This window comes from Cnephaeus nilssonii (genome assembly GCF_951640355.1).
Source record: "Cnephaeus nilssonii genome assembly, chromosome: 10".
NCBI lineage: Eukaryota > Metazoa > Chordata > Mammalia > Chiroptera > Vespertilionidae > Cnephaeus > Cnephaeus nilssonii.
The window spans coordinates 44,085,181-44,157,269 of record NC_137081.1 but is presented as its reverse complement, the minus strand read 5'-3'; the positions used below and the strand labels follow the sequence as shown (position 1 = coordinate 44,157,269).

At 39.3% G+C, this 72,089-nt stretch overlaps 1 protein-coding gene and 1 pseudogene across 2 annotated transcripts; one reads left to right on the top strand and one right to left on the bottom strand.

Annotated features, from left to right (window-relative positions):
* The first annotated feature begins 6,929 nt into the window (after positions 1 to 6,929).
* On the top strand, positions 6,930 to 7,338 carry LOC307106587 (mitochondrial import inner membrane translocase subunit TIM14-like; annotated as a pseudogene). Its single transcript has one exon. The product of its transcript is annotated as a mitochondrial import inner membrane translocase subunit TIM14-like (transcript).
* An 18,381-nt stretch (positions 7,339 to 25,719) lies between these two features.
* Positions 25,720 to 71,202, bottom strand: SP3 (Sp3 transcription factor). The gene is made up of 7 exons (XM_079782620.1): positions 70,218 to 71,202; positions 69,484 to 69,632; positions 68,847 to 68,972; positions 58,680 to 60,039; positions 36,018 to 36,210; positions 30,560 to 30,756; positions 25,720 to 27,445 (listed from the first exon to the last, which is right to left on the bottom strand). Exons 1-7 carry the CDS (start codon positions 70,222 to 70,224, stop codon positions 27,129 to 27,131), a joined length of 2,349 nt encoding a protein of 782 aa, XP_079638746.1. The 5' UTR covers positions 70,225 to 71,202; the 3' UTR covers positions 25,720 to 27,128.
* Between the last annotated feature and the right edge of the window lie 887 nt (positions 71,203 to 72,089).

The following is a 72,089-nucleotide window of genomic DNA, read 5'->3' as shown; positions in this document are numbered from 1 at the left end:
AGTGTGCGTTACTTCAAGGAAGTTGTTAGTGTGTCCCCGATGGCTATTATGTGATATAGTTGCGCTCTAGAGCCTGCATCCTTTAATTACTAATATGGAAGAAAATCCCATATAAGAGGGAGGAATGTAAATGAGACCTCTGCTCTTTTGAACATTTTATGCATTCGCCAAATTAAAATTTGCTGTGGACTTTGGGTTTTCCTGATCTCTGTTGGTAGTGATCATTTGGCTCGTGGGATTAAATCTGACTTTCCAAAAACCATTTCCGATCAGTGTGCGGATTTCAGATCTTTATGTATGCTTTGCACTGAGACTGGGATCATCAGAACCAGATTGAGAACATTTTCTTTGAAGTTTTCAAAGGTAGGGAAGAAATCCTCTTTTATTCTCATCTTTCCTCATGCCGAGCATTGTTCAGGGCAAGCTGAGGGGGCTGCATGGGAGCGGGGCCCATGGAGACCAAGGCACTGCATCATACCACACGTATGCACTACCCCCGGCACATGCATGTAGCTTCCGTGCAGAGAGGACCGTGTTCCAGGGGCGCGGGTCTGGATCGGTGAGCATGACCACACTCACTGATGTGGGGCTAGTCCACACTGGATTTTAAAGCACCATTTCAAGATGAGGACAACCACAAATGTCAATTTAAACAGCACGATTTTCACGGTATTCCCTTCTCTGGGATCCTTCTGCCCTCAGCTCACGTGTACAAAAAGAGGATTGATAACAACTTCGCACTTAAATTGAGAGGTGAGTGTAGGACCAGGCCTTGCACAAAAGTAAGGATACTTACTAGACAGAATGATTACTAAGGTATTAACCATTCAGGGAGATCGGCCATGCCCGAGACTGCATCTTGTTCAATAAAGCAAACTCCTTCTTTGCCATCTGTCTCATACTACAAAGAGATAATAATAATAAAATCATTGCTTAATGAGTAAACTAAGTAGAGGATAATTCCCTGGTAGATCATATTGATGTTCTTCTCCAAAGGATGCCAAATTCTCAATGAGGCAGAGAACACAGGGGAGAGTGCGTGATCATGCACAAATGGGAATGCCTAAAATCAAAAACCAATGCAGCATATGTCAGTATTTAAATCCCCATCAAAGAAACATCCAACTTTTCAGCTGTAACCCAAATATAAATTTTCCTTACCCTGTCAATTAGTAGATTACAAAACTTCTGTAGCAGGAAGATCATTCTGCCAGCAAAGCCGGAGTGTTTGGAATGGGTCCAGGTCAGACAGATGGTGTGGAAAAGGGGTGCAATGAGACGTTCCCTACGGGCAGCGTCAACTGTTCTTCATGCAGCAAGCGTAACCTTTGGAGGGCGGGGCCCCTAGGTGAAGTGTGTCTCCCGCACGGCTGCAGACGCATGCCCACGTCTAGGATCACCGAAGCAGCCAGTGACAAGCACGAGGATGGGCTGGTGTGAGGGAGGCATTTAGAGAAGGAAAATATGCAAAACATTAAATAATTGGAAACCCTGTTCTTTGGCACCTAAAAAGTGCCCCCCATGACCTAAGCCAATGGGCATGAAGAGCAAAACCATATCTCCTCCAAGCAAGACATGATTGCTAATTAGTATCACAGGAATGCTGGCTATACTATAAACAGCAAATGATGTAACCACGAGGGGAGACAAAGGATGTGTGCTATACCGTTATTAAACGCCACCTGTACATGTCAGTTTATTTGCAAAGCTGGCTCACTTACAAACAGCACCTACCGAGCTGCGCAGAAAAGCCTGATTCAGAAGTTGATAATTAATGAAGTTATCATGTACAGAAATAATCACAGCCCACTGGGTTTTAAAAGCAGCTTTTACAGTATAAACACTGAGGTGGGCAAAGGGGGTGGGGAATGGGGACATCTGTGATAGTGTAAACAAGAGATATAAAGTTTAAAAATAACGAAGAAAAGGTAAACACTAATTGATGACTTTTAAAATTTTTTAAGGAAATTAAATTCCCTTTCATTAAGATCATAAGAGCAAATCTACTTCATTAACAAATATTTTTAGGTAAAAATGTCTTTGTTGTTGTTTCTTTAAATTAATAGTAACCAGCCACCTGGTGTAAGTACCAACAATGTATCTCATACTTTACCAACGTACTTAATCCTCTATAACCCTGAAAAATGGAATTGCTCTCATCACTTTAGAGGTAAGAAATTAAAGATCCAAGAAAGGCCCTAGCAGAGTGGCTCAGTTGGTTGGTGCATCATCCCGTACACCAGTGGTCGGCAAACGGCGGCTCGCAAGCCACATGCGGCTCTTTGGCCCCTTGAGTGTTCTAACGCCACTTCTTCAAAATAGACTCACCCAGGCCGAAAACCGACTTCTGCGCATGGGCCATGAAGTTTCAATCGCACTGTATGTGCGCGCCCGCACGTGGTATTTTGTGGAAGAGCCACACTCAAGGGGCCAAAGAGCCGCATGTGGCTCGCGAGCCACGGTTTGCCGACCACTGCCGTACACCAAAAGGTTGCGGGTTCCATCCCTGATCAGGGCATGTGCAAGAGGCAACTGATGGATGTTTCTCTACCACATTCTCTCTCTAAAAATCAATTTAAAAAAAACAACATATCCTCAAGTGAGGATAAAAAATTTAAAAAAGATCCAAGAAAGGAACCTGGCCAGTTCTGGCAGTAACTCACAGCACGGCTGTTCCCACCCCGGGTCTGGCTGGAAAGCCTGTTTTCTCTCCACTCCATTGCAGTGATCCCGCCAAGAGGGGGCTCCTTGAAGTTCCAAGTCAAACTTTTGTCTTCAAACGGAGACGTGCCACCTGATGACATGCAGATGAATTGTCCCAATGCGAAAGAGCCAGCGGATTGATGTCCTGGTTCCTATTCTAGCTCGTTCCAGGGCTCGTGGAGTGTGATTGTGCACCATAAAGTGACTTGTGCCCTAGTGTGAGTTGGAATTGTAGCTTTTATGCAGTTCTTTATAAAATATAAATATATATAATATAATCAATTATAGATAGATAGATAGATAGATAGATAGATAGACAGATTTCGGAGAGGAAGAGAGAGATAGAAACATCAATGATGAGAGAAAATCATTGATTGGCTGCCTCCTGCACACCCCCTGCTGGGGATTGAGCCCGCAACCCGGGCATGTGCCCTGCCTGGGAATCGAACTGTGTCCTCCTGGTTCACAGATCAACGTTCAACCACTGAGCCACGCTGGCCAGACTTCAGGCGGTTCATGTAGTTCCTGCATGACCAGGAAATGCTTCCACCTGACGCCTGTCTTCTGCCAGGTGAGAGCTATGCAACCCGGAGGTGGTCACGGCACTTTGGATCTTCACGATGCCCTCCCTCGGTTATGTTGGCGCGCGCTCACAAAGGTGGGAGGTGGGGTGGGCTATGCTGAAACAGTGGAGAGAGGCGGACGCTGAGGCTATGCTCCCGATGATGCTGGACTAAATTCTTTTCAGCTGCTTTAGCAAAAATGGACTTTGCCTTCATGTAGAAGCTGGTTTTTCTTTGACACGATCTTGATGGAACAAAACAGGAGAGAACTCACATGTCACACTCTGTCTACAATGGCCCGTTAGAGAGACTATAGACCTGGCAACACATTTGATGCTGTAGAGATTTCAGAGCCAAAGCACAGTTGACCCACCAAGCCTGCAGTGAAATTTTATGACTAGCACCACTGTTTCCACTTCTGTACAACCCATAGGAAAGATGATCTAATGATTAAACCAACAATGAACTTGGTCATCAGTTTAAACGTTTCAATCCTGGCCCCTGCCCTATATTTAAGCCCTGTGAAGAGAAGAAGGGAAAAAGTACAAAGCCTCATAGAAGTAACAATTGCCTATTTTAATGTTGGCAGCGTATAAGTGACAATTATGTTGTTAATTGATAGCTATTTCCATGAGTTGTCATCCATGTAGATTGTCCAGATTAGCAATGTTGCTTTTGCATCCTGATTAAACCACCGAGTAGCTGCATAAAAACTATTGTGTTCTATGGTCGGTGCATTCTAACAACTCAGAGGCGAGAAGGGACAAGCCTCTTTAAAGATAAATGACTTTTAAAAGAGGCTAGGAGATGCAAAAAAGTCTTGTTAAAATGTGATTTTAGCAGAATGCTGGATGAATGAAATGCCATGTTTAACTAAAGAAGTTTCTTTCTGTGTAAGTGAAGTATTGATTAGATAGAAGGCTGTAAAAGAGGGAGAGATAGTTAGCAGAATGGTTACTGAGCAAACCGAGGGAAATAGTAGCCCTGCTTAGAATGAGGCTAACAGAGCCCACGTTTGTCCCTGGAACTCTAGCGCTCTCTCTCTCTCTCTCTCTCTCTCTCTCTCTCTCTCTCTCTCGGATTCAGAGCTGGTTTCTTTTTAGGGTTAGAGATCAGACCAAGTACAACCCCAAAGAAGTCTGTCCTGAAAATTTTCGAATAAATTCACAGCCCAAGACTGAATAGTAATTGTTAACGCTACATCTAAAAATAACCTCTACCTCTTACTTAAGTTTTCTGTGGCTTTCCAATCTTGCAAGAACAGATTGAATTTCGAAGTTTTTCTCCTGTAGAGAAGCTTTCAGCTGTAGCCATTTGATTAGTGTCATAAAAAGTGATCTCAAAATCCGCGGGCAGCAGCTCAAGGCCCAACAGGCACCCCTCCAATCTCAAGGGGCAGTCTTGGCCACCAGGTAGCAGCTGCCCAAATCTCGGGTGGACTGACCTGCTGAATCTAAACAGAGTTTAGAAGCCATATCATCGTTTCTGCATGAATTTGGACACAAAGCATTCAAGTTATCAAGCTTCTCTTTATTTCCTCTTAAATTAGGTCAAGCCTGGGAATAACTCTTATTAAATGGGAGCAATATTCCTTTTCCTATCAACTCTACGTACACTTTTAAAAATTCACCTTTTTGTGGTCATCCCGATCGATGCCTCTCAATTATGGGCACTACTGCCCCACTGGCTGGCACAGGTGGGCTTGAGTAGGTTTAACATGCCCAGAATTATTTTCCTTTCTCCTGATAACTGCACTCTATGGAAAACCTTTGGAAAACCACCCCTTGTATACACTATTCCCCATGGGTTGAGTAGGACAGTCCCCAGGCTCAGGGGTGGGCACGTCTCTTGGGCATGACCAGCCAAGTAGTTCCATTCCTCTGGCCACAGTAAATGGATCAAGGGTGATCATTGAACCCAATCAGTCTAGTAAGAACCCATCGTGGAACTTTTTCTGGAACTCCCAGGAAAGAAAAAGAAACATTTTCTTTAAGAGTTATTAGGAGAATGTAAACTCAAAGACGTGGGGCCACCACATGGAGAGAACCTGAGAGGGGCTTGCAAAAAGCAACGTAGAGTCGAGGTAGAAGGGGTGGTCCTACAGGGGGCATAGATTAACAACTTGGTGACTGTATGTTTTTACTAGAATTGAGCAAATAGGCAAATATATTGTAGATTTTTTAAAAAGGCATAACTATTATTGCTCATCTCACATTCAGTTCATATAAGTATATCTCTAGTGACACATGATCTCGCTCATCTAGGGGAAATGATGAACAACATAGACTGATAAACAAGAACAGAACCAGAAACAAGGAGGCATCGATCGGACTATCGGGCCTCAGAGGGAGGATAGGGGAGGGTGGGGGGAGGGGGGAGAGATCAACCAAAGGACTCGTGTGCATGCATATGAGCCTAATCAATGGTTGAGTTCAACAGGGGGTTGGGGCATCCGTGGGGAGGGGTGTGGGATGGGAGTGGGGGGATGAGGACAAATATGTGACACTTTAATCAATAAAGAAATTTAAAAAAAATAAAAAATAAAAATAAAAAGGCAAGTTTCTTGCTGTCAGAAAAAGAACCTAAAAATAAGGGAAGAGGGGAAGTTAACTGAACAGTCCTGAGATTTTGGTTTGGAATTGGAGGTACTAGTATGAATTCATGTTTTGTTTTAATATATAGACAGACAGAGAAATAAATATAGATGTTTGTGCGTGCATGGGTTAGGATACTTCCTAGCCTTGTCTTCTGAGAAGGCCTGGATGCAACAACACCCCAGTAGTAATGAGCACACCTACCACCCAGATCTTAGATTCTAATTATCATTCTCCAATAAAAGGAACCAGGGCTCCTTGGAGAAGCAATTGATTTCATAGCTGAGGTAGAGAAAACGTGAGTCTGTAGTAGCTCATAGTGCTAAATAGTAGGGAAAAGGTCCATAAAGGATGGAGGCAAATGAAAGGGCATGAAAGAACTCTCCCTGGCTAACACTGGAACAATATGAGCAAGAAGGTAAATAATGAGAGTACTGGATTATAATCCTAGAATTAAAAAAATTCCTAAGTCCATAATTATACCAATAAATAATTGAATTAATAGGTGGAGAAGGGACAGTTCTTCTTACAGAAAAATTTCAATCAATAATGTAGATGGAATAAGGGAAATTGAAAATTACTATTAGAATAATTGATCTCACTCATATGTGGAATCTAAAGAACAAAATAAACTGATGAACAAAATAGATCCAGAGACATAGAAACATGGAACAGACTGTTGAATCTCAGCGGGAAGGTTTGGGGAGGTGAGTGGGTGAGAAGTGATTAACCCAAGAACTTATATGCATATATGCATAACCCATTGTCACAAATAGTACGGTGAAGGCCTGGGGGTGGTGGGGAGAGAATGAGCTAGAAGGGGTCAATGGGGGTAAAAGGGGTATATCTGTATAACTTTCAATAGTAAAGGTAAGTTTTTTTAAAAAAAGAATAACATAATTATTATTATTGCAGGCAATATTCACCAATGGTTTCTAAAATTAGTGGGCATTTTGGTGCCCGCTGGCGGCGCCCTTGCTTTCTGGTAGCAGCGGGGAGACGGTGGCAGCGGCCTTTTGGGCTGGGATGAACCGCGCTCTCGGTGAGGCAGGGGAGCCGAGCCGGAGCCATGGCCAGTACAGTGGCAGCAGTTGGATTGACCATCGCTGCTACAAGATTTGCAGGCCATTATGTTTCGCAAGCCATGAAGCATATGGAGCCGCAAGTAAAAAAGTTTTTCAAAGCCTACCAAAATCTGCCTTCAGTGGTGGCTATTACAGAGGTGGGTTTGAACCCAAAATGACAAAACGAGAAGCAGCATTAATACTAGGTAAGCCCTACCGCCAATAAAGGAAAAATAGGTGCTCACCGACGAATTATGCTGTTCAATCACCCAGACAAGGGAGGATCTCCTTATATAGCAGCCAAAATCAATGAAGCTAAAGATTTACTAGACAGTCAAGATAAGAAATGAAGTAAATGGATGGTGAATTTTAACTTGTTAGTCACGTATATGAAAACAGCTTTTTGTAATAAAATGTCCCAAAGCTAAAAATAAAAAATAAAATAAAATAAAAAATTAGTGGGCAAAAGTTTGAGGAGAAAGAAGTATCAAAGTATCTCCCCCCCCCATATATCTATTAATTATAAAGGGAGATGTAATACCTTTTCATTGAAGAAAGTCAGTAGATACCACTTCAGATCGACATTACCAGAACATGACATCTGACATCATATGGTGAACTGAGAAGAGTATGTCATTTTTGAGGTATTCTTATCACAGATGCATGACCTCAGTCTAATCATGAGAAAACATCAGACAAACCCAAATTGAAGGATGTTCTACAAAATAATTGACCAGTACTCTTTAAAAGGGTCAAGGTCATGAGAGACAAAAAAAAGATTAAGAAAATGTCACAGAATCGAGCAACAGTGACATCTAAATGAGATGTGATATCCTTGATTGGATGCTAGGACAAACTTTAGTAGAAAAATTGGTGAAATTCAAATAAAGTCCTTAGTTTATTTGTATTGTCCCAATGTAATTTCTTAGTTTTGATCCTTGTGCTATTGTCATGCAAGATATTAATGTTAGTGGAGGCTGGGTAAGGGACTTGCTCAACTATTACTATTTTCGCAACTTCTCTATAAGTTTAAAGTTATTTCAAAACAATTTGTTAAAAACTGTAGAGGGTAAAAATAGAGGGTCGCTGGCGATCAAAGGCAATAGAGGAGCAAAGGGGAGGAGACCAGGGCCTGATTACATCATCTGGATCCAGCTATGACTGAGAAGAAACTCCAGGACTTTGGGATTTTAGGGACAAGAGTGCAAATAATTTTACTATACCTAATCCTGAATTTAAATAAGTAGAGCAAATTCACAGGCCATTGAGTAAAATGGTGTAGCAAGAAAAGCAAATACAGTTTGCATTTTACAAAATGTTAGAATGGTATCATTAATATTTAAAAACAGACCAAAACCTTGAAATGTTTGTAAGAATACCTCTCCAATTTGCTCAACACTTCTGAAGACCACTTTGGGTTATCAACTGAATTCACGACTTGTATAAGAATATTACCTACCTAAATAGTGTTCCTGAGACATGCAAGAAACTCAGCCTAAAATATCTCTCTATTGGCCATGCCACAGGACATGAAGTTTATAGCGTCCATCTCTTTGGGTTAAAGTCTTGAAAGTCTCCACTAAAAAGTACATGCTGTTGCCCCATCTATACATATTCACCGAGGTTCTATTGGACGAGTGGTATATTATCAACCATTAGCAACTTAGCACCAATTTATTAACCAGATTAATTCCTGCTCCCTGGGAGGGTTTTGGAGAAATGGAACAAGTAATTTCGAATGAAGGATCGGAGGGAAGAAGTTGAAGTCTAAGCAGAGAGACCCGGATACTGTGCTGATTTTGGCGGGCCAGCTCCAAGGTGCTGGGTAGAGAGAAGTAAGAGGAGCAGGAAGAAAAGAAGGATGCCACTGTACCAAGAACAAATCCACCCAGCATTCCTGTCTGCAGCCACCGTTTGCAGGAACAGTGTCAGCACGGTTTACGGCGCACATCAGAGCAGGGCACCGCGCTCGGCTCTGCAGACTGTTCCCGCACAAGGGCACAAGCTCCCCTTGCCAAGCCCTGCATCCTGGAGGGGGCTGCCTCCGCCCAGAATGGTGCTTTTCTCTAATTATTGCAAATGTTTGGCAGTCCCAGCCCTGCGTCAAAATGATTTTCAAGCCCGTTTCACCCATGGAGGGACGAGAGCATACTTCCACTTTGGGGAATGTGACAAGGGACCTCGTTGCCTTCCACCCCAACCTTGCACCCAGGCCGCTGTCACCCCAGTCGCCGTCCTGACACTCAGGCGTGTTTTGGAGGGGGCAGGGGGCAGAGGACAGGAGGCTGTGGCTCGGGAAAGGATTTAGCAGCGGTTGTCAATTATTTTTAATGATGGAGCGACTGGAGCAAAGTCTCTACTGGAAACTGTGTGGACTGATCTGTTGTTCAGGTGGTTAGAGGCGAGGGCCATGGAGGCAGCTTCCATTCTACCAGAATCCTAGTGAACAAAAATCCAAAATAAAACATCTTTATCCTGTTTCCGGCTACATTATTTACTGCAAAAAAAAAAAAAAAACACGAGTCAACATTAGGGAAGTCACTGTGCTCTGTGAGTTATGTCTCCCTACTGCTTTCCGAAGGGTGTCACTTTGCAGGACGGCGTCTAACACATTTTGACAAGAGAAAGTGACAAATCAGTACATTCTCTCATTAGAGCAGTGCAGAGAGGCTCAGAGGAAATCCCGTCTGGCCTTAGCGTGTCTTACCTGACGGAGACAGGGAGCTAATGCTCACTTGGGTTTCGCCCAAACTCTTTTCTGCAGCTTTCTCCCTGACCCCCGGCTGAGGCTGCGGCTCACTTTGGGCCTGAGCGGCTTCCCGCTCCACAGAGCACCACACGCCCTCAGTGAGCCCAGATGAGAGTGCCAATTCCACTCGTCACAGGAGCGTAGGAGATTGTCAGCAGCATTCATTTCCTTGGGTTGTTCTTGCAGTATTCCCCGTCAGTGACATAACACAGGTGCCGAATAGAGAGGGGGGGAGAGCCACCTAGGAGCTTTTAATTTGAGGCACCATCTGCCGCCCAGCTTTCCTTCCCAGTAGGAAAAGTATTTGCATAGGGTTAAGCTATCGTGTCTCCAAATGGCCTGCTAAATGCAAGCGGCATACGTGGGAAGGAGAGCACATGAGCAGCCCTGTCCTCAGTCATGCAGCAAACATTTAGTGGCTGCCTGCGCTACCTGCCCAGGCCTCTGCTGCGCCAGAGGAAGCCGTGGCGGCAGGAACAGCCGCGGGAGCCTCCTGTCTCGGGCCGTTCTTATCCATCAGTTCGTTCTCATCTTCAGCTTTGGTCACCCCTGCAGGAAGCCTTCCATGAGCCCCGTCTCTGCCTGAAGGGACCCTCTTCCCTTCTCCCATGATGTTCTGTGGGTACCCCTGTCCACTCAACACTGAAAGGGAACTCCCCGTTCCCAGAACCTCAAATAGGGGCAAAGGTGAGTTTAAGTCTCAAGATCTCCTTTCGTTTTCATTTTTGTTGTCAAGGGTCACATAAAAATAACTTAAAAAACGATGTTTTCAGCACCACTCAAAGGAGGAAAAAATTGATATTCATTGCACAAAATCTCAAAAAAACCAAGTCTATATTGCTCATAATGGCAAACGTGGCTGTGGGTCATGAACCTGATAGAAATCACTGAAATCCATAAAAATAGTTACAACTTGTTCATAAAACACCTCTTGCGAGACTTTGCAGAAGAAACTTTAGAAAGTAATGAAACATCAGGTAATGGGGAGAGCTAATTAACTCTGGCCAAGGCGGGACAGGCTCCTCTTTATTATCTTAATTAGGCATGGTACCCCTCCACACGGCGCCTCCACTCGCGCCTCCTTCACCCGAGTTTCCAATATTGATGAGCCGAGGACTGGACCTGCTGCCAGCTGACTTTGCCCAGATTTATTTTTGAGTTTCACTATGCACCTTCTTATGTCTTCCTGCACATTTTGGGGTTACCCATTAGAATAATTTCGATAAACAGAGCTTATAATTGAGAATCAAGGTTCCCAAGTCCCATGTTCAAAATTTGAAATTAAAACCAGACCTATAAATCATAGTGAAAGATGTAAAATGAAAGTGAAACTAAAGAGGAGAGAAAGATTATCCAACAGGTTAAGAAAACCCTTTTATGTCTAGTTTATCTCATAAAATATGGAGTCTTGGGGAAATTCACAGTATCTAGGATTCCGAAAGCCCTTTTTATTCTTTCTCCTCCTTGCATTCTTTTTTTAAATCCTATGTTCTCAGGTTTCGCAGATCCATTAGCCATTTGGATTACCACAGTATTTAGTATCAGCTTGAGGTCTTGACAAAAGTAGAGGCAGTTTTCCAGCATGGAGAAACACTTGTTGAGTACTGACAAAATCCATTTGCACATCTCTAAATAGGGCTAATTTTGAGATAATAAAATAAAATAAGATTACTGAGTATCTAGGCTTCATAGTGACCCCTTTGATTTCACAAAATAATTCAAAGGGAGGCCGGGAAATCCACCAATTACTAACTGTCAAGGGCATATTAAGAAGCATCACGGCTAGTGAGAAGTTAGTAGGTTCATCTATGGAAACTTGGCTTCCTCTGGGTTTCCCCACCCCAGTCTTCTGCTCAGTATTCACTCTGTTGACAGTACCCTTTAATGCCCAAGAATTGTTTCAATCATCTTGAAACAGGAAAAGTAATTAGCATGTATTTGTAACAAAAGGTGTAGAGACATTGATGCTGTAATTATATATCATAATAAAGGATATAATTCAATGTCCTAAAAGACAGCTTGCCTGAACGCATGTAGGAGATGATTTGGGGATGTGTTCAGGGACGTAGCAATTTGGTAGTTGGAAAATCATTTAGGCAGCAAGCAATGTGGTCTACTTACCCAAACCACAGAGCAAGTGTAATTAAAAGGGGGAATGGAAAATATTGTGGGTTTGACTAAGAAATTTGGGTAGGGACTTTTCTTACTGACTACATAATCTTCTCTTGTTACAAATGTCAGCATAAAGAAGTACACCGATGCAAAGAACTAGAAACGATGGCAGATCACACTTTCCAGTTAATACAAGTAGATACCCCCAGGGTCTTAAAGAAATAATGTCAGCATAACTAGGTCATATTTTACCATCGCATATCACCGATGTGATAGTCAAGGTGAGAGGGATCCGTTATTTTTCTTTTGTTAAGGTCAGGTTCTCCAACAGGAGGTAGCTCAGGTCGGGTGAAAGCATGAGAACCAAGAGGTCCCTGGCGCCAGGAGCTGGGACATGGGCTGGGGGAGCCACACAGCGAGCTGATTATGCAGGTGCATAAAGCAGTCCTTTTCTTCGAGCTCAGACTCACTATTGCCATCAATTCATATATCTCTCTAGTGTGGGAACTGAGAATAAATCCTACTCAGTGGGCCCCATCTGCTCTACAAAGCACAGTAGGTCTTCCCAATAGTAGGTTTTGCTGGCTGGGCTGCCCCTCTTCTGGAGCAGTGAAAATGAAACAGAAGCACCCCAGATGGAAGGACTAGAATGCAGCGTCCACTTAATCATCAGGCACCGTAGGCACAGTGCCTATGTTCACAATAGGATTAGGGGTCCATGAAAATGTTTTTAATTTCTCTTAAAATCAGCAGCATAGCCCTAACTGGTCTGGCTCAGTGGATAGAGCATCGACCTGCAGACTCAAGGGTCCCAGGTTCGATTCCGGTCAAGGGCATACACCTTGGTTGCGGGCACATCCCCAGTAGACGGTGTGCAGGAGGCAGCTGATTGATATTTCTCTCTCATCGATGTTTCTAACTTTCTCTCCCTCTCCCTTCCTCTCTGTAAAAAAATCAATAAAATATATTTTTTTAAAAATCAGCTGAATAATTAATCCATCAATTACACTCCTAGGTATATACCCAAGATAACTGAAACAGGCATTCAAATAAATACTTGCACACAAACATTTATAGCAGCACTCTTGACAATATGCCCATTAATTGATAAATGTATAAACAAAATGTGGTATATCCATATAATGCAATATTTTCAGCCTTAAAAAGGAATGAAGTACTGCCCTGGCCAGGTGGCTCACTTGGCTGGAGCATCGTCCCATACACCAAAAGTTGTGGGTTTGATTCCCAGTCTGGGTTGAAGGTTTGCTCCTGATCAGGGTGTGTACGGAAGTCAACCAATCGATGTTTCTCTCTCTCTCTCTCTCTCTCTCTCTCTCTCTCTCTCTCTCTCTCTCTCCCCCTCTCCCCCTCTCTTTCTAAAATAATAAAAAAATCAATAAACAGCCCTGGCTGGTTTGGCTCAGTGAATAGAGTATTGGCCCATGGACTGAAGGGTCATGGGTTCAATTCCAATCAAGGGCATGTACCTCAATTGCAGGCTAGATCACTAGCCAATTGAGGCAAGTGCAGGAGGCAATCAATCAACGTGTGTCTCTCACATGAATATGTCTCTGTGTCTCTTCCCCTCCCTTCCACTCTTTCTAAAAATCAATGGAAAAAATATCCTCAGGTGAGGATTAACTAAAAATAAAAAAAGCAATCAATAAACATATCCTCAGATGTGGATTTAAAAAAAAAAAAGTTTAAAAAAAAAAAAAAAGGAATGTAGCACTGATACGTGCTACAGCGTGGATAAACCTCCAAGACTATATGCAAAGTGAAAGAAACCACTTATATGAAATGTCCAGAATAAGTAAACTTAGAGAGACAGAAAGCATATTAGTGGTTCTCAGAGACTGGGAGGAAAGGGTAATGGAGAACAATTGCTTCATTTGTACAGGGTTTCCTTTTTGGGTAATGTTTTGTAACTAGATAGAGGTGATGGTTGCACAACATTATGACCGTATTAATGCCACTGAATTACACATTTTAAAGAGGTCAATTTTATGTTATGTGAATTTTATCTTGATAGAAAAAAAAGAAAACAATGAACCCAACCTGGGTTATATTAATCTCTGTACAATACAGTCATAAAATACAATTTTTAAAAAATATTTTTTATTGACTTCAAGAGGGAGAGAGAGAGAGAGATAGAAACATCAATGATGAGAATCATTGATCGGCTGCCTCCTACATGCCCCCCATCAGGGACTGAGCCCAAAACCCAGGCATACGCCCTGACTGGGAATTGAACTGTGACCTCCTGGTTCATAGGCCGATGCTCAATCACTGAGCCATTCTGGCTGGACATAAAATATAATTTTTTAAAAATTTAGGAAAGGACCCACAGGCAAAAGTGCCAGAGCGCACAGAAGTCATAATGCAGCCCTGACAGATACGTGAAGCCCAGAGGCAAGGCGTGAGAGCAGGCAGCATGGCTGCCACAGCACATGAAGGGCCGCTTATCTGAGGGGCTGATAAGTCCGCCGAGGACCAACTGGGCCACTGGCAAGACTCGGGATGCCATCTGAAGTGCCAGTAATGTTTTAAGGAGATTAGATTTATACAAGATCCTGCTGGGCTGCTATGCAGAGACTGGACTAGTTAGGCGTCAGGAGGAGTGGTTGTGAGCAGCACAAATTAGAGGACATTGCTGGCCAGGCTGCCCACAGAGGTGCAGAGAGATCCATGGCCTTGGAGACACTTGGAATATCAACAGAACCAATACGGGGTGAGAGGGGCAGGGCTGTCAAGGTGAATTCTCACTTTTCTGGCATGAACATTTAGATCATATAATGATGCTATTCATTAAGGTAAATACTGGGAGAGGGGCAGACATTCAGAAACTGGGCTTTGAACACATACAATTTGAGGCACTTGTGAACATCCAATAGAGGGGCCAAATGTGTAGTTCAGTATCTTGGCTGCAACTCAAGTGAGGAGTGGAGATAAAAAAATTTGGAAGCTTTTTCATATCTGGAATAAAAGGGAATTCCCAGAACGAATGAGATCATCCAGTAAAAAAAAAAAAAGGTGGGAAATCCGCTCAGGATCAAGTCTTGAGAAATCTGACATTTAAGTGTCAGGTGTGAGAAGAAAAGCCGGCAAAGGAGAGAGGGGAGACGTGGAAAGAGGCAGAAGGGAAGTCAGGAGGGTCGTGGCTGTCAGACTGCTTCAAGAAAAGGAGAACGGCCAGCTGACCCGAACGCGCCTGAGGTCAAGCAGGATGCGAACGTTTAATGTTACAAGGTTTAGCGACACGGAGGGCATCTCTTACCTTCCCAAGAGCACTTTCAGTGGAGCGATGGGGCAGACACCAGATGAGAGTAAACTGAAGAAAGCAAGAGAGGAAGTGGGAAGAGAACAGCCAACTCTTTGAAGAAGCTCATTGCGGAGGAGAGGAGTAGGTGACCGTGCGACAAGCCAAATCTTGGCTTCCCCCAGCCTTGCTGCCTGCCCACCTCACAAGAGGGACAGTAAGGCACAAGAAACTTGGCCAAAGACAAAGGAGTTACCAACCTAGTGCTGCTAATTCTTAGACACCAGTGACGAACATGGCCTAGGCCCTCTGCAGCTGGAGGCCTGTCTAGCAACTTGATAGAAGCCACACGGTGATCCTGTTCATTTTACGATGGTTTGCAAAGGGATCATCTTCTCTGACCTTGCACAGCAAAACCAAAGAGGAACTTTAAGTTTGCAGCGTGCTCCCAGCAGCTCTCAAGTTTTAGGGCAAAGCAGAGAACAGAGAGGGTATGATCACACTGGGCCGGAGTCCAAAAAGCCACCTTCAAATAATGTTGGCTCAAGAAGAAGTTGCATCCTGTGAACTTGAGCGGTTCTCTATGTACAGACTAGGAGGACGCCCAGCACTCGATGCTAAAAGTTGAGCCGGTCCGATTCTCCTGCACATTCCTCCAAACCAGCTGCTCTTAACTGCTCACTGCCTTCCTGCAAACCTCTCCTGCCTGTGTCCTAAGTTTAAAGTCTGGGACACAAGAATATCTCAAAAGCTGGCCTTTTATCCTTTGCCAATTGAAAAGGGAACCAGCCCCGTAGAGAGGAGCCCAGATAATACAAAGCCCTTGGCTGTGGGTGGGTTTTCCCCCTCCTGCTGTGCATCATCAGTCAAATATGATTTTACAGGGCAAAGCAGTACATTCCCCTTCTTCACCAACTATGACTAGAAAGTTGGTTGAATGCATATGTTACTGCCTTATAGTCTCTGGTTTCCATTTCAGGGTTGACTCACTGTCTCCAGTATTACAGTATATTTGAGACTTTGGCCAGAAAGACACCCTATAAGCAACTTTTCTTAGTTGTTTTTTCCTGCCCTGGATTTGGCCTATCAAGTTATCCTTGAGCCTAACACTTGAGCCTGAGCAAGTAAGCCCCTATGCTCCTTGTTTGAATGTCATAAGGTGCCCTCATGTACATAATCTTGTGCCAAGTAGAGGGCCTTGGCCCAGGCTCTGGCATGCTTGGAGTACGATGCTCCAGATATTGTATCTCTGGACACTTAGCAGAGGTATCCTGTAGCTCTTAGATGATCGTGTTTAAGGGGTCGGGGGGGCGGGGAGCTACTCTTCTCCAAACTTTGAAATGAAAGGGAATATGTTCTTCTAATAGAAAGAGTACAGGAGCGCAGTTGGTGTGGCTCAGCCAGTCAGGGCACATGCCCGGGTTATGGGCTTGATCCCCAGTAGGGGCTGTGCAGGAGGCAGCCGATCAATTATTCTCTCTCATCGTTGATGTTTCTATCTCTCCTTCTCCCTTCCGCTCTGAAATCAATAAAAATATTTTTTTAAAAGAGTACAATTTTTTTTTCTAAATGTCAGGAAGGTAAGTAGTAGTAAGAATGTCCTGCCTCTCTGATTATGTCCTTCAGAATAGAAACTATGAATTGATCATCATTTTATCCCAAATGTTTGTTAAAGGAAGGAAAAAATGCCATCAATCCTATTAACTCTATGAAGACAGATATGGTACTTGGGATAATCACCCGGGATATGAAGTCAGAGATCTGGAATTGAGTCCACATTCTCTAGCATTTGTTATGACTTTGTGTCTGAACTATAAATGAAGATAATGCCTATTCTGCTTATCCATAACATCAGAAAGATCAAATAAGGTTGTATGTGGGAAAGAAAAGTAAATGATAGTCAGAAAGAGGACAGAGGTCTATTTAACATTAAGCTGCCAATGCAATATTTTTTAAGAGATTATCAGAACTGAAAATGAAGAGACAGAACTTTTCCTATTTTCGAACAATCTGTCTCCATAAAAAACTTTATAGAATATAATACCTTAATAAAAAATTTAAAAAAAACTTTATAGAACCTACAAACTATTAAAACTAGCAAAAGAAGTAGGTAGATGGTTAGATAAAATCAATTTACAAAAACCAATAGCATTTTATAGATCAGCATTGATCAATTTACACATTTAACTTGAAAAACCTACTCCCCAAAGCAACAACTAAACAAACAAAAACTGCATAGGAATAAATGTAAGAAATTATATGTAAGACCTTTCAAAGAGAAAATAATAACTTGTAAAAGAATATTAAAGTAGATTTGAATACATGGAGATAAAGAATGTTCATGGGTAGAAAGATAACATTCTTCCTACAAATTAATCTACAAACTCAATGTAATTCAAATAAAAGTCCTAACTTTTATTTCAATGGCACTTGACAATTGAATCCTAAAACTGATAGAAAGAGCCAGAGCTCAAGAACAGTCAAAACTATTTTGAAGGGCAGGTTAAGGTGTGGGTGGAGATTTGCCCTACCAAATGTCAAAACATGAAAGACACGGCATTGATCTTACGGTCTCAGTACAGGGAAGACTGAAAGGAATAAAGGAATAGATTGACACAAAAATGGAAACTCGATAAATGGCAGAGATAGCACTACAAGTGGAGAAAATTGGGCCATTGCTAAGACAACTGGCTATCCCTATGGAAAGCATATACTTAACACCACAAGAAAATATTATTTCAAAGTGGATTAACAAGATAAATTGAAAGGTAAAAAATATAAACTTGTAGAGAAAAATATTTTTATGACACTAGGCAAAGAATTTCTTCAGAAAGACACAAAGTTCCAGCCCAAAGAAATAAAACATCTGTAAAACAATAACACACATATAAACAAAATTAAAGGGTAAGCCTCAGACTGGGAAAAGATATCATCGGTCCATATATGTCTAAATCATGTACCTGGAATTTATTAAAAGTGTTTAAAAATCAATGCTAAAGTACAAATAACCCCCAAGAAGCAAGAGGACAAAAAATTCAAATAGGCAATTCCCTTCAGAGGAAACAAATGGATTACACACTTGATGAAAACATGCTCAACCTCACTAGCATGCAGGGAAATGAGAATCAAAATCAGGAGTTAGCATTTCACACCCATCATATGGACACACACACACACACACATTTTACATATAAGGCAATGACAATACTGGGGATCTCTGCAAGAAAGCTTCCCGTTTGAAGTCAGTTTATGCAGCTGGCTGGTTGCTTAGTGACTACTTGTGTTGGGGTGGGTGGGGATGGAGGGAGAGGGAACAGGGTAAGAGACAAGAGGGTAGAGACAGTGCAGGAGCCTATACTCCCAGCCCTTGGATGAAGAGAGCACCACGGAAGGCAGCGAGCTGGCTTGAACCTTCTTTACATCTGATCCCAGAGGACTGTGTGCTGCGTGAAGAAATCCTTGCAGCCAGAGTCCGGAGGAGCACCATACTAGGGCAGGAGCTGAATGAGTTAAAAGAAGTGGAACCAGTAGGAAAAACATGCATTGTTTCTGCTAGTTAGTGAAGGTCTGGTTAAGCCTACTGGTACAATCTCTTTATATGTACATGGCTTAGTTTTTCTGATTCCTCTTTAACTTCTTAGTTACATTGGCTTGTTTTTCTCCCAGATGAATTTTAAATCATTTTGTCAAATTCCACAATAAAATTATATTGTTTTTCATTGGAAAAAAAATTATCTGCCAAGGCCAAGGACTGGGGAAGGTGTGGGAAAATGTGACTCCTATACACTGCTGGTAAGAGTGTAACTCGGTATGTACACTGTGGAGATCAATATGGCAATAAATATCTGGTGAATCTGAAGAATATTCTATTGGCCAGTGATTGAAGTTCTAAGATACATACTTCAGAGAAACACACCGTGCACAAGGAAACATGTCACTGTTTATAGTAGTCAAAAATTGAAAATAACTAAAATATGCAAAGCAAATGGATAAATTGTGATATACTTATTCAGTGAGCTACAGCATTTAAAATGAGTAATTTAGAGAAACATGTAACATGGATACATCTCAAAAATGAGTAAAAAAGAACAAGTCCCAAAAGGTTGTGTACAGTGTGCCATTTAGTTTCAAAAACATGAAAACAATTCCATTATGCACACATATAAGCATATAAATCCATTCACGGTATTATTTGGATAAACATCAAATTCAGAGCAGCAATAATCTCTGTGGGTGAAGGGGGGAAAATGGAGACAGGGCTCTATAGATTTCAACTATAGCTATAATCATTTCTTTTTAAAAGAAAACAAGTGAATACTTATAAAATGGTAACTGCAAATGTTGGATATAGATGCGCAGGTATTGTTTTGTATATTTTTTTCTGTATGTTTGAAAAGCTTCATAATAAAAAAAGGCACAATATGAATGCTAACAATTTTGTAAATAAATGTTTGCTGACAACTAGGTGGATCAAAGTGAATGAACACATTAATACAGAATAGAGATTATTTCCCAAGTGTGGGAGGAATATTGACTTCTCCAAGGCTTATTTAATAATACTTAACTATGTGCCAGGTATTGTGGGATGTGTTTTGCATGCATGAACTTATTTAATCTCCTCTATCACCCTAAGAAGATGCAACTGTTAACCCCATTGTACAGATTAGAAAACTGAGGCTGACTGGAAAGGTAGTCACAGTTACATAGCTTGAAGCAGCAGAGCCAGGACATAAACCCAGGTGTGCTAAGTCTAAAACCTATGCACTACATTATAGTGAAATTTATTAAATGATTAAAGATGAAAAAGCCACAGAAAGTTACCAAGAGTAAAAGTGAGAAAGATCCAATTAGCTAAGAATTTGTAAAGGATCAGGGTGTGAGGAAAACTAAGTGGGTTTACACAATTAAAAGTAAGGCCCAAACCAAACCTGAGTCTAAATACCTAGTGAAAATATAAAGGGAAGATTATGTGGTGTTAGATATTAACTATAAAACTAATGTTGGCAGAAAGTCATTCCTTAAGACCAAACACAGACACTGCCCTTTGATAAGAGAGTGTGCTCAGCCGCGGGCCCCTGGATCCGGGTGAGCCTGGGTCCCGGGTCCGGGTGAGGCCGCGGGCCCCTGGATCCGGGTGAGCCTGGGTCCCGGGTCCGGGTGAGGCCGCGGGCCCCTGGATCCGGGTGAGCCTGGGTCCCGGGTCCGGGTGAGCCTGGGTCCCGGGTCCGGGTGAGGCCGCGGGCCCCTGGATCCGGGTGAGCCTGGGTCCCGGGTCCGGGTGAGGCCGCGGGCCCCTGGATCCGGGTGAGCCTGGGTCCCGGGTCCGGGTGAAGCCGTGCCCCCCCTGGGTCCGGCCGAGACCAAACCAGAGGGAGTCGGACCTGCATTATCACCATCTGTCCACCATCCAGAGCTGAGGGGTCAGTGCCGACATGTACTCATAAGGAACTGGTGGACATTGATATTGGGTCTCAAAAGAACTGTTGGTCCAGAAAGAAACTCACTACAGACTGATTTTTTGCCTGTCAGCATAACTATTATTGCCCGTCGCACATTCAATTCTTATAAGTACATCTCTAGTGACACATGATTTCGCTCATCTAGGGGAAATGATGAACAACATGGACTGATGAACAAGAACAGAACCAGAAACAAGGAGGCACCGATCGGACTATCGGGCCTCAGAGGGAGGATAGGGGAGGGTGGGGGGAGAAGGGAGAGATCAACCAAAGGTCTTGTGTGCATGCATAAGAGCCTAACCAATGGTTAAGTTCAACAGGGGGTTGGGGCATCCATGGGGAGGGGTGTGGGATGGGAATGGGGGGATGAGGACAAATATGTGACACCTTAATCAATAAAGAAATTTAAAAAAAAAAAAAAACTTCTCAAACTATTAATGAGATTCTTAAGAAAGGATATGTGGCATTTCCTACAAAACTATTTGTGTACCTACAAAACTATTTGTGTAGTAGACAATTTGAATCTTCTTGAAAAAATTAAAAATTTGTCTCTGAAAAAAAAAAAAAAAGAGAGTGTGCTCAGACTGTAGATGGACTTCTAAGCCTTCTAATCAGTTCTCTTGGAAACATTTCACTGGTTCTTCAAGGTCCATCCTGACTCACACAGCAAAACTAAATTCCTGACTCATCTAAGCCTGACTCATCCGGCACTAACCACAGCTTTGTTGGTATTTTCTACAGGACCAAGTCATCAACGATTTCAAACCACTGTAGAGAAAGAACTGTATCTCAGATGTTTTAGTTGGCATTATTTGGTAGCAAATAATAGCTTCCCAAACTTAAAAAACTGAAGCAGTCTCTGTAAGGTTTAAAAGGTATCTTCAGGAAATCAGGAAAAGGAAATGCAAAAAGGCACAAAACACTGGAAAACTAGTTTTCAGGAATTCTGGCACCGTTTTCTTCATCTTTTTCTTCTGGGGTTGTATATCGCTCATCTTTGCCTTACTCTTTCTGCTTCACATACATGTTCCAAATGCAACCTCCCAAGACACCAGCTTTCCGATTCCAAATTCCCAGAAATCATTTACTTGGCTCAGATTTGACCAGATGTCCACTCCTTGTCGGATCACCTAAACAGCTCATCCCTAAAGGTGGAAGTAATACTCAAAAATGGGCCAGAAGTTAGTATTTCCCTGTTGTCTAGTAATTGGAGGCTTAGACTTCTCTTTTTTTTTTTTGGAGAAATAAGCTATATTTCTTTGATGGCCTTTTCCAATTTAAGGTTGGAACCACTACATCCTAAATTTTCTTTCAATTGAAATGAACCTAAAGTCTTTGGTTGGCTCCTAGAAACATTAAAATAGGAAAGAATTCTACATCAGGGTGTGATTTCTTCAAGACACTATTTTTCTGCTTCATTTTTTTCTTCGTATTCCATCCTTTGTAAGAAGCAGTTCACCTTCCACATTTTTGCATTAAAAACAAAATTACCGCCTTAGCTGGTTTTGCTCAGTGGATAGAGCATCGAACTGCAGACTAAAGGGTCCTGGGTCTAGGGCACATACCGGATTGTGGGCTGGATACCCAGTAGGGGGCGTGCAGGAGGCAGCCAATCAATGATTCTCTCTCATCATTGATGTTTCTCCCTCTCCCTTCCTCTCTGAAATAAAAATATTAAAATAAACAAAAATTACCCCTTATTCTGAAAAAGAAAATGCATGAACCATAGTCAAATGAAAAACCCAAACTAATGGTCTTTTTACTACAGAAAAATGAAATCTCAAGAATTAACAGGTGTGAAAAAAACAAAAAAACATTTATTGAGTCTTTACTATAAGCCAGACACTGCTAAATGCTTACATTTTAATCCTCAAAACAATCTTGATGTGTACTATTGTTAGATATCCCTTTTATAATGATGAAAATTTCAAGGCAAGAAACTACCCAATATCACGTCTAGTGTATAGTTTAATATGGACTTAGAAGAGAAGCAAGGAAGTTAAAGGCTGGGAGGTGGGGAGGAAAGTCTGAAGGAAATAAAGGAGCCCCCCCCCCCCCATTTCAGCACATCATTTTTAATACTAAAAAAACTTTTAAATATATAATGAAATGGTATGAATCATATTACATGACAGCATACCCATGCATTTTCTTAAACTTCAACTCTAATTTTGTTATGCATTTGTATCTGGGTAGCTTAGTGGTCATTTAAGTTCTTCTATTCTCTTTCAATATTCATCAATATAAGTATCCCTTTTACAGAGGCATTTTCAACCATTTTCTCAATCCTGACTCAACCACGCATGTCCATCCTTCTCCTCTTCATGACCAAACTTAATATTGTATGCTTGCTGTCTCCAGAGCCTCTTGTCTTGTGCCCTCAATTACTGTGACCCCCAAAAGATTGGGAATCACTGGTAAAGATTAAATTCTGAACCCCTTTTTCAATTCGATAGCCCCTCCTCCAAAACGTTGACACTCCATCTCTCACAAATTCCCGGGTACCGCTATTCTTCCCTTTTTAAGTACCACACTGTACCTTTGCTAATGTCTCTGCCTGAGTTTCCAAAACTCCTCCATGCAGAACCCACCAAGTTTCTAGAGCATTTTTTATCTGCTGCTAGTATAAATTTACCACAATACATTTGATATGCAAGTCTACCTGAACAAGAAACTGGGCCAAATCAATATATCTTTGTGTCTCCAACACTAAATAAAGGAGGTGATTTTACTAAAATATCAAATCTTGTTCCAAGATATCAACCAATTTGTTCTGTGCTCATTAACAGACAACAAAAGAATTACGGGCCCTGGCTGGTATGGCTCAGTTGGTTGGAGTGTCATGGTGTGCACTTAAGAGCCATGCGTTCGATTCTCAGTCAGGGCACATACCAGGTTTTGGGTTCCATTTCCCATTGGGGCACCAGAGCACGTATGAGGCAACCAATCAATGTTTCTCTCTCTCCCCGCTTCCCCTTCCTCTCTCTAAAAACATTTATTAAAAACAAGCAAACATATCCTTGGGAGAGGATAAAAAAAAAGAATTAGTACTCATTGATGGCAAAAAGTTTTAAACATCTTTTACATTGAAAACAATTTTTATCAAGTTAATAGCATTAAAACCAAAACCAAATTATCTACTCATAGGCAGCATGAACATGTCAACTTATGTATTTTAAAACCAAATGTTACTACTTAATAACCCCAAATTTCAAACAATATTAATTACAATAAAATTTTTAATAAAACGTTTTGGGATCATAAGCAGTCAATATGAGGATCTGAACTACAATCAAGACACTAAGGGGATACTTGCTCCATTTAGATCATTCTAACCCAGGACTGTTAATCATTCACTAGAGAAACTGTTACATAATACATATATATTTCCCATACCCAGAGATGTAGATCTAGTAGGTCAAGGATGAAGCTATGTGGACATTTTAAAATACTCCCAGCATTTTCTGAAGAATATTGCCTAAGAACTATTTTCCATGAAATGTATGACATGCCTTCAGTTTTATATGTACATGTATGTTTAATCTTTAAGCAATTTCACTATTTGAAATATCTTAAGCATTTTTGCTATTTTGCCCAAAGTTATTTATAGAGAACCTGACTTTTTGCAACAAGTTTATGCCATTAAAACTTTACATGCTTTTTGGTTAACTGGATTGCTTTTTAAAGTCCTTGACTCTCAATCCACAAGAAATAAAATTTTCTCAAGTGATATTTTCTTTAAATTAAGGCAGAGTACAGACACCTAGTCCACTAGATGAGTATATTCTGATAAGTAGGAATTATTTCTATGTAAATATACTGAATGTATCTTAACTCTAGCATTTACAAAAATAAAGCAATTACAAAAAACTATTAAAGAATATACAGGGGTGAGCAAAAGTAGGCTCACAGCTGTGAATACACGAGTTTATTCTTATATTATTTACAATATGAACTATAAGCCTATTTTTGCCGACCTCTGTATCTACACAATAAATTTTATAACTAGAAAAAAAAAAAGACTTCAGGATAATTCTTCAAATATTGTTTCCACAGTATATTTCATGTTTTTTAACACGAATATAGAAATATTTAAAAACCACATATTCTGAGGATGAATACTAACTTTGACTTCTTTGTTAGGTAAAGATCCAAAGTTCACTGGTGTATTTCTAGTGAGCACTCAAAAACTCCAAACACTTATTTAAATAATTTTCAAGACTACTTACTTTCTTCATTGCATTCATGCTCTAAGAACTGATAAAATATACTTGAAAACTCGTGGATCAAAAAAATACTGAAATTTTACACACATACTGTAAAATTTCGATACTTAAAAACATCTATACCATCCCTGAAGTTTTTTAATACTTAATGAGTATTTTGTTTAGTGAGCAATCTCCTAACATAATCCTTTTCATACATCCTAAATAAAATAAAAAATTACCTAAAGGAGTTTGAAGATTCAAATTCTAATCCTTACAAACTTCAAAATAATTGTACATTCCATTAATTTCTATAATTCCAAGACCTTATTTCATATAACAAGCTTAAGTTTCATTCAGAAAAACTTTATTTATGTTTATGTGTATATCTAGAGTTGTCCTATGCATTCAAAGATATTATTGACAGTGTCACATTGAGCCTGGAAAACAGACAATGGAAATCTTTACCCCACTGTATACATGTGGAGAATTGGATTTTTAATTTAAAATTATCTAAAATATAGTCATGTTGATATTAAATTTTCCTTTCCTCTTACCCTGCCTTTATCATAATTACATACACAAATTCAAAATATAACCTTTTCAATAACTCTTGCTATATTACCAAAACTTATGTTATCTTTTTCAAGAATCTTCACGTAAATTCAAGTTTTTGATAAATCAAAATATTCTGCGCATTACTTTAACAGGGAGAATAAACAAATAAAAAACAAGGCTTTGCAAAATGGCATTCATATTACTCAATTTGGGCAAAGAGATAAAAAATATTTTTCCAAAGTTTTATTTAATAATAAGCTCATTCTTCAGTAAAAAAATTAGTAATCTGCTGGTACCTCTATTCTTCTTTTTAAGCAAATACACCTTTTTAAGATAATTTCGATGTCTGAAATGAACACTAAGGCAAATAAAAGGCTAAGTTGAAGAAAAACCACACAGATTTTCTTACCCCATACCACTGCAATATTTTAAATGCATAGGAATACAACAAACTCAAAAGAAAAAAAAATAGTGTTTTATTAACTACCACACTGTTATAATACACTTTAAACGTACAATAAGGTAGCCTTTAAATTTGAGGTGGTCTTAAGAATAACAAATGAACAGAATTCCAAATTTTGAAATAGGTGAACTGCTGCAGTTATAAGTATACATTTAGGAAAATTGTATAGCTCTTACAAGACCAGCAATGAAACTTTATTTTGTACATTTTTAATAATTGAAAATATAAACAATAATTAAAAAATAAAAAGAAAATACAGCGTAATAAAAAACATACGTTTCTCAATTAAATGTACTGAATACATATAAATTTTAAGGGAAGAAGCAAAAAAAGAAAATGGTTGATATTTAAGTGCAGACTGACTACCTAGACAAAAAAAATACTTAAAAAAATATCATAAAACCACTAGTTTTCTATGACTAATATCCATATGGTTGGAGTATTGTCACTATGGAAGTGATTTTGTTATGTTTGCATATGTTATACTTTACTGGTAATTTACATGATGGCTTTTAAGGCCCTGGCAGACATGGTTTTTGGAAACAAGATTGAATAAAAAAGTCACTGCTAAGACGCAATACACCTTATTTTTTTGGTCCTCCAATATGCAAGAAAAGGGATATCTCACTAGAACATTTTCTTACCACCCAAATGCCTCAACCTATACATTTTTAACTTTTTTAAACATTGGTTATATTGCCCCACTTGGTTATTGAAAGAATATTAACAAGACATTATTTTGGCAAATTAAATCTTAAACATGGCTTTTCAACAGGATTTAAAAGGTGACTATCCCTAGAGTTCCATGTTAAAATGTAGTTTTCAAAATCTTACAAGAGTAATGCTTAAAATATTGTACATAGTTAACCTAATTAAAATAATTAGCTTCAAAATGACAAATTGATAAGCTAAGTAAAGCCTACACTATGTAACATTTGCTTGGAAACTTGATTTGTCAGTTATGCATAATAAAAATTCCAGTCATCAAGAAAATTACAAAAATTTTTTTATCATAACATGATTTCTTTCACCCACCAACTTTTTTATCTTACAATAGATAAATACCAACATGTTCTCATTTTTACACTAAACCACACAGGATTGATGCATTTGGTTAGACTACCATTCGCATTGTTAAATTCAATTTTCTTTATATAACTTGGTAAAATTTCATTTCTTCTAGATTCCAAAAGTACCTACAAAACCCATGCAATTTTACCATTTTTAATATACTATGGAATATCATACAAAGTAAGGCATTTCAGTGTCATGTATAACCAAGTTACTGTCAATCCAAAAATTTTTGCACATCAATAAAAAGATATCTAAGAACTTAGGAACAATATTCTTCTCACTACTGTATAAAAATAACCACAATGAATAAGTATTTGTGTAATATTTACTCCATTGTCTCATTTCCAGAAACTGTGACAAGCTGTAAAGGTATTTCAGTGTTGGTAAGGATATCTTGATTGCTGGTGGTGGAAGTATTAACAGTTCCTATCCCTGAAACAGAACCTTGTTGAATATTTGCAAGGATAAGTGTTGTTCCTCCTGCAGTAATCAAAGTATCATCTCGTGCAGTTTCCACAGATGCCAGCACTGTACTGCTAGAGTGAATACCTTTTTTATTCTGATGTGTTTTAATATGTTTGGCAAGGTGATCACTTCTCATAAAGCGTTTTGAACATTCTGGACAAACAAATTTCTTCTCACCTGTTAGAAATAAAATTAAGTAACTTAATTTTCAGAATTCAACAATAGACTGATAATTCCCTGAGAAAGAAAATAACCCAACACTGACAGGTAAGGACAGGGAACATAGTTCAATTAACATTGTGTTAGTTTCATGAACTGCCTCTGCAATTTTCTGATAGAATATTTCCCCTCAAAATAAATGTCATCTTTACTTTTTTATGAAAAGCAGTCTTCCAAACTTATTACAGACTGTCATTCAGATATTTTAATACCTCAACTATGCTAATAGTTTGTTTTAAAACGTTACAAGGTATCAGCTAAAAAATGATAAATCTGTAACATACAGGAGGTCCTTAAATAAAATTGTTTTGTTCATTTTTTTTTTAACAACGAGAAGAAAAAAAAAATTGACTAATAGAGCCACTGTTCTCCCCATGTCTGCGTGGATTTTCTCCAGGTACTCTGGTTTCCTCCCACATCCCAAAGATATACAGGTGAGGTGAATTGGTGTGTCTGTCTGCATTGTCCCAGTCTGAGTGAGTGGGGATGTAGGTGTGAGGGCACCCTGCAATGGAAGGGGGTCTTGCCCAGGGCTAGTTCCCACCTTTTGCACAGAGCTGCTGAGAGCAGCTCCAGCCACCTGCAACCCTGAACCTGACATAAGCAGGTTGGAAAGTCCTCTGTGTGTGTGTGTGTGTGTGTGTGTGTGTGTGTGTGTGTGTGTGTGATGTCATACACACACACACACACACACACACACACACACACACACACACACAACCCTCATATGTATTTCAATGTTTAATATTAGCAGTGTAGTGATGTTTTTTGGTGTTTGTGTGTTTTGTGGGTTTTTTTTTTAAATCTTTATTGTTGAAAGTATTAGATGTCTCCTTTTCCCCCATTGATCCCTGTTAGCCTGTCCCCGATGTAGTGATGTTTTTGTGATCAGAAATATGCCATAGGAACTTAACTCTCGCTTATGTCAGCCAGCCTATGGTAAAACTGTTTTTGATAGACATCATTTCACTTGAAAGTCTGTTTCTACTGATGTCACTGAGGACTCACTGTATTCCTTTAAAGAAAAGTTTACAGTTTTAAGCTATATTTAAGGTTATTAACATGTTGTACCCATGATATTAAACCTCCAACTCTTAAACCTGAATTCAAGTACACAGAGTACTTCTAGATAAAAGTAAAAATGCAAGCTTGAGGTTCATTAAGATTGAAACCCCAAGAAATGGCTAGCTGACTTGACTTCATCTGGAATAATTAAGAGCAAACCCAATATATCATGTTAAAGTTAATAAGACCCTGATGAATAAAACATTTTTAATACAAAAGACAGACTAAATTATATTATGAAGACTTACTATGTAAGAGGATTAGAAGGCAAAAGGACAGCCTGAAAGGAATCCACAGAGAAATCCATCAACAAATCTAGTCTTTTCTTAATTTATTTTCTTTAACATGCCTTATCTATCTCCTGTTCCAGCACCTCTACTCAAGGTAGGTTCTCAACAGACCTCACGTCTGAATTATATTGCAATGACACCTTTGTCTTTACTCTTCTAACCTAACAAATCAATGCCAGACAAATCTTCCTTAAATACCAAATATTATTACAATACAAAACTTTACCACTGTAGTAAGTGGTATGGGAATGCAAGGCTAACTTGAGATAACTAAGATTATGGCTCAATTCTAAAATCTAAAATCTCATCTTCCTTCATGTCAAATGATCCCTCACCTCTTTTATTCACATACTATTCTTCTGAGATGATATTTCCCAAAGTTTCTCTTGGAACATTAGTTCTGAGAGATGTTCCATGGCAAATGGCACAAAGATCAAAGATATTTGGGAAATGCTACACACACTACACGCCCCCACAAAGAGATGCATGGTGCTTGTTAACATTTAATTGAAGGTCCTAAGAGGTGCTGCCTTGAAGGTACATGTAAAACCCTCTTTTACCCAGTGTTTTCCACACAGTTGATCACAGACCTTCCCTTGCCCCGCTCCCCCCCCATTTCATTGACTTTTATATCCTACTGACCAAATTCCACTGAGGAAAAGTCTGTTATAGGGTCATAAGGCCAACCCAGTGCCCAAAAATCCCTTACTATCCCAAGCAATCATGATCTCTGCCTCTAAGCATACTTTCTTACATTGTCTGTTGCAGTTATAAACAACTCATCTGTCTACCTACCTACCTACCTGAGGAGTGAGACAGAAACTATAAAACAAGTAGAGCATCTAATATGTCTAATACTAAATACTTCACAGGTTATTTTATGTAATATTTAAAGCAATATAAGAGGTGTGAAAGCAGGTCAGAGACAGCTTATTTGCTTAATCTAACAGAGTTCATGGATTTTAATCTAGATCTAGGAGACTTCAGGATCCATAATGTCCTCCATTTCACCATGCTTCTTCCTTCTAAACTCTCTAGGACTGTAAGTACATTACATATTTTTCAATTCTTCAGTGTTGAACATAGACTGATGAACACCTTGATCATTACATGGTAGCAGGAGAAAACTATCTCTAAGTTATAAATTAGGATTAAGTTTGGGTCATTCATAGGCCCATTTCATGTAACAACCACATACTATATAAAAACAATTAAATGAAAGAATCTTAACATCAACAATGCCTTGGTTATTTCTCAATGAAATGTCTTTTGCTTACATCAGGCATTAAAACAGAGAAAAGGTGAAATGTCTAACTCTGTCAGAGGAAAAGGAATTATTTTTTATTAAAGTGTTGAGGAAGATGAAAGAATAAGACAGATCAGCAGCAAAAGCAGACAACTAATTTAAAAGGTTTAACATAAACAATAATAGCATAAATGTGGCTTAAGATACTCAATAATGTAAAAAAAAACACTAATTAAAAAAGAAAAGCTAACCAACATCTGCATAAAACAAAATGTTATTTTATAAGATAAGACATATTGGCTTGTTTGGAATTAGTTTTTAAACTGGTGTTAATAAAGATAAAAATTTCATGTGATTGGTCACATTTTTAAAATTCAGCCCAGTTAGGTGTGCTAAAAAACAAATCAAAAAACTTTCAAGATAATATGTAGCCCTATAATTCATTTTTGTCTGTTAAAAGTAAATAGTAACCTGTATGTGTTCTTCTGTGCCTCTGTAATTCATCACTTCGAGTAAATCTTTTACCACAGAACATCCAGTTACAAACAAAAGGGCGCTCCCCAGAATGCCAACGTAGATGAGCTCTCAGATGTGAGGTCTTCCCATAGACTTTACCACATCCTGGTATATGACAAATGTGTTGCTTCTTTTTCCCAAGATTGGTACCTCTAAAAAACACACACAGAATAATATATACTTACATGTAAATATTCAAATGGATATTACCACTTATATATCACCATGTTACATTTCAAATAGAAGACATTATCACCATGAGATCAATCAGAAACCAAGACCAATTAAAATCAATTTAAATAAAAACTTTTGTTTCAAACATGTTAAGTTTTACATGTTGATTTTACTTCAGCATTAATTTAATTGTTGTCCAAATGTAAATATGTTAAAGTATTACATAATTTAAAAGGATATTTTACATATTTAAAAAAGTGTAACAAAGCTATTGATTATTCTGTCAGAACCATTCACAAATTCTATGCATAGGCCCAATCCCAATTTAGTAGTATTAAGTGGTCTACTCAAAGTCATGCTATTGGCTAATTTAAAAAGGAAATAAACCAAGCATGAATACATATCTAATCACAGGTACAATTAAAAGGTAGATAGGCACCTTAAGCATATTTACTCATATATTTATATGGCCACACCCTGAATATACACTGGAGGAAGTTTTTAAAAAAATTTGGACAAAGCTTTGTCTTAGCTCCCTTAGCATTACATGAAATAAATATAAATAAAAATTATCTTTACAGTTAAAATTTCCTTCATATTAACCATGCAAAGATACCCCAAATTATACACCAACGATATAATAAAATACAATTTCTCCACATCGCAAAATTTGACATTTGTTATATTTCAGTATTGATACCAAGAACAGGGTTTGGGAGATATATGCTTAGATGGGTGAACAGAGGTATCTTAGACTAAGCAAGAAGAAAAATTTTTTTATTCCATAACTGATATTCAAATAATCTTAAACACTATAAAATGATACTACTACAGCTTTTAAAAAATTAGACTAGTTACTGAATAAAAATGAGTTTATAAAAAACATGTAACATTTCAGACTCACAATTGTCAAAACCATATTATATAAAACTTGCCATGTTTTTCTGAGATTAACAAAGGTACATTTAAGAACCCCCCAACTTCCCCTCCTCCCCCAATCTCAGTCTAAGTTATAGCCTGAAAACTTCCATAAGCCTGAAAATCCTCCTGTATATAATACACCTATCATTTTTCAAATTTTACTAGAAAAATGCGTATTTCCCCACATTTATATTTTAATGTACTCACACTCAGTAGCATGTGAAATTGCCATAGGACAAACAGTGCTAAACGGTGCAGTGCTGGCTGTTAGATGCCATAGGTGTTCTGAACAGGGAGACATCAATGTGGGCTCCAGTAGTTAGAGAAGGCTTCGTGGAGGAGGTGGGTAGGATTTAGATAGAAAGGAGGGAAGGCATTCCAGGCAGAGGAATAGCATAAGTAAAGACAAGGAGGAATCATGCTGTTGTCTCAAGGGCAAGGATGTCATAATCTAACACAATTCTAGTTTCTGCTCCAGTCCACCCCCAATTTCTACAACTCTCTTTAAAGAGCTGAGTTGAGTGAAACAGGTTTTTCTGGCTCACCTGTAATGCCAAAGTCTTAACCAAAGCCAATATGTTTCCTTTAATTTAGTTTTTTAAATTTAGCTTATTCTTAAATAGCCCTAAAAAAAAGAGCAATGCTTGTGGCTCCTGGTGTGCAAACCAATTTTATATATTGTGTTCACCATAGCAATTTCACAGAGAACCCAATCTGGTTCACTGTTGTACTCTCCTAAGACTACCAACTCAGGTGAATCATGTGCTTTTATAAACTCAAAAGTGCTATTTTACTAACTTAGCAAAAATTTAGCTTAAGAACACTAACAAAGCACAAGATTGTAACAAAATACAGCAACAAATTTGGGTTCTCAAAGAACCAAGAAGCCAGAGAAAGATAAAGATATTCCTCATTATTAAAGATATTAAAGGTATTCCTCATTATAAGGAAATAAGAAATATTCATTATTTGGAAATAGGACAAGCATCTAAGAAAGAAAATAAAAATAGAGATGGGCATACATAAATATATAATTTAAGGGAAAAGCTCAAAATGCAGTCCAAATTTCCATTTAAAAAGGAAATTCTATTCCAGATAAGAACTAAATATGCTAGGTATGAATTTATGGCATGTGATGATGTAAAGGAAGGAAAAGAATTGAAGTAAATTTCTCAACAAACTTCAGGTAACAAAAGATTTAGCCATACGTTTTCGTCATAATCATTCCTATAATACTTAATATATAATCTGAAAAACCGAAGAATTTTAAATTTCTACTATTTTTGAGTGCCTAAGCATGCTCCAAATAATTTAATCATGCCAAGATAGAGTGACAGAATAATTAAACTAAAGGTAGAGGGATTAAGAAAAGCTAAATAATCAAGTCTTTCTTTTGCTTGGGATGGAAGAAATGGGACACAGACTGAGCTGACAAAGAAAACAGATTTTTGCAAAATAACTTAATTTTTTGAAATATGGATTGATGTTTAATCTACACAAAATCAACATAACAATGCCTTTAGAATGTATTTCCCTTTATTAAAATTATTTGTCTCTTCCACTAAAGTAAGAAATTTCTGAAGGCTGGTTCTGCTTAACAAATATTGGCTAAATAGCCAAATAAATACTATTTTTTATACTTAATTATATTTTACATCTTGCTCAAAAGGGTAAACAAATGAAATTTAGTTCTCTAAATTACACATATTTAAAGAATATGACAGAGAAAAAATGGCTAATAACCTAAATTTTTTAAAGTACCACCTGTCTCACCTATGCTAAACATTTTGGAATATTTGGGTTTACTATATATATGTTATGCTTTTATTAGAGACAGCAATTGTCAATGATACAATTGTGCCTACTATATATATGTATATGTGTATATATATATATATATATATATATATATATATATACTGAATTCTGTCCAAATGAGTTCTAAGAAACAATGTAAAAAATGTTTGTCTTACGAACATCAATTTTAATTTCTTAGAATAAGTTATTTTAAAATGAACTTACAAAACTTCTAGAAAAAATATAAGTACTTTTATAATCCTCGGATTGAAAAGATTTTAAAAAGACATCATATAAAAACTGTTAACTAAAAAAGATTGGGCTTAAAAAATGTTTGCAAACTAAGTAATGAAACTCATTCTTCACTTGTATAACAATGCATTTTGCGAACCGCAGACATAAAGTTGAAAGGCAATGTAAAACCAGAAAAAATGTCTGCGAATGACAGTTAAACACACAAATTAACAGATTCACAGAAGACATAAAGAAACAATGCACAAAATAAATTTTAAAAAGGTAAAATAAGCATACCAAAAAATGTTCAATCTCACAAATAACAAATATACTAAATAAAACAATACTGAGGTATTACTTTTCATCTGTCAGACTTTAAAAGGTTTGAAAAAAATTATAAAATCCATTATTAGCAAGGGTGTGGAAAAGCAGATATTCTCATACACCACTGGTGGAAGTAATAAATTGATAAAGCCTTTCTAGCACACAATTCCCTTTGATCCAAGAATTCCACTTCTACCAATTTACACTGATGAAACAATCAGACAAAGATGTATGCATGAGAATTAAAATGACAATAAACTCCCCAAAAAAAGACGTTAAATTTTTATGCATCCATACAATAGACTACTATACAGCCATAAAAAAAACTGATGCAAAATATATAGACTTGAAAATGTGGTCACAAAATTTTCAAAATAAGAACAGACATGTAAAGTAGTGAGAATAAAATAATTATACTTTAAAATATTTGTAGTCTGGAAGGACATATATAAAAATGTCTCAAAAGTTATCTTGAGGTGAGGTAGGACTTGGGTATTCTTTTAATACTCTCCCCTCTACTTCTGAATTTTTATGAGCATGCATTAGTTTAATAAACATTTTTAAAAGATTTTCATTTTAAAGAATAAGTAAAACAGGCCAGACCTTGATCCTCAATTTGACTTGCATAAACAATTATCTTGAAAGTTCCTCTAAAAATGAGTCAATTTCAGAAGTTATTGCCTAACTAAAGAGTTCCATTTACTTAAACTGACCGAACTATTTCAAATAAATACAATTTCAAATAACTGAATAATTACCAGTAAATACAAATATCTAAGCATCAGGTGCAGAAGTAAATCCACTTAGAAGGCAGTATAGTGGTAAAGTTCTGGAGCAAGAATCTGGAACCAGATATCTGTTATATGTGCTCATCCAAGTCACTCACTTCTCTAAGCCTCACTTATAAAACTAATCTCTCAATGTTAGAAGTTATTTATTGCTAACTGGCTGACCAATGTTCAAATCAACTAATAAGATCAACTCAAAGGCAGACAAAGTCTCTCTTATCTCAAACTCATTAAATGTATCAATAGCATTTTTGTCTGTTTAAACAGTGCATTTTTGAGAGAGGTATGTTAAGGCCTTTCACTATGACTGGGAATTTGGTTAGTATATCTTTACAGTTCTCAGCTTTTGCTATATATATTTCAAAGATGTGGGGGAAAGATACCATGACTACTAAATCTTGGTGAAAACTTTGTTATTAATAAATATACCCCTATCTATCCATTTGATGATTTTTACCTTAATCCTACCTTGCCTGATATTAACATTGCTATCCAAGTTCTCTTTGTTAACATTTGCCTAATCAATCTTTTTCCATCCTTTTAGCTGGATTTTATGTTCTTTAAATATGATCTGAGTCTCCATCCCTTAATTACTAAGCTTTATCCATCCATATTTAATATAATTACTGGTCTGTTTTGAGTTTATTCCTGTCATGTTATTCTGTCTTAATGTTTATTTTTAAAAACTCTAAATTGAAATATTACAGTTCTACTTTTTAAAGACTTCCATCATTAAGGCTTATTATTTATCTGTTGAAAATAAAAATGCTTATGGTTACAACTATTTCTGAATGTATGTTTATACAACTATTCTCAAGCCTAGAATCAACTTTTTATCTGTATTTATGCAAATCCCACTGCCAATTTGCAAATAGGCTGATTTCTGACATGAGCCTGTCAAATGGCATCTGTTACACTGCTGTTTTAAATAACAACAAAAAAACCCTACATAGCCAACCAAGTAATTTTAGTTTTAAAAACAATGTTTAGATCTGAGAGTTTTAATTTCATACATTTTGTTCTCAACTTTTTCTGCAACACTCATACATACATACACACAAAATAATCATGTAATGAATAATATCCCATAATTAAGTGATATGGCATGCACTATTTCAAAAATTAGGGTGATGATATAAGCAGTCTTTAAAAAAAAATGTTTAATGTGTGCATACCTCCCACCACCTTCTTTACAGTTGGGACAGGTGCAAGCTACCCTCCGAAGTCTTTTTCCTTCTTGATGTTGTTGGTCCCCTTCTTCATCTACCACCTGTACTCTTAAATGTGTGAGATCGTTGGTATTCAATGTAGAATCACCACTGAGCTGCCACTCTTCAGGATCAGGTTCTTCTTCCTTGATCCTAATATCTAAAGAAGAAAACAAATACAGATGAGAAGCAGCCCAATGACCCAAAAAAGAAAGCATGAGATCTGAGCCACACTAGGGTAAAGTGAGTACTGTACTATGTAAAATCGTTCCTTGTTGTGGCTTATCCTTTCAAAACAATCTCTTTATTCCAAATATCAAAAATTAAGCCAACAGGGGAATAAAGCCAGAATGAGCTCACTTTTTTAAAAGATTCATTAAGAAAAGCAAGTGATGTTTTTTTTGTTTTTTGGGGTTTTTTTAGCAAGCTCAGTCTTTAACAATCTGAAACTTCAATTGTAATTGTTCGATCAGGCAAAAAAATCTAATGGTCAATTCAGATTGGAATAAATTTTAAACCTTAAACCTCTCTTTCACAACCTGTATCAAATATGCATAGTCTGTAGGTACTATGTGAATGCAAAAAAAAAAAAGGATGGCATTCACTTGAAACTGTTAGTCACATACTTAAGCTTTAGAATCAATCATTACTAAAATATCTAAAATGGCCACATCACTGTGGAAGGAGGTATAGAAGTATGAAAGACAGTTTCTGTTTTAAAGGAGTTCTATTTTAAAACCAGACTGGTAAACAAAAAGAGCAATGGTGAGGAAGAGTGAATATGGCAGAAGTTTTATCATTTTCTCAGAAGAGCTAAACATCTTGAGTTATGTCAATAATGATACATCATTTTCTACTAGAAACTAAGAGTTGTTTTTTTAATCTTAGAAAACTGATTCTATTTTAAAGAAATAATACATAATTTACAACACTGAATATAACCATTTCCAGTAAAACAAACCTACAAATTTTTATCTTGATTTATGCAAGCTAAAAATCTTAATGAAAATTTATCATTTTAGATCTGTGTCACTAATAATTGGGCAAAAATAACTCAAAATATCAAATGTACCCCAAAACTCCTAAATTTATACTAATGAAAACTAAAATATATAACCAACAATCAAGAAAAATGGCTCAAATAGTTTAAAACTAGTGTATTTTATCAGAATAACCACAATCAAGAATCAGGGGGGAAATATGGGAAAAGAGGGGACCTTTAGGTGAGTCCTGTCAGTCCATTCCCAGTTTCTCATCTCTCTTTTGCAAATCCATGATCTAACAGCCTCCCAAATTCTCTTCCTAATATAAACTCAATGGCATCACTTTCCTGATTCAATACTTACACTAATTTCCTATTTCCTACAGTGTAAAGTCCAAACCCATTAACTTGGTATTCAATCTGGCCCCAACCTACTCTTCCAACTTGAGTACTGAAACAATGGAATTCTCATCCTTTTCAGAACACATGTTCTTTCTCAATGTCATGCCTTTTGCCTGGACTGTTTTCTAGCTCTTTCCTTTTTCATCTAACTAACCTCTACTTATCCTTTAAGACTAGTTCAAATGTTATCTCCTTTATACATGCTTCTGGTAGAATTAATTATATTTACTGGCTAATATATCCCTTTAGATAATGAATGCTTCATTCAAAAGTGCTCAGAAAATACAATCTGACTGAATGAACAAACCTCTATATTGGAGGAACTTCCAATATAGAAGTTCCTGGAAAGACTTTGCCCTCTGCTTTTCCATGCTTTCTGCAAGTTATATAAAGAGAAAAATTTTATAACTTAAAGAGTCAATTCATATGCACAGTACCACACTAAAGACACAGTGTTACACCCAATTTTTAACCATTTCACTTGTTCATACACATCTCGGATATTTTAGAATTTTAATCATAAAATTAATTAATCTAATAAGTTTTAAATAATTTCCCTTTGCCAACTTCGTACCAATTTAATACAGACACCTTAAACATAAGTCTTCAGTACTAGGCAATCAAGTTTACTTCTTCCTCAATATCTTAATATAAATGACAGGAAAAATTTTTTTTCTGTGCTGTATTAATAGCCCCCAGTTATTCTTAGAAAAATACTATTTATAAGACTAAGGAGAACAGAAAATAATAATCCATCAAAATGACTCATTAAAAGATACTCGATATTATTAGATATCAGAAAAATTAAAAACACAATGAGATGTCCGATACGCCCACCAAAACAGCTAGAAACTTTAAAACAGACCAGGCCAATTGTTGGCAAAGTAATGGAACAACTGAAACACTCCCACATGGTGAGTAGGTATGTAAATTGATGTGACAACTTTGGAAAATCTTGTGACCATATCTTCTAAAGCTGAACTTATGTATACCTTATAACCCAAGCAATTTCATTCCAAGAGAAATGCATAAACATGACATTAAAGTACAAAAATTCACCCTAAACTGTAAACAACTCATATCCACTAGTACTGAAAGGGAATAAATCATGAGCCCTAGCAGGTTTGGCTCAGTAGAGCATCATCAGCCTGCGGACTGAAGGGTCCCAGGTTTGATTCCAGTCAAGGGCACATGACTGGGTTGCCGGCTCGATCCCAAGTAGGGGGGCGTGCAGGAGGCAGCCAATCAACGATTCTCTCTCATCATTGATGTTTCTCTCTCTCTCCCTCTCCCTTCCTCCCTGAAATCAATAAAAAAAAAATTATATTTTTTAAAAAAGAAAATAAATCATGACACATTCATTCATACAATGGAATATGTTAAAAGAATGAAAATTAGCTTATAGGCAACAACAGGAATGAATGTCAAACAATTTTAAAATTGTTTATATAAATAAAGTAGCGTTGCCCATTAAGCTCAAAATAGGCAACACTACTTTATGGTGACTGCCTACCTTTAACAGGAGTAATGAATGAGTACAGGGAGATTTCTGGGTTACTGGTAATACACCATTTCTTAATCTGGGTGGTAATATTTCCTACATGGTCATTTTATAAAAATTCATCAAGTTACACACATATGATTTGTACATTTTTCTGAATGTGTATCATTCTTCAACATAAAGATTATTCTAAAGAAAAAAATTTTAAGTAATCTATAAGACATTACTTAAGAATTCTGTTAAAGACAGTCAATCAACACCTTTTGTTGTGGCTTCATCTCTAGTTCTTACATAATCAACTAGACCCTACCCCACCATAACAAATTTAAAAAAGGGGGGGAGGGCCAACACTTAAGATGAGTGTGCTCTAAAACTTAAGTCCATAATTTGAAATTTAGAATAAAAAATTCACTCAACATATATGAGAGTGACTACAATGTGCTGATCATGGTTCTAGGTTCTAAGAATAAAACAGGTAAGAGTTAATTAAGTTTATGCCTTTATCGAGTTTAATTTTTAGTTGGAAGATAAAACAAATAAACAAGTAAATACACAGTATTTTAGGTGGTAGTTAAGTGTTATGGTATCCAGTATGGTAAGTAGAGATAGGAAGCGAAAGGAAGGAAGAGGTCAGAGAAAGCTTTGCCAATGTGATGACCTTTGACCCTTAAGAAGGCAAAGGAGCAAGCAAGGGGTAAAGTATTTCAAGCAGAAGAAAAAGCAAGTTGTATGTGTGTGTGCTTGGTGGGTTCAGGGAATAGCAAGGAAGCCTGTGTGGCTAGAATGCAATGAATGTAGAAGAGAAATCCCATATAATAAAAGCCTAATATGCAAATTGTCCCCTGGACCAGGAGTTCGACCAGGGGGCAGGGCCGGCCAGCCAACCGCCCACAGCCCCTCCCCGCGGCTGGCCCCACCCCAGCCAGCAGCAGCCTGGGGAAGGGAGGCCCCAGCCGGCAGCTGGCAGCCACTAGGAGACCCTACCCGTGCACGAATTTCATCACTGGGCCTCTAGTAAGTAATAAAATCACAGGAGAGGACAGGGTAGGATCAGATCATATATGACCTTATACATTGTATATTACCTCATAAGCCATTGTAAAAGCTTTACATTTCATTCAGAGTGAGGGAAACCACTGAAATTTTAAGAGTAGAAGAGTAATATAATTTAAATTACATTTTGTTAAAATAAATCCAGAATCACTCAAGGTACTGTATTAAAGAGACTACTGCTAGGATGTAAGAGCAGAGGTACGGTGATTAAATAAATTAGGTGGCTACTATATCATCAAAGCAAAAGATGACAGTGGCCTAAAACTAGGGTTGATGCAGAAGTGATAAGGAATGGTTAGTCAAGAAATATTCTGGCCCTAACTGGTTTGGCTCAGTGGATAAAGCGTCGGCCTGCGGACTGAGGAGTCCCAGGTTCGATTCCGGTCAAGGGTATATACCTTGGTTGCGGGCACATTCCCAGTAGAGGGTGTGCAGGAGGCAGCTAATCGATGTCTCTCTCTCATCGATGTTTCTAACTCTCTATCCCTTTCCCTTCCTCTCTGTAAAAAATCAATAAGATATATATTTTAAGAAGAGAAAAAAAATTATTTAAAAAAAAAGGAAATATTCTGTAGGTAGAGTCAAAGACATTTGCTAATAGATTTGACAACAAGATTTTATGTGAGGTGACAGAACAAGAAGCTACAACAATTCTAAGATTTTTGTCCTAAGCAACTAGACAGATGAAGTTGTCATTAATGGAAATAGGATAGGCTGAAGGTAGAAAAGATTGTGGGAGAAGAGTCCCAAACAGGGGCCCATTTTTGGATATGAAAGTTCTGAGGTGCCTATGAAATATCCAAATGATGATCAGGCAGGTGATGAGTGAGTCTGCAGCTCAGATAGAAATATGGCCTGCAGATATAAATTTGGGCATCATCAGCATATATAGTTGGGTTACTGAGAGTCACCTGGAATGGAGTGTAGATAGGAAGAACCACTGGGGCACTTCAAAGTTAAGTAGAGAAGATTAAGTTAAGTAAAATAGGGCTGAGAAATGATTTTGGATGTTACAATGTGGTAACCACTGGTGATCTTGACAAGAGCTGTCCAACAGCAGAGAAGTGAGGACACAACCCTGCCTAGAATAGATTCAAGAGACTGGAAGGAGATGAATTGGAAATAAGTACATACAACTCTTTCCAAAAGTTTTGTTAGGAAAGCAAGTGTTATAAAAATGGCAACCGAGTCATGCCAGCCAGGGCTTCCCCTTCTATTTTTTTACAGCAGTTTTCCAAAGCTTTTCTACCCAATTGGGGATTATACAGTAATAGGATTATTCTTCCTATTAAATCTAGAAGTAAAAATTTTTGTAGGATTCACTAAGAAACATAACTGGAGCCCAAACTGGTTTGGCTCAGTGGATAGAGCGTCGGCCTGTGGACTGAAAGGTCCCAGGTTCGATTCCGGTCAAGGGCATGTACCTTGGTTGCGGGCACATCCCCTGTAGGAGGTGTGCAGGAGGCAGCTGATCGATGTTTCTCTCCCATTGATGTTTCTAACTCTCTATCACTCTCCCTTCCTCTCTGTAAAAAATCAATAAAATATATTTTTAAAAATTCTAAAAAAAAAAAGAAACATAACTGGAAATAACTGATTTTCTAATATGACTTACAGAAGGCCTCATTTTATAGTCAAACCACAAATATATGAGAAAAAGTCAATGTGGTTTTCAATTAATACACTGTAAATAGTGAAATATTAACTTTATTTAATCTGAAATACTAGTTAAGTCCTTTTTAAGGGAACATTGTTCTATCAGATGATGGTGATCACGTACATATAAGATTTACTACTTGTCAGACACCATTGTAAGCACTTAATATATATTAACTTCATGCTCCCAACTACCCTGAGGTTAGTATAGTAATATTTTTCCCCACTTTCTAAATGAGAAAACAAAGAGGTTAAGTATTTTGCCTTAAGTCACACAGTTGAAAATGGATAGAGCCAGGACACAAGACAAAGAATTAGTGAAACCATATTGCAAGTATTGCTATAGATCATCAGTTCCCTACCAGGGATAGTTTCCAGGAATAGCAGGCTTAAATTAGCCTCCCCTATGAATATGTGATTTTAATTGTAGTTTGATCAAATTAATGTAACTTTAAAAATCTGGGGAGGACAAAGAAAATGCTGTATATAATACAATGGAATATTGTGTGACCTTTAAAAGGAAATCCTGGCCCAGTGGTTAGTGTCCGCCTGAACACTGACGGGTCTCAGGTTCAATTTCTGGGCAAGGGCACATACCTTAACCTGGGGTGCAGGTTCGTTCCCTGGCCCTGGTCAGGGCAGAAAGAGGCAACCAATCTCTCTCTCTCTCTCCCTCTCCCTTCCTCTCTCTCTAAATCAATAAATACTTTTTGTTGTTGTTGTTTAAAAAAAAAGAAAGTCTCATGGACACAGACAACAGGATGGTGAATGCCAGAGGGAAGGGGGGATAAGGGGAGGTAAGAGAGGGTAAAGGGGGAGATTAAGTGATGATGGAAGGAGACTTGACTTGGGGTGGTAAACATACAATACAATATATAGATGATGTACTGTAGAACTGTATACCTGAAACCTATAATTTTATTAACCAATCTGACCCTAATAAATTCAATAAAAAAATAAATTTTAAAAAATAATGAATATAAACAAGCAAAATAATACTTAGTTTATTCTTCTTCCTAGAAGAATACACTTGTCCCCTCCCTGCAGAAGATAACCAGAAAATCCCATCTAGTTACAGCAGCAAGCCCAAAGGCAAGGGTCTATGGATGATGTGGAAAAAACCTACCAGGTCCAGATGTGGTCCCTCTTCACAGAGACCTATTTACTAAACCAACAAGTTATCTACTATTCTTTACACTTATTTATTCATGTAATTCATCTACTCAAAAAACTTTTAAGGGCTCCTTAAGTTAAAAATATTAAAATCCTCACTAGTAGTAGTATTCAGTGCTCTCTACTCTCTTACAAAATGTGTCCTATTAGCCCTCTACTCATACCATTACATCATTTCCCAAAGTTGTCCTCACAATTAACCCAATGAAATACTAATCTCTGGAGATGTATAATCTAAAAATGAAAAAGGATGCTGCTTCCTTGCCTTAGCAGTTAACTTATTTAATAGTGCCTATAAGTATCTTAATCATTTTTGAGTGGAATGTTAGGCTATTAAGCTGTCTCCTGGATAGGCTGCCTCTATTCTCACTTATATTGCTTTTTGTCTTATTAGTAAACATCTTCCCCTCATCTCTCTTCCTATACAAATCTAAATTCATCCACTGAAGTTCTCCCTTCTCTATGTATAGTTTTCTCTGATAAAAGGAGCCCTCTTTGATTTTCCACTTCTCTGAACTTCCACACAATTATTCGTATCATGCAATTAGTAACATTACATTGACTTACATTGTCAATTTCACAATGGTTTATATTGTTGATTACTGCTCCATGTGTCTGCTTTAAATATCCACAACAAGTAAGTCTAGGGAATATGAACATGTACATACTTCTCTTATAGACCACACATTGTTGTTGTTTTTTAAAGTGCTAATTATCTATTTCACTAAATACAGTTCCATCCCAAGAAACTTATTCAACTCCTCCTTTCTCTCAAGTTCATGAGCTTTTACTAACCCTTTCTCCCAAGCAGGCTGCCAAAATTTAAGCACCAAGGGCATTTATAAAAAAATGTTTTTGTCTTTCCACTTCATATTCAGTAAAAACCAAAAATACTTAATTTAATGCTACTGGATATTCTCTGAAACTGATTAACTACCTTTGACATATTATAGGTGATAAAGCAGAGAAATAGTCTAAACAATCAAAATCCATCTTCAAGGTTTTCATAGAACCATAAAATGCTCTTGACACTTGTAAAACAAGTATTCACACCCAAACCAAGCTGTTACTATGAGCAAGGCTCACTAACCCAAACATGACAGGGGATTTTGATATCAAAATTAAAGTCCAATCTTTCTTGCATATTGTTTCCTTTTTAAAAATTATAATCCAAAATGTCCACTATCCAAAAGCAGGAAAGGATAAAACCTTTTTATTATAGCAAAACCTTAAATATATACAAAAGTAAATTATAACAAAGCCCAGGGTATCCATTACCCAGTTGTGACAATTGTTCAGCTACATCCCATACTACCAGAAACAAATACCAACATAACATTTCATCCACAAATATTTCAGTATGTACTACTCAAAGATAAAAAACTTACATTTTTTAAATCTCTCATGTTACTCTAGAATACATGAAAGTTACAGTGGAGTCATTTAAGTCTTCTAAATTCCCTCATATGTAGGCAAGACTAAATTTAAAATTCCTTTTACTTCTCTTGTCTCCCCCCCCCCCCTTTATATAGGATGGTTTCTGAAACAATTCTAAATGTCAGTAGGCTTTAAAAAGGTACAAATTTAATACAATTACACAATTGGTAGTCGTATGAAATAAACAGGTACCGTGCACCTGAACAATGTTAATTATTTCAAAAGCAAATAGGCAAAATTTACATTATGTGTTATCCCACAAATCTGTTTATTCTGTATCTATTACTGATATTTCTTCATTTCTTAAAAAAAAACAAACAGAAAGATGAATAAGAAATCATTGCTGAATTCCAAAAAGAGACAAACATGTTATGTAAAACACAAAAGAAAGAATATGGGTGCTATTAAAGAAGCAGCAATTTAAAAACAAGCAGGGGGTCAGGAAAGGCAATGGAACAAGACAGTATCTAAGCTAATTCTTGAAAGACATCAGTAGGAAGATTAATCCTCTACTCTCTGTTACTAAAGTTCAATACTAAGATACATACATACCATTTACCACATTATATTAGAATCTTCTACAAGTCTGTCTAACCCAATGGTTCTCAAAGGGAAAAGGGAATTTTGCCGTCCAGGGGACATCTGGCTATATCTGAAGCCATTTTTTATTGTCATGACTGGAGGTTAAGGGGTGCTGCTTTCATCTAATTGTGTAGAAGTGAGAGATGCTGCCCACATCATTCACCTCACTTCATCTCATCACATTGATATTTTATCAACTCACATCATCAAAAGAAGAAAGGTGATTACAGTAAGATATTTTGAGACCACATTCATATAAGTTATTACAGTATATTGTTGTCATTGTTCTATTTTATTGTTGTTAATCTCTTAATGTACCTAGTTTATAAATTAAACTTTACCATAGGTATATATGTACAGGAAAAAGCATAGTATATGGAGGGTTTGGTGTTATCCACGGTTTCAGACATCCCCTGGGGATCTTGAAACATATCCCCCACAGATAAAAGGGAGACTACTATAAATTTTTTTAAAAACTTTAAATGCACCAGAAAGAGTAGAGGCATGAAAAACAGATTCAATGTTATTACAATGGCCCTGGACAGTAGTCGGCAAACTCATTAGTCAATAGAACCAAATATCAACAGTACAACGATTGAAATTTCTTTTGAGAGCCAAATTTTTTAAACTTAAACTATATAGGTAGGTACATTGTTATTAACTTAATTAGGGTACTCCTAAGCTGGCCTTTGCTAAAAACTCAAGGGGCCAATGAGCCGCATTCGGCTCTCGAGCTGCAGTTTGCCGACCACTGGCCTAGGAAAATAGTAAAAGCCAGATTAACAAAAGGAGAAAGAAGAGGAGAACAGATTACAAAAATATGGCAGAGCCCTAGATGGTTTGACTCAGCGGATAGAGCATCGGTCTTCGGACTGAAGAGTCCCTGGTTCAATTCTGGTCAAGGACACCACCTCAATAGCAAGCTTAATCCCAGCCCTGGTGGGGGCCTGTGCAGGAGGCAACCAATCCACGAACATCGTTTCTCTCCCTTTCACTATCTCTAAGAATCAATGGGAAAATATCCTCAGGTGAGGATTAACAACAACAAAAAATATATGGCAGAGATAAAACAAAAAGGCCCTATACCTTTCTAACAGGAAACAGAGAAGTTAACCCTACACCTGCATCTGAGCAGCTAAAAGTAACTGGAGAAATAACACAATTGTGCTAATTACTTGTGGTGACACCCAGTAACCCCTGCAATTCTACATCTCACCAGTAATTTCACTTTCCAGTTCTCTCAAGATAACCAGTTCAAACCTCCTTTCTTCTTAAATTTCTAACATCTGCCCTCCTCATCCATCTCAGCTTGTTTCTTATTACAAAAGGAAAGAGAAGAAATCTGACAATAATTACCTATCTTCCTATCGACATATCTGCATCTACAAAGCTCTATCCTATCTATGCCTTTCCCATCCTACATAATAAAAATCCTACATAATAAAATGGTAATATGTAAATTACCATCACTCCGCTACGCCCACGATTGGGCCAGCAGGAGGCGCAGGGGGCGGGACTCAGGGTGGCCGGGGTAGCTGATTGGGCCAGCAGGACGCTGAGCTCGCGGCGCCAGTGGCGCCGCAAGCTCAGCGTCTGTGCCATGGCTGCCCCGGAGGCTTTCAGAAGGCCTGGGGCACCGGCGGACAGCCGGACAGCTCCCCTGCGATCAAAGGCCAAAGCGGGGGACCTGGCCGGCTGTCTGCTCCGGCGCAAGGCCTTTCGAAAGCCTCCGCAGCAGCCGGAGGCTTTCGGAAGGCCTGGGGCACCGGCGGACAGCCGGCCAGGTCCCCCGCGATCAAAGGCCAAAGCGGGGGACCTGGCCGGCTGTCTGCTCCGGCGCAAGGCCTTTCGAAAGCCTCCGCAGCGCCGGAGGCTTTCGGAAGGCCTGGGGCACCGGCGGACAGCCAGCCCGCTGGTGCACCAGGTGCATGATTAAATCATGCACTGGGCCTCTAGTTAAAACATGATTATCCGCAATATTATGTGGTCAACCGCTATATGTGTATCCTACATTTCATCTTGCTTGCCTTCTTAAAAACTTCCTCTTCCTGCCTCATCAATTTCTACTCTTTACTGACATTTCCAGAAAAGCCCTCCTGTGACCTCCAGCTACCATCTTTTATTTCAATATTCCTCTTAACAGGGGAAAAAAAACCTTAAAATATTTGTCTATAATTACTGTCGATACTTCCTTTCTTCCCTTAACCTCTTTTTCTACTCAGGTTTACTCCCCAGCAATCCACTGAAACCACTTGTCATCAACAACCAGAATCTCATTCTCTATCATCTTATGTACCCTCCACAATATCTGAAAAGTTAAGAATGCTCTCCTACTTTAAGTAGTTTATTCACTTGGCTTTCAGAATTATCACTCTCTCCTGGGAACTCCTTGTTTCCTTTGCCAGCTTTCTCCATCTCTTGCCCTCTAAATATTGAAGTTGTTTTAGTGTTCAGCCCTAAGGATTTCTCTCAATTTGGTTGTTTCCGTTCCTGAATTTCTATTTGCTTCTTTAACAAATCTGCTATGCAATTTTTGCTTCAGCGGAAACAAAAAATTTGTTTCTAATTCTGTTAAAATTTGTTCAAGCTTGGCTTTTATCACCTAAACCAGCAATTTTTAACCTTTTTCATCTCATGGCACACATAAACTAATTACTAAAATTCTGTGGCACACCAAAAAATATATTTTTTGCTGATGTGATCAAAAAATTAGGTAAAATCTTGATTCCTTCACTGGACAACTATTGTTGTGTTGGCTGCTGTCATATTTTTAATTTGACATTCTAAGGGAAAAGAGGTCAGCACCCCTGACAAAACAGTCAGGTATTGCATGTTTTAAAAATTCTTACGGCATACCAGTGTGCCCCTTGCAGCCCATCAATTGCAAATTGCTGACCTAGACCATAGTAAACATTCCAGTGTCTGGGATTACAATGTCTTATTATTTCTGTCCTCTATTGTTTCTCCTGGTTGTCACTCCTGGTGTCTCACCTGGTTCTCACTCCTGGTGTCTCATCGCCTCAAATGCCTAGTCACTTTTGATTCTGTGCTGGGCGCTGCATTTGGAAAACCTAGAAAAATAACTTAAAGCTCAGAATACTATGTATGATACTTTCTAATCTCTATCTATATTTTTCCCCTACTAAATTATTAATTTTCAAACCAGTTTCACTTCAAAATCACTTGGAGACTTTTAAAATACATCTTTCCCAAGCCTCATGCAGAGCCATTAAATTAGAATTGGGAGGAAGATGAACACAAACTGTTGGCATTTTTTAAAAGATCCCTGTGAAATTCTACCATGCAGCCAAATGCTGCAAAACTATTACCCAGATTTTTTCATCTGGTCACATCTATCTACAATAATAACTCCAAAAATTTTATCTCTAGCCCAACCTCACCTCCACATTCTGATATCCAACTGTGTTCCTGAACCATCCACTTGGATATCTAACAGGCATCTCAAATTTAACAAAGCCAAAACAGAAGTCTTAATTCTCCCTTTACCCTATTCTTCCCCAGACTTTCCATATACCCAGCCTAGCCAATCTATCTTCTTTTGCAAGTATTACTGCATTAGCCTTTCCAATTCATGGTCATTAAAACTCCCACCCCCTTCATCCCTATCTGCCACAAGGATCTTTTTAAAATATAATCAACAAACAAAAAGAGCTGGTGGGGATGTGGAGAAAAGGGAAACCCAAGTGCACTGTTGGTGGGAATGCAGAATGGTGCAGCCACTGTTGAAAAAAACAATATGGAGTTTCCTCAAAAAAATTAACCCAGTAATCTCACTTCGGGGAATATATCCTAAAAATCCTGAAACACCAAACAGAAAGACTATATGCACCCCTATGTTCATAGCAGTGTTGTTTACAATAGCCAGGATCTGCAAATAGTCCAAGTGCCCATCAGTAGATGAGTGGAGAAAATAGTAGTGTGTGGTACTCTTCCCCTTAGCGACAGCATAGATGGATGGACCTGGAGATTATTATGCTAAGGGAAATAAGCCAGTCAGAGAAAGACGAATACCCTATGATCTCATTCATATGTGGAATCTGGAATCTAATGAATGAACAAAATAAACTGGTGAACAAAACAGAACCAGAAGCACGAATACATGGAATAGACTGACAGATTGGGGGGGTGAGGGGGATGGGAAACTGGATAAAAGAAGGAGAAGAGATTAGCCAAAGAACATATATGCATAGCTCATGGACACAAAACAACAGTGTGGTGAAGGCCAGGGGCAGGCAGGGGCTGGGTGGAACTGAGCAAAGGAGGGAGGAAATGGAGGACATCGGTACTAGTATCAATAAAAATAAAAAAGTACTACATACTTATTGTTTCACTGATCAAAAAGTAACAAATAAAATGTTAACATTTCCCCAATCAAAACCCTCCAATATTTTCCAATTAAAAAATAAAACTCACCCTAGCCAGTTTGGCTCAGTGGATAGAGCATCAGCCCACAGACTATAGAGTCCCGGGTTCAATTCTGATCAAGGGCACGTACCTCAGTTGCAGGCTCTATCCCTGGCCCCTGTCAGTACGCATGTGGAAGGCAACCAATCGATGTGTCTCTCTCACATGAATGTTTCTCCCTCTCTGTCTCTCCCCCTCCCTTCTACTCCCTCAAAAAAAAATTTTTTAATGGAAAAATATCCTCAGTGAGGATTAACAAACAAAAATCCAAAGTCCTTACCATGGCTATATTATGGCCCCTGCCTACATCCAATCTCATTTTCTAACACCACTAAGCTCCAGCCACCTTGCCTCATTCTCTCTTCTTGGAATACTCTTTCCTCTAGACCTCAATATGACAGGCTCCCTGTGGGAGTGCACTTACCACCAGGGAGCAGCTCTTGCGTTGAGCGTCTGCCCCCTGGTGGTCAGTGCGCATCATAGCAACTGGCCGTTCAGTCAATTTGCATATTAGCCTTTTATTATATAGGACAGTTACTTATACTCACATTATAAATTTCTGTAAAAAGGCTAAAACTATCCTTTATCAAATTATCTTCCTAAAAATCACAACACCCTTTACCCACAGACCCTTCTACCCCATCATCCCACACCTCTATTTCTTTGTTTGCATGCTTAGCGTTCCATTTCTTCTTTAACAATATAAACATTAACTACCAAGAATGATTGCCATGAATTAAAACACAATAGGAAAAAATTGAGTTCATGATGATACTCCATAAAGAAAATCTCTAATGACAGCTTAGACACCAACTCATTCCGAAAATAAGTAAAAAGATAAATTTAATAGTTTATCCTGCCTTCCTTGTACAAACTGTATTTTAGAATACTAAATACAAATAGTTAATAAGAGAAAGTTCTTTATTGAGGAGTCACAGCTACTAATACAAAAGGATTGGGGGGGAAAATAGAAAAATCCCCATTTTGCCAACCTTAATGAAGTAAATGAACCCAAATAACAATAAAAAGTTACTAAACCCAGTAGTTGAAAATCTGAGACTAGGAGGCACATCAACCAATTTAAATACACAGTCCTTGTTTGAATCTTAATTTCAACAAATCAATTCTAAAGACATTTTTAAATCAATTGTGGGAAACAGAACATTGCAAGGATATTAAGAATTACTATTAAGGGATTACTATAAATTTATGGTATTGTAAATAATGGTACTGTCCATATGCTTTTTAAAATCCCTTATTCATTAGAGCAGCAGTTCTAAAACTTAATTTGACACCAGAATTGCTTTGTATGTAAAAATTACAGAGGACTTAAAGGAGTTTTTGTTTATGTGAGTTATACCTATTCACCAGAGAATGGGCATAAGGGAGAATGACTGAAGTGCCCTTCAATTCTTAATTAAGTATAAAGTTTTAAAAATCCAATTTTGTGGTGATTCCATTCTCTCACTACTAATTTTTAAAAAACACAGCTACCAATTAGTCTACAACTATGCAGTTTTCCACGGGTAATAGAAATTCTACGTATTAGGTTTTTGCTTTAAAGAAGTATTGATTTCTATAAACCTCTCTTCCTAACTCAATCACCTAACTACATTTTAAATATGGCCATTGTTAGAAGATAACTCCGTATTTAGATAAAACAAAATCTGATAGAGGTCTAAAATTTGACACAAAGTCTTGGCTTGAATTAGGGGGAAATTTTCTAACTAGAAAAGACATTGGAAGATATGTAAATTCACTTTGTCTCCTCCCACCCAGTTTCAAATATATAATAGCAGACAAAGTAAAAATAAAACTTTAAAAACAGAAGTTCTCTGAAACAACATGCATTCTCAATGGGCAAGAAATGAACAGAAATAAAAGCAGAGAACGAGACTATAGTTTTGGGTCTGATGAGCTCTATGTTCCAAGAAAGATGAGGGTTTGATTTCTAAGGCATAAGAGGCTCTCAATGTAAGTAACTCCTTTTGATGAGGAGGGGCCCAGAGTCAGATTCACTGCTTAAAACAGACTCGAGTAGAGGGTCATTTTTGTTAAAAGGGAGCTTAGAAGTCAAAGAAATTCCAAAGCCCAAAAATGTGCATTCTTGTGTATGTGGAAAATTGTTACATTAAATCCATACTTAACAAAAATAAAAATGCAATGCAATTATGTCAATGTTTTCAGCATTTCATCTGGCAATACTATATCTTAATAGATTAAAATTTTACCCTGATTTTCAGGTGGAGAAAAAAACACACACATCCTAAAATAATTTATCTTCTTTCGTACCAATTAAAAGACAGTACAATCCAAGGGCTGGTTTTCCTATTACCAAATAGTCCCAAAATTAAAATTTCCTGGTTTTTATTACTAAACTAGAGGCCCGGTGCATGAAATTCCTGCACGGGGGGGGGGGGGGGGTCATCCCTCAGCCCGGCCTGTGCCCTCTCGCAATCCGGGACCCACCGGGTAGGGTCCCTAGGCCTGGCCAGAGATCAGGGCCTATCGGGGGCTTTCCTTCCACCAGCTGCTGGCAGCTGGCCCCACCCCTACCCCGCCACTAGTTGCCTCCCTCTGCAGGTGACAGGCATGGGGTGTGATCGCTTGGCTGGCCTGGGCCTCCCTCTGCAGGGCAATCTCTGGTCAGTCCCACACACCCGCCACTGTGTCTCTGGCTGGTGGCCTGGGCCTCCCTCTTTGAGGTGATCAATTGTGGGGCTCCGCAATCGATGGCCACACAGAGGGTGATGTGGGCCTCCCTCTTTGGGACAATCGTGGAGCCCCTCTCCCTCCCCCCAACCCCCTGATCGATGCCCTGCTGGCCGGTGGCCTGGGCCTCCCTCTTTGGGGCGATGGATCGCATAGCCCCCCCCCCCCCCCCAAATCGAGCGTTCCGCAGAGGGTGACCTGGGCCTCCCCCTGTGGGGCAATCTTGGGGCGATGGTGCCTCCCCACCCCGACCAATCACATGGCACCCGCCTTGGCTGGCCTGGCACCAGTGCGTGTCACAGCGTGGTCGTCTGAAAGGTCATCCAGATGGGTCGTTCAGCTGTTCTGTCGTTCAGTCGATTTGCATATTATGCTTTTATTATAGATTATTATAGATATGCTGCTGTGTACATGGCAGCATTTTAACTTTCCTCAATTCTTTCCTGATTCCTTAAAATTGGGACAAAATTCAAATTTAATGGCCTTCCAGATAAACTTCCTTGCCACATTCAATAAACTAAATTACTACTTTTTAAATTCCTTTATTTATCTAATTCATAAAGAATTGCTATTTTGATAGTATTTAAAATAAACTGCTGTACTGAAACACTCAGTGCTTTAATTTCATGACCAACATAAATCCACAAAATCACAAATTCTCTAGAGATGTTTTTCTAACATATATAGAATTCTATAACCTTAACTTTGTAGAAGCTTTAAAAACTTGTTTCTAAAAACCATCTGCTGTGTCTTCAGAAGTCTGTCATTCTACCAGTAGTTCTCAAAACTTTTTAGTATCAAGACCCTTTCTAAACTCTTAAATATTACTGAGGTCCCCAAAAAGCTTTTGTTCATGTAAGTTACGTGTGTGTGTGTGTGTGTGTGTGTGTGTGTGTATATATATGTATTTTTTAAAATATATTATTTATTTCAGAGAGGAAGGGAGAGGGAGAGGGTGAGAGAGAAACATCAATGATGAGAGAGAGTCATTGACAGGCTGCCTCCTGCACACCCCTTACTGGGGATCGAGCCCACAACCCAGGCATGGTCCAAAGGCCAATGCTCTATCCACTGAGCCAAACCAGCTAGGGCTAGTTGTATATTTTAATATTTGTTGACTGTATTAGAAATTATGAGAAATTTAAGTTAAAAATAATAAATCTATTAGATGTTAACACAAATTAACATTTTATGAAAAACAACTATTTTCCAAAAATTAAAAAGTCTGATGAGAAGAGAGGTCATGTTTGATAACTCTGCAAATCTTTTTTTAGTATTATTTTTTTGGTTAATCCTCACTGGAGGATATTTTTCCATTGATTTTTAGGGAGTGTGGAAGAGAGAGGGAAAGACAGAGAAACATCGATGTGAAAGAAACACAACGATTGGTTGCCTGGGCCCACAACAAAGTTAGGTGCCCTTCACTGGAATCAAACCCAGGACCCTTTGGTCTGCAGGCCGACGCTCTATCCACTGAGCCAAATCAGCTAGGGCTGCAAATCTCTTTAATGTCTAGGTTAAAAGATAACTCAAGTCTCATATTTGCTTCTACAATCAATCTGTTGCAATATGTGGTTTGTGCTGAAGCACATGAAGAATATCTAGTCTCACAAAAACATGTGGCTGTAAAGGAAGGAGTAATTTGATAGCCTTTTGGCCAATTATGTGTATCCTTTGATACTACACCAAACTTGACAACTAGCAATTTCTTAAAGTTCTGTTGCAATGCAGAATCTGAAACCATGTTGGTAAACTTTACATATGTTTTGTTACTGTTCTACCCCTAATTTTAAATGGATCTCTTACCCATTTATGATTTTGTAAAATGAGCTGGTCATTTGAAACTACTGGTTCACTGATTAATCATACACATCTTCCAAACAAGAGCACATCTATCTATATATATAAAAGCCCAGCGAACAATCAGCGGAACAACCAGAACGACCAATCAACCAGTCGCTATGACGCGCACTGACCACAAGGGGGCAGATGCTCAATGCAGGAGCTGGCCCCTGGTGGTCAGTGCACTCCCACAGTGGGAGCACCACTCAGCTGACCAGGATGAGCAGCTGCTCCCGCAGCAGGAGCAGCCGCTAGCAGGCCCAGGGTGAGGCTGAGTCTCTGCACCTATCAAATACCTGAGACAATCCAGACTCTGGCCTGACCCCATCAGCTGATGCAGGCTCTCTAAGGTGTGTTCTAGAAAGAGCATGGGGAGCTGACATAGGCGGATGGCAAGAGGGGACGTGACTGTGGAACCCCTGGGGAGGCTGTCCTGATGACTGAGGATCCTGGAGCACTGCTGCCTTGAACATCACCGATGGTGTCACCGACCTGGTATCACACATCAAGGACATTCACCAAGTGGCTTTGGGGTGCAAAACTCTCCGCCAGGTTCCTCCAGGACACAGAACACGCCTTTACCTAAGTCGTTACCCTGAAATATCAGCTCAGACTAATTTCCTCTTTCAACAGCCGCTCAGAGGGCAGGTCCACAGCCGCTCAGCTGACAGGGATGAGCGGAGCTCCCACAGCGGGCTGATCCCCCCCATGCCACGCCCACCACCAATGCACGAATCCATGCACCAGGCCTCTAGTTTTATTATAATACTAGAGACCCCATGCACAAAATCCATGCACTGGGGGGGTGGGGGGGTGGGAGGTGCCTCAGCCCGGCCTCTTGCAGTCCGAGAGGCTCCCGCCACAGCCACTGCACACTGCACACTGCACTCACCAGCCATGAGCCTGGCTTCTGGCTGAGCGGTGCTCCCCCTTTGGGAGCACATTGACCACCAGGGGGCAGCTCCTACAATGAGCATCTGCTTCCTGGTGGTCAGTGCACATCATAGCAACCATTTGGTCAATTTGCATATTAGCCTTTTATTATTATAATATAGTATTAAAAAATCCTATTTATTAAAAATATCACCATCCATCTCATCAGAAAAGTATTTAATTATTCACAAGCTATCAAGGTCATAGAAGTAGATTCAAGTCTCCCCAAATTCTAATTTTCACTATAAAACCCAAATTTTACCATTGACAACAAATACTGTTAGGTTTTTTTCCTTTAGGTAATGCTCACTTAATTTATATTTTAACCCTTTGCACTCGCTTGCTTTTTTCTCGATTCCTTTATTCTAATGCTAACCGGGTCGAGTCACACTCGACATCCGAGTGCAAAAGGTTAAGAAATGATCTCACTTAGCCGAAACCGGTTTGGCTCGGTGGATAGAGCGTCGGCCTGCGGACTGAAGGGTCCCGGGTTCGATTCCGGTCAGGGGCATGTACCTTGGTTGCGGGCACATCCCCAGTGGGGGGTGTGCAGGAGGCAGCTGATCGATGTTTCTCTCTCATCGATGTTTCTAACTCTCTCTCTCTCTCTCTTTCTCTCTGTAAAAAATCAATAAAATATATTTAAAAAAAAAAAAAAAAAAGAAATGATCTCACTTAAATACATGAGTCTCCCAATAACCAGTTTGTCAGTCATTCTTTGAAGTAAAAAGTGTTTCATGAAATTAGTATCTAGTTCAGCTTGTAACTCACACAACTACACAAATGAAAAAGAAACTTTTTCTAATACAATCATTTTAAAGTGCTTCATTAAAGCATACTTTTTAAGCCGAAACCGGTTTGGCTCAGTGGATAGAGCGTCGGCCTGCGGACTCAAGGGTCCCAGGTTCGATTCCGGTCAAGGGCATGTACCTTGGTTGCGGGCACATCCCCAGTAGGGGGTGTGCAAGAGGCAGCTGATCGATGATTCTCTCTCATCGATGTTTCTAACTCTCTATCCCTCTCTCTTCCTCTCTGTAAAAAAAAAATCAATAAAATATATATTTTTTTAAAAAGCATACTTTTTAACACAAAAAAATATATATTACAAAGACATGCAGCAGGAACTGCAAATCAAAAACCCAAGGTACCACTTCATACTAATTAAGATGACTATAATTTAAAAAAAAGGACAACGATAAGTGTTGGTAAGGATGTCGAGAAACTGGAACCCTGAAATATTGCTGGGTGTACAAGGTGCGGTCACTTTGGAAAACCATTTTGGAAGATCCTCAAAATGTTAAACACAGAATTACCATACAATCTAGCAATTCCACTGCTAAGTATATACCCAAAAAAATGAAAGCATGTCCACACACAAAACATGTACACATAATATTCATAGCAGCATTATTCATAACTAGAGGCCCAGTAATGGATTCGTGCACCAGTGGGGTCCCTCAGCCTGGCCTGTGCCCTCTCGCAATCCGGGACCCCTCAGGAGATATTGGACTACCGGTTTTGGCCCCATCCCCGCAGGCCTGGGCTGAAACTGGCAGTCCAACATCCCCTGAGGCATTGTAGCAGTGCGCAGGTGGCTGGGCTCAAGCCCCAGCTGGGCGCCATGCCACTCAGGCTCATCCTGGCCCCTCTGCGCCTGTCGCCACTGCCGCCACTTGGTAGCGCTACCGCAGAGGAGAGGCTCGTGCCGCCACAGCTGCGCTCGCCAGCCATGAGCCCAGCATCTGACGCCCGTCAGTCAGCTGAGCAGCGCTCCCACTGTGGGAGCACACTGACCACCAGGGGGCAGCTCCTACGTTGAGCGTCTTCCCCCTGGTGGTCAGTGCACGTCATAGCGACGAGTCGTTCAGTTGCTTAGGCTTTTATATATAGAGATAGCCAAAACATAGAAACCTTGTCCATCAACAGATAAATGAATAAAATGTGGGATATTCAAACAATGGAATATTATTCAACCACAAAAAGAATCTTGAAAATATTATGCTAAATGAAAGCCAGACGCAAAAAGCCATTTATTATATGATTTCATTAATATGAAATAGAATTCCACTGATATGAAACGCAAATCCAGAAAGACAGAAAATAGATTAGTGACTGCCAAGGGCTAAGGTGTGGTGTGTGTTGGGGGGACACAAGGGGGGGGGGGCTTTGGAGGGGAATGAGGAGTGACTGCTAACAGGTATGGGAGTTGGGGGGGGGTGATGAAAATGCTCTAAAATTAGATAGTGGTGATGGTTGCACAAGTCTGTGACTATATTGAAAATCACTGAGTTGTATACTTTAAAGGGTGAATTTTATGAGTTGTGACTTACATTTCAATAAAGCTACTATTTTTTAAAAAACATTCAACACTCAAAGTTCAAGATTTAGTAAAAAATAACTATTTAGACTGGCTTAACAAGAACATTCTTCAGTGAAATGCGTGTTTAACTGCAAGTGCAATATCATAAAGAATATAACTAGTATAGTTTTGTGCCACTGCTTTGATTTGTGCTAAGACACAAGCAGTTTTAGCCACCATCAGCGAAAATGTCAACACAATGAAAAAGGCAAATAACTTCAGTATTATTATGAAAAGTAGTTTGACATCAAGGACCTCTTAAAAGAGTGATAGAGATCCCCCAGGGGTCCACTTTGAGAACTGTTGCTCTAAACCACAGCTTCAGAAGACTCAAGTGCAATTAAAGGCTGTCCAAGAACAGACCTGAGGCTTTAAGACAATTCCAATTTTCTAAGCATATATCACAAATTTCTCAAAAGAAAAAAGGCAGTCTTTATTGTGATGGAAATTATTTCAATAAATTAAATTTAAGCATCCCAATTTAAGAATTTAGAATCACTAACTTAATGGAAGGTTAAAATCTCCACAAAATCCCACCCTGTCAGAGTGACTTAATTGGTTGAGCTCCTCCTGTGCACCAAAAGATTGACGGTTGAATTCCCAGTCAGGGCATATACCCAGGTTGCAGGTTCTAGAATACGAAAAGTAACCTATCCAAGTTTCTCTCTCACACTGATGTTTTTCTCTTTCTCTTCCCCCTTCCCTGCCCCCTCTTCTTTCTTGTCTCTCTAGACTCAATGAAAAACATATCCTTGGGTAAGAATTTAAATATTTAAAAAAATTAAAATCTCCACAAAAGAACAAATTAAAAGTAGAAGAGTAAAAGGATTTAGTACAACACAGTAAGATGCTATCTAAATAAAGAACATTATAACACATAATGTTCATAGCATTTCTTTTAAAACTATACTATTTAATTCTTGCACACAAAAAAGAGTAGACTTCTGAAATTTCTACCCCATACTATAAATAACATGTCTAGCACAACTAAGTTCAAAGCCCACTACACACTTGTAAGAATAAACTGTCAGAGAATCAAAGAATTTTAGGTCTGGGAAGCTAACTTAGATATAGTTACTTAGTCCAACAACCCAATTTTACACGATGAGGAAACTGAGTTTGCAAGAGAAAAAGTAACTTGGCCAAAATCGCAAAGATAGCTAGCTACTGGCTGAGACAACAGTACCATGTTTTTACTATGCCAATCAGATTCCCCAATTAGATATAGTGCAGAAAACACTGAACTTACATCACACCAAGGATGACCAAGACACTTTAACTGCCAAATAAAAATTTTGTAGTATTTGACAACACCAATCAGATGTGAAAACAAATACAGAATTGAATAAGGAAAAATTACAAATATAATGGCATAATGGAGAAATAAATCCTTGACTTCAAAAACTACAAAATTTCGATGAAGAACAATTTGGAAGACACTTTGATGTCTACTTTTCATACAAATTTAGGGCAACATCTCTAAAGATACTGATAAACATCTAAAGCAAAATATTTCCCTACATATTGACAAATCAGTGAACCTATCTATGGTTACAATGACTTAAGACTTACCTGCAGGACTGTCAGCATTCTCTCCTGGGTGTAGCTGTATACCAGTAGAATCTATAGAGTTTACTGTAACTGTCTGTAGATTTGGCAACTGACCAGTGCTTAGACTAACTGGAGTTGAAGTCAAGGCTCCACCTGCTGCAACTTGACCAAGCGTAAGTGTCTGAACAGGTGTCAAAGTTATTTGTTGGGCAGCAGTATTCTGTATTTGCAAATTCTGCAAGTTCTGGACCCCTTGTACTTGAAATGTTTGCCAAGTTATTTGTCCAGAAGGGGTCACTGTCTGTGCCTGAATTAAAAAGGTTCCAGGATTCAGCTGCAACTGAAGATTTTGCAAAGCCTGTTGTGATATATTTTGACCACTTGCTTGCACACCATGGATTGTCTGTGGTGTAATACCTTGCACAATTTGGGCTTGACTGGTTGGCTGCTGAGACTCTTGAAGTTGTAAATGTTGTACAACAGGCTGTGCTGTAGAAACCTGAATATTCTGAGCCTGTGTCTCTTCAGAAACAGGCGACTGGATGTAATTTCCCTGAAGATCTGAAGAATGGACTTGCCCACTAGAAGTAGTCAAGCTATTTGTGTTTTGTTGCAATATACCTGTACTATCTATAGTAACAGGCAACTGTGATGAAGAGGACGTTGGCACAAATAAATCTGTATCAGTATTAGTTTCATTAATATCAGGAGAAACCCGCTCACCAGTCCTTTCTGAATTGTCTGAACTATCCATAGCTTGTCCTGTATTTATCAAATGTCCATCGGCATTAATGCCTGCAGTCATTGTCTGAGAACTGCCTGAGAGTCCCAAAGAATCTAGATCGACACTGTTGATTGGTACAAAGGTAATATTTCCTGGCAGACCAAGAGGCACATTAGCAACTACTTGGGTTTGGCCAGGAAAAGATGAACCACCAATTGTAACTCCCTGAACCTGGACTTGACCAGTCTGTGGTATGAGATTCTGAATATTAGCAGGAGGTGTTCCAGAGGCAAGCAAGGTTTGATTAGAGCCAGGAATGATCTGAATTTGACCACTTTCTTGATTTATACCGCCATTATCTGAAGTTCCTGTGAAGCCAATCTGAACCTGTTGACCATCTGTTGACTGAATCTGTGGTATTACTTGATATTGAACATTGGACACTGTACCATTCGATGACTCTGATCCTGGTGCAACTGAAAATATTTGTTGATTCTGCAAATTCTGAAGGGGAAGAACATACTGCCCACTCGAAGTAGCAGCACTTGGAATCTGTACTAGATTACCCGCTTCATCTTTTATAGTTGTAGGTGTGGCTGACAAAACCTCCCATCGGTTTGGTGCTCCTCCTAACTGTACAGCAGCCAAATCACCTGTCTGGATGAAGAAAGCAAAAACTGTTTTGAGATATATATTTGTAGTAGAGTTAAACCAGTCCTCAAAACTCTACAAACTGATATAAATCCTACTACCTAAAAATAAAAGTTCTCTTAATAACACAGTGGAGTTCAAATACAGAAGCAGTACTATATAACCTACAGCCTTGGCCAGTTGGTTAGAGCATCACCTGACACTCCACGGTTGCAGGTTCGATCCCCCATTAAAGCACATACAAGAATCAACCAATGAATGAACGAATAAGTGGAACAACAAATCAATCTTGATAGGTGAGTTCAGAGTTCAGGCTCTCTCTCTCCCTCCCCCCCTCTAAAATGTTTAAAAATTTCAGAAAATAAACTGCAATAATTATCATTTCCAATTTTTTTATTGTAAAAATAACCCATGCTATTTGAGCAGGAAAAAATTTCAGTAAGCACAGTCTTTGCTTTATGACCACTAACTGATCTTTTATTACCTCATCTATGATCTCTAATGCTATACAGTTAAAAATAATAGAAGTGGCTAGAAAAAAGTATAAACAGCTCAAACCAGACATACCTCAAACACTGAATTCAAAAAATATACAATGCACTAAAAATATCAGGTGCATTATATATGAGAAAAAAAGAAACATTATTAGTGCATTGTTATCAAACCAGGTGAATTAGGTTTGTATATTATTGATCTAAACCTTTAATCAAATAATTCAAGTGACTCTTTTATGGCATGTTTTAATGCACTCCAGAGCAAACTCCTGGCTAGGGATATTCTATTAGCAATTCTTTATTTTTCCCATGAATTACTTAAAAAAAATATGACACCTTTAAAAACTTAACGAGGAAAGGTTATTGCCCCGTGACTACATGGCAAAGTCACCCCATCTGAAAAGTTTTTCTAAGATCCAAGAGCCAGAGGATATAAACTGTGGCTTTACCTACTATTCTATTTAAGTTTACAGTCAAGTGCTCAGCATTTACATTTTGCAATCTGTGACCTGTTGGAATCTCAGGTATCATCTCAATACTTTAAAAATTAGATTGGAAAAACACCAGTGTAGAAAAGCTAAAGCAATAAAATCCTACATGTCAATGTCAAAGGACATTTCTTTTTAGGGCATAGTAATAGTAATGTCTAGCATTTGAGCTGGGTTTTTTTTAATGCCAAGAACTCTAATTGGGGTTTATAAGATTTTACTATTTACTCCTTTCAACAATACTGAGGTAGTGTTAGCATTATTCACATTTCACAGAGGAGAAAATTGAGGGACAAATCACAGAGCTGATATAAAACAAGATATAAAACTAGGCCAAGTCTAACTCCAGAACCCAGACCCTTACATACTAATATACCATACTGTCACCCACTAAGAACAGGGATAAACACATGAGGAATGAAACCCTATATTTATTACCATAAAAATAAAACGATTCCTATCCCACTTCCTTCTAGATCTATGTGATTTCCTAAACCACCACTTATCAGGAGGCAATGAAAGTATAAGCATATCTAGCCCAGCATTCTAAACCTAGGATCCATGTCCACGTTTCAAAGGATCTTTGAATCCTCTAATACCATACCAACTTTTTGAGAAAGTGAAAAATACAATGGGGGAGGGGAGGATAGGGTTTAATCATATTCTCAAAAGGGGTCTGTGACCATAAAAAAAGGTTAGACAAATACTGTTCTCACAACATAACCCATTCCACATTTCTAATACAAATATTACAGAACCAGATTATCTTAAAAGTTTATTAAAGAAACTCACTACCTAATTTTCATATAGAAGCAGTTAAAAGTATATATTTCAATGGATAAAACCATAGTATTAATGACACAATTCAAGATATTTGTGCATATCTATCAAAATGAAATAAGCAGATGAGTAATCCCATGAAATACACAATCTTTTTCGTCAAATGGTTCACAATCTATCCAAGCAGACATACACATACATGCTACTACATGTGAAAAGTATATACTAGACATATGATCAAAACACTATTTGGGAACATAGAAGCCTAAAAAACAATTATCTCACATAAGATATATTTAAAGTAATCTTAGAATAAAATTTAATAATTCATTTGGGTAGTTAGGAAATAGAGACAGAGGAATTAATAAAGGTACAAAAACAGTAAGTCACAGCCAAAAAGAAACATGTAGTTTGGTGTTCAAGAGAGGATCCAGAAAAGGCTCAGATTCAGAGAAAAGGAGAACAGGACTAGACATTTTTATCAGGGCCTGTAGTAAATGGCTTTGTATATTCTGCTAAGGAGTTTGGACTTTATCCTGCAGACAGTGAATGAAAGCTATAAAAGGTTTTTAAACAAGTAAGTGGTACAATCAGATCTGTTTCAAAAAGATAAACTAAGGCCCAGTGAAGGAGACTCAAAGGCGGAAGAGTACAAGCAGAGAAACTGTGGGACTCATTATAAACATCTAAGCCTGAACTAAAACAATGATCACTTAAATACAATCTTTGCCCTAGCCTGTTTGGCTCAGTGGATAGAGCGTCGGCCTGAGGACCCAGGGATCCCGGGTTCAATTCCAGTGAAGAGCATGTACCTTGGTTGTGGGCTCATGCAGGAGGCAACCAATCAATGTAAGACTCAACAATGTTTCTGTCTTTCCCTCTCCCTTCCACTCTCCCTAAAAATCAATGAAAAAATATCCTCGGGTGAGGATTAACAAACAAAAAATAAAAATAAATAAATAAATACAATCTTTTACATCTATCAAACTTAAGTTATTAAAATGAAGCACCAAACATTAATGTCACACATCATTCAACTTCTATCTGGTATAGAAATTAGAAGGTTAAGTCATCTTTCCTTATGTTAAAGTAACAATTCACATTTCATTTCAGTCTCTCTTGGCATTTTAAATAAACTAAAGATGTTAGTCTGTACTTTATATTGAAACCTGCAGTACAGTATAATGTCTAAAATCCAATCCTTATCTTAAGGTTATTGATCACCTTTAAAGAATCAACTGTTGAATTTTTTTCTGACCAGCATTAAATTTATAATTATTTAACTTATATAAAAGAATATAGTGTCTCAGATACAAATTAACTATATAATACTAGCATTTAGACCCTTTATCATCTTTTAAAAAGTTAACTTATGACATATAAAGTATTCTTTTCACAGAAAAATAAAAGGGCAGATATTCAACCATCAGTTAACAGCTTTCTAGTCAAGAAATTCTTTGAAAATAAATACAACTACTCAAATGACAATTCTGAGTAAATACTACCCAAGCACACCCCTCCCTCTCCAGAAGCTAAATAAAAATAAACTGTAGTACACCACGTTTTCCCAACAAAGCAGGTCATTAATTGAAGGGAAATCCCCTTCTCCAAAAAAGAAACTACAAAAAAAAAAGGGAAATCCCCAAACCTAGGACAAAATGATTTGAACATTTTTTAATAAACTGAAGGTGAAAAACATACAAAAATATTTATGCCCTGGCATGTGTCTCAGTGTTTAGAGCATCCTCCCTTGCACTGAAGGGTAGAGAATTCCAGGAGAGGGCACATAAGCAGGTTGCGAGTTTGATCCCAGTTAGGGGGCACGCATGAGGCAACCAATTGATGTTTCTCTATCACATCAATGTTTCTCTCTTTCTCTCTCTCTCTCCCTCTCCCTCCCTCTCTTCTCTTTCTCTCTTTGAAATCAATGGGAAAAAATGTCCTCAAGCGAGGATTAAAATTTACTTATGTATTTATGCATTTATTAATGTGGTTTATTTATTTGTTTATTTGGCCCAAGCCAGGGGGGTGGGGGAAATAGCTAGGAATAGCAAGAGAAAATTTAATAAAGAAAAAAAAAAACAGCAATAAGCCCTAGTTGGTTTGGCTCAGTGGATAGAGCATCAGCCCTGGACTGGAGCAAGTCCCGGGTTCAATTCTGAGCAAGAGCCTGTACTTTGGTTGCAGGCTCAATCCTGGTCCTTGTCAGGGCATGCGGGAGGCAGCCAATCAATGTGTCTCGCTCACATTGATGTTTCTCTTTATGTCTTTCCTCCGCCCTTCCACTCTCTAAATATTCTTGGGTGAGGATTAGCAAAAAGAAGAAAGCAATAAAAAATGGTTTTCTCTAATGAAATAATTTACAGTTTTAAAAGACTTACTAAATGTTAATTTTTTAAACCCTCACTACAGAATCTTTTTTTAAACTGATTTTTAGAGAGAGGAAGGGAGAAACATCAATGTGAGAAAGAAACGATCAGTTTGCCCCACTACAAGCCCAAACCTGGGCCCGACCTGGGATCACACCTGCAACCTAGGTATGCCCTCTAACGGGGAATCGGATGCTCCAAACAAGTGAGCCACTCAGAGCTGTGTTCTTTCTTTCTTTTTTTTTTTTTTTAATGGAATGGGAAAAAATACTGAATCAGAAAACTACCAAACTTCCATGATTTAAGCTAAGATTGTGCTGGGGAAAGAGGAATATACTGCACTAGCAAAAAGAACTCAGAACTGAGTTCTGGTCCTAGCTAGAACTGTAGAATTGTGTGTGATTTAGAGCAGAACTTCTGTTAAAAATGGGGGAAATATTACCTTAGAGCAGTGGTCGGCAAACTCATTAGTCAACAGAGTGGCAAACCACGGCTGGCTGGCAAACCACGGTTTGCCGACCACTACCTTAGAGGGTAGTAAGAATCAAAACTGCTAACCTTTATAAACTATAAGGCATTATACAACCCTAAGGCATCATTATGATTACTAAGATTTTAAGGACAGATTTGAAAAACACCCATTAGATGACTAGCACAATTCCTGGATCAAAGATCAGTAAGTATTTGTTGAATGAATCTTACTTTAAAACCATTGCAAAGAAAATGATAGAAAAAATGGATCAATAAAACTGACCCTGAGATATTAGTCTTCTGCGAAAAACTCTACATCAATTATTTCCATAATTCCACAATGAATAAGTCCCAAATATTTCAAACTACAAAGCCTACTAAGACCATTCATTTGTAAGAAATTTCATCAGCAGCATACCACTAAAAGACATAAAGTACTCTCGATACCAAATGGGAAAGGGCTAAATTAGAAAATCATCTAAGACCAAAAAGATCTGTAAAAACTCTGCTGTTAGGCTATCTGGAAACACTATACAAAACAAAAGAAGAGAGGCCATAAAAATCACATAACCTAGGCAAGAACTAGTATTTGGTTTAGGATCAAGACAACCCTTTACATAAGCTTCATACTTAAAGAAAAATCCACCCGTGTTTCTCTCAGTAACTTTTAATATTCTCATTGGACAACAAACAAAATACTCTCTAAATACTTCCCATATTTAGGTGGAAGTTGGCATTACTGTAAAAAGTTGTAACTGAAGGTACTCTACGGTTCCTTCTGCATATAAACACATACTAGTAATTACAGTGACAGGACCACAACCTAGAGTAGCCCTGAAACATTACTACAGCAGTTCATTACAAGGACATTCTCCAGTACAACCAGGCATAAAAATGGGGTGGAGGTGGGGACTTGGGGATGAGAGAAAAGAAAAAAAAAGGTTCATCTTCTCAGATAATACCTGTAGATAGGGAAAAAGAAAAAATTCATACCACTTACTGCATAGCATTTGAAAAGGATTATTAACTTCTCGGTTCCCACAAATGGCTTTATATGAAAACCAAACAGGCAAGCAAAGAGTATAATCAGAAACAAGAAAGTATGAAGCTAAGGTAGAAACAAACGAAAAACCATTCTTAGATAAGTACATACTCAAGTTTCTTGAAATCTTCAAGGAACACTGAAGAACTCAAACAGACTTCAAATAAAAACAAATACCTAATGAATTCATTACAATGACAATGTAGATCTTTTTAAGTAATGGTAAAAATAACCTCTTTTTAAAAAATAAGCTATTATTCATTTTTTAGCTCACCAACATTTATATACTAAATGAACACTAAATTTACAACCTAAAGTGAAGGTCAGGCAACAACTTTTATAATATGTACTTGTAAAGCTTATTACACTATAGTACAAATGAAATAAATTAATAATCTATAAGTGCACACAAATGCAAAACAGACAAGTTAATATGTCACAAAGGTCTACTTTACTCCGTTCCCTGATTACAAAAATTAACTACACAAAAAAAGGAGGACCTATGTAATTCTTTCAACAATAAAGATTTTTTTAAAAAATTAACTACACAACTTTTAATAATAAAGTAGAAAAGAGCCTTGCCATCAGAGTCCCTGGTGTAGGGCAATACAGGTGAGATTGTTTTGTGATTAGTACATCTATTTAGTATAGTACTGAGGGTATCCATTCTTGGTCAGGATCCAGGATGAATCCATATCATATTAAAACAAATTCTAAGTTTGAAATATTTAAAGCAAATCTCCAGTGCAGGTGATTGGCTTTTCAATAACCTTTTAATCCTAAAATACCAAACGAAACTAGCATAAAATTGAAATGCATTTATGTATTTCCCTTGATTTTAAATATAACAATACTATATGCAATGTGGTACCCTGGACTGGATCCTGGAACAGAAAATGGGCATTAGTGGAAAAACTGGTAAAATCAGAATAAAACTTGTCGTTAATAATACTGTATCATTGTTAATTTCCTAGTTTTGACAAACGTGCCATGGCTATATTAACATTAGGGGAAGCTGGATGAAGGGTATAAGGTAACCCTCAAGTTCTATCTTTGCAACTTTTCTGTAAATTTAAAATTCTTCCAAAATAAGAATTTTAAAAAAACACAGCTACAAAATAAAGCTGTCTATAGATGTCTCAAGATTCCCAGTAATTTGAATAATTAAAGCAGATGACCTAAGCACATTTTTAGGTGGAAAAAAATTGCCCATAAAATCACTTAAATTCTCTCTCATTTTCTGAGATGCACATGTCTGAAATTCATTTGAACAAGAAAAATAATTTTCCCATTTCCTAAGGCAAATATATTCAAGCCAGTCTTAACAATTTTACTCAGTGAAAAATTTTCTGCACAGGTACCAAACGTACAAAGAAAAAAAATGCTCCAACTGATTCTAGTTCATGTTCATCTACAGGGAAATATGTATCAGTAGAGATTTAGTAGTTCAGAGTATGAGTTGAAGAGGCATGGAAACAACTTTTCTACAAGTGATATATGGCCAGAGTAGGCTAAAGTTGGAGATAATATTCCATTCCTGGGACTGAGATTCATGTAAGATTCACATATACATGTACATACACATATTTTCACCTTCACTTCCTCCTTTACTTTTCCCCTCCCCCATCGGTGAGCTGATACCTAAACTTGGTTAAGTTGCAGCTACAAAAAGTATTTTGTTCTAACTGAAAATGTTAAAAAGGTAAGTACAAGCAATCTGGCTTGCAATTTTACTTATGCAGTGGTTTCAATTTGTCTTGTCATTGTAGAGCTAGAGGGATGTAGTTCTTTAAGTTTATCAATCCATAAATTGTTTAAAAGTAACAATGGCTCACACAAACATAATCTTATGCCTTTACGTTTTAATCTGCTTTCAGAAGCACAAAACTTAAAAATCACACTTTTAAGACACTAAAACCATTCACCTCTCTCTACAATATAACTTGAAGCACTAAAATTACAAATACATTTAACAACATAGCTTAACTTTAGCTTCACTTTTAATGCCTAGAAATATTAAGAATTTCCAGCAGACTATATCAAATATCAAACGGTTTTTGTCTACTGTGACTACTTCCAAACATCACTACACACAAATCAATTCCTATAATCCACCTCAAAGGGAAATACTTCAATTACTTTAGTAAGTAAATACATCTACGTGTTACACTAATGCAACAGTAATGATTCCAGCAAATATAAAAGTCACAAGCAACAGTGCTAAAAGCTGTTTTCCTCTAGAATCTGAGATCATTTGAATTAAGCCCTCAGATAACACGTCAGCTCCTCCCCCTGCTCCAGACACTCTAAAAACACTACAAAAAAGCATCTTACCACGTCCCATCAGACTAGCAATGATAATAATACGGCTTTACCAACTAAATTCAACTGGTAAGTGTGGTGTGCATTAGCATGCATGGAAGTACAACTTCTTACATGTACTTTTGTTTCTAACACTGGTATTCAGGTTCAATTTCAAAAGCCAAAATATTATCTAAGTAACTTCAGCGACTTCAACAGCCGCTAATTAAATGTTTCACTTATTCGACTTATGAAAAATTACTGCAAAATAAGAGTCTGCAAAAACTAAAACTCGACTATTTAGAATGGCCACTGAAAAAGCACTTCAAAGTATCCACTCCTGCATACAAAAAGATAATTCAAAGAGTAAACCTTCCTTCCATTTTTCTTTTTTTTTTTTTTAACAATTTACGGTTTAAATCAGTAAGCTCTAGTAACTTCCAACCGAAAAGGCTCCAGGTTCAAAAATACTAAAAACTAAAGGCACTGTGCCTCTAGCTGATACTATCTATGGCCGACAGGCTGTGCTTGAAAATTCTGTAGCGTTCAGGGAAGGAGTTTTCAGCAGTGATATGAATTACTCAAACATCCATTTTGGAGTCTTCCACCCCCGCCCGCCCAGACCTCATTTTGTAGCGAATTTGAATCGAGGCTCCGCAGTGAGAATTTAGGGACAGCCCGGGCTGGCTTCAGACCCAAACCAGTGTGTGAAGGAGCAGGAAAGGGCGCCCTGGCCGCGCGGACGGTCCGTGCCGCGTCGGGGAAGGCGCGGGCGCCCGGGAGGCCCTGGGGCGGCGGGAGCGCCACAGGCCTGGGATGGCGGGCGCTGGGCCTCGGCGGGGGCGGGCCGCGCGCGCGCGCGACTTACCGCTCCGGCAACGGCGGCGGGGGCCCCGGCTGCGGCGGCCGCCTCCTCCTCGTCGTCGCCCGGCGATGGCGGCCCAATCTTGCTGCAGGTAGCGGCCAGCAGAGCGAGCGGTGACGGCTGAGTGTCCTACCCCCGATGGGCGGGTTCAGAGAGGGAGACAGGGGGAGGGGTGGCGGTTAGGGCCGGGCCGCCGCTCACACAGGAAGTGCGACTCGGTCCTCGCAGGCAGCGCCCGGGCGAGCGCCAGCCCGCGCTCACCTCCTCCTCCTCCTCCTCCTCCTCCTCCTCCCGCACGCCGACTCGTGTCCTCCCGCTCGCACGCACACCCGCTCGAGCGTCCGCGGGAAGGCGGGCGGCGGGCAGCGCGCCGGGCCTCCACCTTCCGCCCGATCCCACCTCCGGGAGGGCGCGCACACACACTCACACTCACACACACACACGCACACACACACACACACACACACACACACAAAAAGGCGGCGGGCGGGGGAGAGCGGGCGGGGTCGGAGCGTTGGCGCCTCGGGCGGCAGCTCCCGGGGCGGGGGGAGGGGAGGAGAGAGGCGCGGAGGGAGGGGAGAGCGAGGGGAGGAGAAAGCGGCGCGAGGGGGGAGCCGACCGGGGCTCAGCCGCGCCTCACCTGGGCCGCCGCCGCCGCCGCCACCGCGCCGTTTCCGTGCTGCTGCTGCTGCTGCAGATACTCGCCGTGGCCGCCGCCGCTGCCGCCGCCGCCGCTGCTGTCCACGTCTAAGGCAGCCATTTCCTCTTGTTTCACGGGCTTTTCAGGAGCTGCAGGCACAGCGCGGGGGGGTGGGGAGGAAGGCGGGTGGAGGAGAGGGAGGGGGCCCGCGGGCCGAGTCGAAATTATTCCGAAAGCCCGGACCGACTCCCCTTCCCCTCCCCCACCCGCCCCGCGGCGGCGGCGGCGGCGGCTCCCTCCTCCCCTCCCGCGGCTGCCCCCGCCCGCCGCGCTGTAACCCTCCTCCTCCTCCTCTATCCCTCCTCCTCCTCCCCGCGCTGCCCCTGCCCCCTCTCCTCCTCTCCTCCCCTTTCCCTCCGCGCCGCTCGCTCGCACTCGCGCTCGCTCCTCTCGCACCGTCAGTCACTCACACGCCCGCCCGCCCGCCGCCCGCGCCCGCACGCAAGGGGATGCGCTCCCAGCGGACCGGGCCGCCCGCCCGGGGCCCGGAGGGGACACGGCGCTGCTGGGGCTGGAGGGGTGGACCGTGGCTGGCGGGGAGGGGACTGCGGCTTTCTGCCTCTCACAGACACTCGGTCGCACACACGGGGCCGGGAGCCGGCAGCGGCGGCCCGGAGCGGGCTGTGGTCGGCGGCGGCGGCAGCAGCAAGGGTTGCTCTCTCGGCTTTACGTACCGGTCATAGTGTGTTTAGGGCACCTCAGGCGGGGCTCCCCGCCGCCTTACACATGGTGAGGAGCGAAGGCGGCGGCGGCGGGAGAGGATGCGGGAAGCGGCGGCGGACACGGCCGGAGCGGTCCGGGGAATTTTTTTTCCTATTTTGATTGACTGTGCGGGAAACACAAAAGGTGGAGCCTCCAGCCCAAAAGGGGGGAAGAGGGTGACAGCCCGCCCGGAAGTCCCGCCCCTCTTCTCCGCGTTCATTCGCCGCCACGCTCACTGTCGGCGGTGCTCATTGGTCTGGACGCCTGTCCGTCGCTCAGCCCGGCTGCGCGCTTCCTGTTTGCCCCCCGGGTGGAGGGGAGAGACAATGAGCGGCCTAGGCGGTGTAGGTTCCCGAGAGCGGCTACTGCTGGCCTATTACCCCGCTGTGCCCGACTTGCTTCCCGGCTGCCGCTGCCAGACCCGAGGCGCAGGCCTCTTCCACCTCGCAGGCGCTCGAAACAGGCCTTGCCAAGCCGTAGGGGAGCTGAGCTGGGGAGGAAATCTTTCCCCGGTGGCTCAGCTCCACTCGACGCTTCCTCCATCCCGGCGGCAGCCTCGGCCGGATCTCCCCTGGGCCTCGCGCGCTCGGAATCGCCGCTTCCCTGCACTGCCGGGAGGCCGCCGCCGCTCAGCCCCGGGGCTGCTGCTGCGGCCGCTGCTGCTACTAAGCAAACCAGACCCGCCCCGCGCGCCCGGGGGGAGGGAGCTGGTATTGGGGGAGACACCCCTTCCGAGGCTGGAGGAGGATTTTCTCTGACATTCAGCTCAGAGATTCAGTCCCAGCCATCTCGGCCCCATCCCCCTTAGTCCCAGGTTTCCTTCCAGTTCATCCCCCACTTTTGTGTGCCCTGGAGGCAGGCACTTAAAAACAAAGAAATAATTCACCTCACAGAGAACAGAGCTTTCCTTCTTGCCAATGGCACCAAAACAGCCACTTTTAAGTATATTTCATTTAAAAGGCATGTGTGTATATGTAAATATATATATATAATATCCTCAGAGGTGCAGGATACTTTTTATTTAAAAAATCCAGGCACATAATCATATTCCCTGTTTCTTAATCGTCTTGGTAACAAGTCAAACGTGGAAAAAAAAAAACAACAACACTTGCCAACATGTTTTAAATAGTGAATCTCAGCGAGTATTTTTTTTTCTTGGAACATTTTAGTTATACTTTAAAATCTCATCTCACTAGATTAAGTTAGCACTCCTTTTCTCTTTGGCATCCTTGATATTTTGCTGTCATCCTGGGGAGGAAAATGCTGTTTTTTGTGTGTGTTTTGCCAACAGACATCTATCTCTACCTATTACCTTTAGATCTAATTGCCAAGAAAGGTTAAGTTAAAGAGGTGGGAATGCTGTCCACGATAGCCTTTTTCTAGAAATCTGACTCAAACAAGAATCCAATTACTGTGATTATTATATTTTGTGTGACAACATTGTGCCAGGGGATGGGGTTGTAAAGTCCAGCACTTAAACTACATTTGTGTGTGCCAACTGAAAAGAATTCGTAATCCATTTATGAGTTTGAGTCCCAGTTCTAAAGCACATACTTTTGACCTGTTCTCATAGGGTAAGAGAAGTCGTATGGTTACTTGGCACTCACTTGTACAAAAGATAGACTTCCAGGGAAGTGACCTAAAAATCACAAGCAGGCAAAACAAGACGATATGACTCCAACAATGGGCTTGATCTCTTCCAAAACACATTTTAGTCTCATATTTAAGTAGAAGAATCGCTTTAAAAGCTAAGTAGCATAAACACTGTACCATTTTACACTTTAATTTTAAAGGAAATAAGCTGATTTGGTGGGGAGGGAGTAGAAAAAGAGACGGGGGCTGAA

Excerpts from the sequence above, each read along its gene's own strand:
- SP3 (XM_079782620.1), bottom strand. Across the intron at positions 30,757-36,017 it reads TGTAAAGAAGGTGGTGGGAG|AGGTACCAATCTTGGGAAAA; the intron begins GTATGCACACAT and ends TGTGTTTTTTAG. Across the intron at positions 27,446-30,559 it reads GCACAGAAGAACACATACAG|GTGAGAAGAAATTTGTTTGT; the intron begins GTTACTATTTAC and ends TATTTCTAACAG.